The 60,948-nt window shown below is 57.3% G+C and overlaps 2 protein-coding genes and 1 long non-coding RNA gene across 7 annotated transcripts; 2 read left to right on the top strand and 1 right to left on the bottom strand.

The window, feature by feature from the left end:
* The first annotated feature begins 462 nt into the window (after positions 1–462).
* On the top strand, positions 463–22,865 carry KCNN1 (potassium calcium-activated channel subfamily N member 1). Of its 2 annotated transcripts, none has more exons than XR_009452939.1 (9): positions 463–695; positions 4,962–5,444; positions 6,241–6,336; positions 8,998–9,416; positions 12,256–12,397; positions 14,495–14,605; positions 14,974–15,076; positions 19,544–19,613; positions 22,315–22,446. XR_009452939.1 is itself a non-coding variant. In XM_059696245.1 (9 exons), the coding sequence occupies exons 1-9, from the start codon at positions 507–509 to the stop codon at positions 22,561–22,563; spliced, it is 1,887 nt and encodes a 628-aa protein (XP_059552228.1). In that variant the 5' UTR covers positions 463–506; the 3' UTR covers positions 22,564–22,865. The 2 variants fall into 2 exon arrangements, 1 of the variants encoding a protein (XP_059552228.1); XM_059696245.1 differs by having other exon boundaries at positions 14,974–15,101; positions 22,315–22,865.
* Positions 16,268–24,260, bottom strand: LOC132234819 (uncharacterized). 2 transcript variants are annotated; one of them, XR_009452941.1, is made up of 2 exons: positions 23,765–24,260; positions 16,268–19,672 (listed from the first exon to the last, which is right to left on the bottom strand). It is a non-coding gene; the product is annotated as an uncharacterized LOC132234819 (long non-coding RNA). The 2 variants fall into 2 exon arrangements; XR_009452940.1 differs by lacking the exon at positions 23,765–24,260 and adding an exon at positions 21,491–22,323.
* A 129-nt stretch (positions 24,261–24,389) lies between these two features.
* On the top strand, positions 24,390–31,014 carry ARRDC2 (arrestin domain containing 2). 3 transcript variants are annotated; one of them, XM_059696247.1, is made up of 8 exons: positions 24,390–24,800; positions 27,622–27,688; positions 27,899–28,046; positions 28,527–28,629; positions 28,718–28,974; positions 29,143–29,305; positions 29,551–29,705; positions 29,885–31,014. In XM_059696247.1, exons 1-8 carry the CDS (start codon positions 24,548–24,550, stop codon positions 29,936–29,938), a joined length of 1,200 nt encoding a protein of 399 aa, XP_059552230.1. In that variant the 5' UTR covers positions 24,390–24,547; the 3' UTR covers positions 29,939–31,014. The 3 variants fall into 3 exon arrangements, with proteins under 3 accessions (XP_059552230.1, XP_059552231.1, XP_059552229.1); XM_059696246.1 differs by lacking the exon at positions 24,390–24,800 and adding an exon at positions 26,660–27,532; XM_059696248.1 differs by lacking the exons at positions 24,390–24,800; positions 29,551–29,705 and adding an exon at positions 26,653–27,532.
* Positions 31,015–60,948: the final 29,934 nt, after the last annotated feature.

Genomic DNA, 60,948 nt, shown 5'->3' with positions numbered 1-60,948 from the left:
TCAGAGGAAACAAAACAGGTCCTGACCAGGTACAAAGCTGAGGCCAGGAAGAAAGCAGGTGTGGGGCTGGGGAGGAGCTGGAGGAGCTGCTGTGTAAAAGGGTCATTTTAGGGGTGGGGACAGGTGTCCAGTCGCTTTGCAAAGTTGTCCCGGAGCACAGAGGTTGAGGGGTAGCTGGAGTTTGGGGGACCTGATTTTGGGGAGGGGTGGCTAGGAGTTCCTGAGGACTGTCAGCGCCGGTGTAGTCGTTTGGCTGAGGTCCCCTCTGTCGCGCGATGCAAGAGGGCGAGTTTGAGGAGCCGCCGAGCGCTGGGGGGTGGAGGGGAGACCGAGCACCCGGAATAAGGGATCTTTAAATGTAGGCGGGGCTTGCGGGGTCGCTGGGGGCGGGGCCGATAGGGCTTAGCCAATTGGCTGCACCGCCCGCGTCGCGCCGCCCCCTCCTCTCCCGGCCCCGGCGGGCGCTCACCGCCCCCCGGCCCCGCCGGTGCACCGGGCGGCGGGGGATGCTCCCGCTGTCGCCGCCGCCGCCACCGCCTCCCCCCGCCCCGCCGCCGCCCGGCCCACCGTCCCGCCGCCGCTGCCCGGCCCCGCCGAGACCCCGGCCCCGGCCCCGGCCCCGTCCTGTGGGTCCTTGTCCGCGCGGGACCCTGTCTCCTCCAGCCTCGTCCGCCCGCCTGAGCCGAGCCCCGCAGGTATGGGCAGGGCTGCCGGGAAGGGAGGCACGTCCGGGAGGGCGACGCGGTTTGGGGCTGGGGACACGGGGAAGGGCATGTGTGTCTGTGCACTGCCAGGTTGAGTGACGAGTCTCGGACCCCCATCCCGGATGGGGCGGGTGCTGGGTTCTCTTTGGGGGGAGAGTCTCCGAACTCCATAGGTACGGTGGGGGGTGTTCTCAGGCTGGAGGCAGTGACCCGAGACTGACTTGGGAACGGGAGCAAGGAGACCCTCGCCGCTGGCCCCTGGATCCAGCAGGCAGGGGTCAGCAAGCCCAGCTCACCTTGGACAGAGGTTGGGGCACCCCGCACAGGGCACTGCCCGCTCTCCGGGAGGGTGGCCCATAGATGTGAGCGCTGATGGAGATGGAGCAGTGTGGAGGGCGCTGGGGGAGGCAGCCTGGGAGGGCAGGGCAGGCTAATTGCACCCTGCTGGCTGCTGGCAGGTCCCTGATGGTGGTGATGGGGGGAATGCCTGAGGGACCAGGCAGCCAGCCAGCACCTCACTGCACCGGTGCTGGGCAGTGCATGGGGAGGGAGGGCGAATGAATCCTGTCCACCCTACAGAGTTAGGGCCCCAGGGTGCTGGGATGGGAGGAGGGGTCCCGGGGTCCGTCCCCACCCTCCACAGGGACACACAACCCACGACTTGTCCACACATCCCAGAAGGTTCCACCATGTGCTGCTCTGGCCGTGGCTTCTGGAGACAGTGTGGTGGGCATTTTGCCTCACAGGGGGTCTGCCTTGGGCACCTTCTCCGGATCCATCTGTGAAGGACCGAGCTTGGTGCTGAGCAGCACTGTGGCAGGGGTCTCCATGGCCACACGCTAAGAGTTTCCACATGAGATCTGGCCACCCTCCCTGATGGGTGGACACCAAGATGCGCTTCACCGAAGAGGCAGCTGAGGAGGTGACTTGGCCCCGGCTGGGATGCTGGGGGGTCCCTCGGCAGCTACTGCAGCCAGCCTGTCCTTTGTAAAAGGCTCACTGGAGTGCCTTTGGGGTCTGTTGGTTTCTTTGTCTTCCTTTTCCGGCTGCCTGCCCGCCTTCTTCAGTCCCTCAAAAGCCCTCCTGAGGGCCCCCGGTCCCACTGGCTCACAGGGTTCCCACAGTGTCTTCTGGGATGGCGTGGAAGGGAGCTCTGCTCACCCTCCGACCCTGGCCTTCAGCGAATGGAGGGCTCAAGCTCCAGACGCATTTGACAGTTTGGGCCATTCCAGGACCCCTCAAAACCGAATGCAACCCATAGGGTGTGTTACTCACCATTTAGGGGCGCTCCTTGGAGAACTTGAGAGACTTCACTAAAAAAAACAACACAGCCTTTAATGGATACCCCAACCTTGCCCAGGGTCTCAGAGGGGCTCGTGGGTCTTTGGGAATCCCTGGGGGTCCTAGGGACCCCAGCTTTAGGTCCAGGTTGCAGTGGGGGCGGGGGAAGTCTACCTGGGAAGGGGAGGGGGCTCTTGTCCCCAGGTCCCTCTGGTCCCACGCAGCCTTTAGAAAAGGACTGCTCTCCTCCTGTGGGTGCTCAGGCAAACCACTTTGTCGTTCTGTTTTCTCGGAGGTCACGGTAGGGCACGGGCACCCATCAAGCCTGTGCCCTGAGCTTTGGGGGCCCTCAAGGATAGGACCGGGCTGGCTCCCTCTCCAGATGGTAGCTCATCAAGAGGGAGTCAGGCAGATCTTGCCACCCACCACCCTCCCTCCCCGCAGTTGGCATTTGGTTCCTGCCCTTCCTGGCTGTGTGACCTTGGGCAAGGCACTGAAACTCTCTGAGCCTTGTCTCCTGTCTATGAAATGGGGTCAGGGATACCACCTGCCTTGCCGAGTGGCGACGGCGATTAAATGTGATCATTCTGATAAAGGGCTCGGCCCACAGTAGGCACCAGGGGCATGTTAACGTGATGGGATGCCTCCGCCCTCTGCTCGCACGGAAGCCCACTCGCCCACTCTCACGCTGCCCAGGGCACCTTAGGACTCAGCTGTCAGGCCACAAGCAGCATGGCCGACTAACAGCTGAATTTGGCCTGTGTATTGGGTGGCTGAGTCACATCCCCAAATTGCATCTTCATTGGTGCATTTCCGAAGGTCGTCTGCAGGCCCCCGCCCCCTCCTGGTCCTGTCTGCCAGGCCACCCAACTCTCCTGCCTGTGCCCCCAGAACCCCCAGCAAGGATTTGCGCTTTCAGGAAGGATAGTGAGAGGGGTGCCTGGGGTTTCCTATTCTCCCAGGCAAGGGCAGGGTCTGGGGCTGCTGTGCTGACAAGCTCCCAGACCCGCCTAGCAGCCAAAAGCCCTTAGGGTGGCAGGCAGGAGGAGCGTAGCACCCCAGTGTTTGTGAGACACACACACAGAGATCAGGGCCAAGGTCAGCCTTATGGACTATGAAGTGCCAAGCTTGCAGAAGGCCAGGCTTATAAACTGATATATCGGGCCCACGTGAGAGGCCAGGCCTTATAAATTGCGGAGTGTCCAGCCACAGGTGGCCACAGCCCGGTGGATGTGATGGGTGGTAGTGGTGAGGGAGGAACATGTTCTAAGACCCATGAGGTCACTCGCCGTGGAAGGAATGTTTCTTGCACTTCTGTGTGCTGGTACCAGCATCTGGGGACACAGAGTGAGCAGGACATACCCAGTCTGGGGGCACTGGACAAGGACACAGTGGTCCTGTGATGCTTGGGCTCTGGCGAAGGTCGCCTCTGCCCTGCCCAGCAGCATGGCTTATCTTGGCGTGTCCTGACATGACAGTTTCTGCACCTGTCACCCCCGGAGCATGGTTTCAGGGCCCGGGAGATGTCCTGTCTGTGCCCACAGTCCCTCTCCCAGTCCCCCAGTGCGTGCTGGCTTAGCCTTTTCAAAGGGGACCACACTTGGCACACGGCTGCCAGGTTTGTTGGGAGAATTTCAACCAGGCAGCGTGGTCCAGAATCTACCCTTAAGGAGATAGTCCCATCACAGCATAGTGCCTCAGTTTCCCCATCTATAAAACTGGCCAAATCCCAGGACCCCCTTCTTGGGGATATTTCAAAGATTTAAGAGAAAATTTGTGTGAAATACAGAGACTAGTATGTAATAGACCGGGGGTGGGGAATGTCCGGGGTAGGGAACAGCCTTATACACTGTGAAGCGCTGGGCCTGCAGGAGACCAGCCCATATAAACTGTGCAGATGGTTAAGGAACATCGGCGGGGTGACAGCAGGGGGCGTGCAAGGTTTAGAGAGTGGGCTGGGGTGGGTCTGCCCAGTCAGAACCCAGCAGACAGGATCGTCGAGGTCCCTGCTGTTGCACATGACACCCACAATACTGCCCTATGCTGCGGCAGTAGCTGAGGATGTTGCGCAATCAACTGCTCCTCGGCCTGGTGGGGAAACTGAGGCTGGCCCAGGGTCACAGGGCCAGGCTGAGCATGTCCCACAGGCCCTATAGATTCAATTCTGGGATCTTCGAGTTAAGTCCCAGATCGCCATGTTGGTCCTGGAATCTGTTTGGAGACCACTGACCTCCCTCCACCCAGGCAGGAGGGAGCTGGGGGTCTCTATCAGCCCCAGCCTCAGTCCCTAATGTTACCCTACCATATCCTGTACCTGCCTACGTGTGTTAAGGCCTTGGAACAGCTTGAGGGGAGGAACTGGGGGCTCAGCAAAGTGAGGTTAAATTGTCCAAGAGCCTGAAGGTCAGTGGGGGACTAGCCCCGGTTGGAATCGCCTCCCGACTGTGCCCCTGCATGACCGCTGCTCCTCCCAGGAAAACTGCCAGGTCAACCCCAGGGCATACAGAAGTGTTTCCTGGGAATTGGCTGTGTGCTGGGCATTGTCGAGGTACTTGGAGACCCAGAAAGTCAGTGGGCAAAGGTCAGATAGAGGGTTTTCCAGGCGGAGGGCACCGCACATGTAAAGGCCTGAGGCAGGACCAAGCTGGTTGGGATAGGTGAGGGGGAGGCCAGTGTTTCTGGAAGAGAGTGATTCTGGGGAGACTGAGAAGGGTGAATGGTGTGGAACTCGGACCCCAGAGGGCCTCCTGGCCACGGTGGGGAGTTTGGTTTTTACGCAATGACACTGGGGAGCCGAGAGCGGGTTTGAGGGTTCTAGCAGGGGAGGGAAATAGGTTGACCTGGATGTTTCTAGAAAGGCAAACCCATGTGTCAGCTGCTCTGAGTTCATGGCCTCCCAGGTCTCAGAGTGGAGTGGCAGCAGTGGTCCCGGCCCTCTGATCAGCTGGCATGACCATGTCCCTCATGCCCCTGCAGGTCAGCGTGGGAGCCCAGCCGCTGAGCCATGCCGGGCCCCAGGCAGCCTGCAGTGAGTCCAGCCCCGGCACCCACATAGTCATGAACAACCACAGCCACAATGGCTGTGGGGGGCGGCCGCTGGGAGGCGGACTGGGGGCCCTGACCCGAGACCCTCCGGACGCCGAGGCCAGCTGCCCCCTGCAGCCCCCGCATAGTTCAGGCCTCCAAGTCGTGGTGGCCAAGAACGAGCTGGGCGGGCTCTCACCCGGCAGCCCCCGAGGGCATCCCCAGGACCAGGAGGAGGAGGAAGACGATGAGGAGGATGAGGTGGTTGGGCAGAGGGGCTCCAAGAGGCCCCCCAACGTGGGCCACCGCCTAGGCCACCGGCGGGTGCTCTTCGAGAAGCGGAAGCGCCTTAGTGACTACGCCCTCATCTTTGGCATGTTTGGCATCGTTGTCATGGTGACAGAGACGGAGCTGTCCTGGGGGGTCTACACGAAGGTAGGCATGGCCCTTGCCCCTGGCACCTCAGGGAAACCCTACCCAGCACCCCACAGAGGCCCTGCCGGGCACACCTGGCTCCCTGTCATCCCTGGGGAATGGAATCAGGGCACATCGGCCCCAGGAGGCGGGGCGGGGGGGGGGGGAGATACAGGGGACCCGGGAGATGGGAGATGGGCGGCGCTCCTGGGGATCCTGCTGTGCCCACTTCCTGGGGTGGCAGGGAGACCGCAGATGGGGGCGGAGGCTCCAGTCCATTCCCCTGCTTGCACCAAGAGCCATACCCTGGCTCAAGGTGGGGTAGGGGATGTCCCCCAGGATATGCCTGGGCTGGGGGAGCTCCAGACAAGGCCTGGGTGGAGAGCAGGGAAAGAGCGTCCCCCCACCCCCCAGCAGTTGGGGCCAGGTTATGAGCCTGGCTGTGGGCCCCTGAGTGCTGCCTGCGAGTGTGTGAGGACAGAGAGAGATCAGGCTGTCTGCCTGTAAACTGTGAAATGCTGTGCCTGTGCGAGAACAGGCCTGATAAACTCTGAAGTGCTATGTCCGTGTGAGGCTAGGCCTTATAACCCGTGACGTACTGAGCCTACAGGAGGCCAGGCCTTACACGTTCGGAAGTCCTATACCCACATGAAGCCAGGCCTTACAAACTGTAAAGCACTGACCCATCTTACTCTAAGCCCAGGCCTAAGAGTAAGGGCAGGAGTGTCGCCTTCCGAGTGAAGGGCCCAGGTATGAGGGTCAGAGGGCTGCCCCGCCCCCTCAGCATCGTCCTGCTATCTGCTCTCTCTCTGCCCAGGAGTCCCTGTACTCATTTGCACTCAAATGCCTCATCAGCCTCTCCACAGTCATCCTGCTGGGTCTGGTTATCCTCTACCATGCCCGGGAAATCCAGGTCAGTGCCCAGCTGGGCTGGGGTACCCCCTCTCCCTCCACACCAGCCACCTGGAAGCCCCGCCCCCTAAACATAAGAGGACCGGTAGCTTCCTTATAGAAAGGGATCTCTGTGAAGACACACCCTTTCGGCCGCTCTAAAGTTTCCTGGAACGTGTGTCTGTGTTTTAATTTGTATTGATTATTTGAGAAAGGGTCTGTCAGAGCGCAGGGTGGGAGGTGGGGGTGAGCTAGGGTCGGGCACACACGGCCCATGTGGAGCCCTGGGGTCTTCCGAGGACTGACAGTGGCGGAAACCAGTGTTATTAGCACCAGACTCCTTTCGTGTTCCATAGGACCCCACATTTAGAAGACTTATCCCAGGCCAGGGAATTTGTTCTTCTGTTGGGGGATTAATCAAAACCAGGCCAGGCTTGAGTCCAGCTCAGGGCATGCCAGGCAGGCGTGCCCACAGAGGTGCCAGGTCCCAGGGACCCCAAAGGTGGTCAGATCTGGCTCCTCACCTCTGGCCTCTGACCCCTGACAGTCTGGCAGGAAGTGGGTGGAGGAAAATCCTACCTGGGTCGCACCCATGTGTAGATGTCTGTGAAGACACCAGGTTGGGCACACGGGAAGGGCCCTGGATGTGGCTGAGGGCAGCAGAGAAGGGGCAGTGAGAACCGAGCTGAAAGGAAGCAGTTCTGAGGGTACAGCCATTGGGAACAACAGTCTGGCAGCTCCTCAAACAGTTACTCACAGAGTTAGTTACCAAATGATCCAGCAAATCCACTCCTAGGTATAGATCCAAGAGAAACAAAAACATCCACGCAAAAACTTGCACACAGATGTGCGTAACAGCTCTCTTCACAATAGCCAGAAAGTGGAAAGAAGTCAGATGTCTGTTAACAGGCTTATGGATAAGCCAAATGTGGTCTATTCATACAGTGGAGTTGCTATTCATTGTATTATTATTTTGTTGTTGTTAATCCTCACCTAAGGATATTTTCCCACTGATTTTTTAGGGAGAGTGCAGGGGAGGGGAGAGGCAGAGGGAACCATCAGAGGGACAGAGACACATTGATTGGTTGCCTCCCTCACGAGCCCTGACCAGGGCCAGGAATCAAGCCTGCAACTGAGGTACATGCCCTTGACTGGAATCGAACCTGGACCCTTTAGTCCACAGGCCGATGCTCTATCCACTGAGCCAAACTGTCCAGGGCTCATTGTATTATTCATATATTTATATATTATTCATTTACTTACTATTCAACCTTAAAAAGAAAGAAGGACGTTTGCACAGCTGAGTGGCTTCAACAAACAGAAGTTTATTTTCTCACAGTTCTGGAGGCCGCAAATCCAAGAGCAGGGGCTGGCAGGACTGGGTCCTGGTGAGGCCTCTCTCCTTGACTTGCAGGCAGCCACGTTCTCACTGTGTCCTCACATGGCTTTCCCCTGTGCACATGTATTCCTGGTGTCTCTTCCTCTTCTTCTTCTTTTATATTTTAATTCTTACCTGAAGATAGGATTTTTTATTGATTTTTAGAGAGAGAGGAAGGGAGAGAGAGAAAAACAGCCATCTATGTGAGAGAGAAACATCGATTGGTTGCCTCTCGCACACATCCTGACCGAGGCTCGAACCCGCAACCATCTGGTGTACGGGACGACACTCCAAACAACTGAGCCACCCGGCCAGGGCTCTTCCTCTTCTTAAAAGGACACAGTCCTATAGTATGATGACCTCATGACCTCATTTACCCTTAATCACCTCTTTAAAGGCCCTGTCTCCAAATACAGTCCCGTTGAGAGTTAGGGCTTCAGCATATGAATTTTGAGGGGACACGATTCAGCCCATAGCAATCCACCCTCTGGTCCATCCCCCAAATTCATGTCCTTCTCCCACGCGAAATGCATTTCACTCCATCCCAATAGCCCCCAAAGCCTTAAGCCATTGCAGCATCAAGTCCAAAGTCTCATTTACATGTCATCTTAGTGAGATCCGGGTGAGGTTAAGGTGAGCTGCTTCTCCAGCAGTGACTCAGACACGAGCTGGCACAGGCCTCGGACAGACATTCCTCTTCCAGAAGGGAGGATCCAAAAGAACAAAGGGCCTGAGTTCTGATCAAGCCTCAGAGCTCGCCAGGCAGATTCCAGGAGCTGAGGGCCCCGCCTTCCAGACCCACTGGGGGGGCAGCGTGGTCCCTGGGCCCTGGAGAGGCCTTTGTGTCTGGCTTCTGCCCCTCAGCCTGATGTTTTCGAGGGCCACCGCTCCGTGGGGTGTGCCAGCGTCCATTCCTCCTTACGGCTGAGTAGCACTCCTTCCTGTGAATGGACACATTGTGTTCATCCTCTGGTCCTTGGATGGACACTGGGCTGTTTCCGCTTCGGCGGTGTCAGCAGTGCGGCTGTGGCTGCCCACGTACAAGCATTTGTTCCGTCTGCTCTCGTTTCTCTTGCGGATCCCGCCTAGGACTGGGGTTGCTGGGTCATGGTCATTCCGTGTTTAACTTTCTGTGGACCACCGGCCCCGTGTTTAGTGTGAAGAGTGGCCAACCCCGGGGTGTAAGGAGTTTTGCCGAGGAGGCGTGTCCTGGTAAAAGTTGAGTGGGAGGGATTTCACCGCGGGTCTCGCTGGGGGGCCCGGGTGTGTGTCTGAGACCCGCCGCTGCCTGTCCGCCCTCCGCAGCTGTTCATGGTGGACAACGGGGCGGACGACTGGCGCATCGCCATGACGTGCGAGCGCGTCCTCCTCATCTCCCTGGAGCTGGCCGTGTGTGCCATCCACCCGGTGCCCGGCCACTACCGCTTCACCTGGACGGCGCGGCTGGCCTTCACGTACGCGCCCGCGGCGGCCGAGGCGGACGTGGACGTGCTGCTGTCGGTGCCCATGTTCCTGCGCCTCTACCTGCTGGGCCGCGTCATGCTGCTGCACAGCAAGATCTTCACGGACGCCTCGTCCCGCAGCATCGGGGCGCTCAACAAGATCACCTTCAACACGCGCTTCGTCATGAAGACGCTCATGACCATCTGCCCCGGCACCGTGCTGCTCGTCTTCAGCATCTCCTCCTGGATCATCGCGGCCTGGACCGTGCGCGTCTGCGAGAGGTGTGTCCTGACCCCCAGCCCCTAACCCGTGAGCCCAGGCCCACCCATGACTTCAGTGGCTCAGAGCTCCCTCAGCCGTCGCTTCTGTCCCCCTGATCCCAGTGAGCCCCAGGCCCACCCATGATCTCAGGTGCCCAGGGCTTCCCTAGCAACCACTCCTGACCCTGATGACCCCAGGCCCTCCATGACTTCCGTGACCCCAGGCTCCTCCCGCCAGCTCTTTCATCCCCTTGATCTCCCCTCCCTGCCCCGTCCAGTTCCTGGCCTCAGTGACTGTCCATAACCCTGGGACTCCAGCCTTGTGTCCCCAACCACCCCTGACCCACACCCCTCTGCGACCCCAGCGCCCTTCCTCCCACTTTCCTCCAGCGGGACTCATGCTCCTCTTTCTCCCAGCCCCTCTACTCTGCGGGCAGCCGGCCTCTGACCTCTGGCCCAGGCAGTGGAGGCGGCAGGCACAGGGATGCCCGCCATCTGCCTGTCTCCACCCCAGTGTAACTTGCTCTCCTTCTCCCCTCTGCCTCCCCGCTGGACTGTAGGGGAAACATGTGAGTCCCAGCTTTGGCCAAGCTGTGTGCGCAGAGCTGCTGCCACCGTGCTGCCCGTGAGGAATTTAAGATTAGCTGCCGAGAGGGGAGGGCATGGGGAGGGGAGGCAGGGTGGCCAGGCTGGCAGGAGCCCGCAGGGGTGGGGAGAGTCCATCTCTGGCGGGCGGGGGATGGGGGGGAGGGGGGATGAGGCAGAGGGGCAGGTAGGATTGAGTCAGGCTCAGGGCAGTGGACAGTGGGAGGCAGGCCATTCTCAGCTTCTGTCCACTTGGGGTCCTTGGGGCTTTGTCCAAGGTGAGGGGAGGAAGAAGGGCTGAGCTCTAGCATCTTGTTTGGGCAGCTGACCCAGGGATCTGGGGTCTGGGGTGAAGGAAAACTGGCCCAGCCTTTAGGACGCCTACTTGGGTTTTGTTCTCAACCGTCCCGGAGGATGGCAGGCCATCAGCCCAAGTTACAGATGGGGAAACTGAGGCTCTCAGGGGCAAAGGGGCATTTCTAAGAGCCTGTTTCTGGTTGTCTCCCAACCCCTGGGGATTCAGGGAGGGAGGGGCTCTGCTGGGCCTCTCAGGGCGGAGGGACACCTTGTCCAGGAGGGGTCTCTCCTGCCTCGTGCCTGGTTGCGGAAGGCTCTGGAGGGGTCTGTTAGGTGGTGCTATGATTGGGCTTCCTGGGGGAGGGATCCCTGGGCTGGACTTGCCCCCCAGGACCTCAGTCCTCAGTCTTCAAGCCCCCCTCCTTGTCATAAAGGCTTACCATTTGGGGGTCACACAGGGCCTCCTTGGACCCCTGATAGGCCCCAATGTCAGTTCCCACAGCCCGTTCCCCACCCTTCAGGGCAGGCTCAGGATCAAGGTCTGGGGGATGAGAGAGGGGCATCCCTCCTCAGGCATCCCTGAGGTCCAGGCTGGATCATTTCAGGGGTGCCCAGGTGGGGGTGGGGAATGGGGCAGGGTGGGGGGCAGCCAATCCTAAATTCTGAGCCCATATTGCTGCTTGAAACCCCCTCGCCTGCCTCCCTCTGCCCCGCAGCTCTGTCCCACCCCTACCTCACCTCCCGCATGCCCCCCTCCCTGGTCCTGGGGGTTCTGCAGCACCCACCATGGCTGGAGAGCCCCCTCCTGCCTCCTGAGTTGGGGGTGCTGGTGTCCCCAGAGTTGGAGGCTGAGGCAGCTTGGGGTTCAGGTACCTCAGTGAAAGAAGGGGGTCAGTTTCTGTCCCCTGCACCCGGCAAGCAGCAGGGAGCCCCCCAGAGGGGCGGAGACTCCCCAACACCAGACCTGCTGTGACGGCTCCATCCCCCCCGCTCCCACTGGGGCTTCCCTTCCATCTCCTCCCCCCCCTTGAGCCCCGGCCCAGCCCCCGCCCACCGCAGTGAGGGGCCCACCTCCTCCGTGCCACCATGGTTGGCCTCTTACCCTGAACCCTTTCCGTAGAGGTCTTTGCCCGCTGGCGGGGGCTTCAGGTGGCCTGGGGCCTGCTGAGGAGGGGGTTAGTTGGAAAGGGCTCCCCAAGCTGAAGGGGCCTTGCAGGCTGGGGGCTGGCCTAGAGCAGAACCTTGAGCTGCCCCCTGACCCAGAGAACAGCCCCTCGGCCCCCGGCCTGGGCCGACACAGGTGTAACCTGTCCATAGCCTGTGTGGCCAGGGTCCCAGGCCAGGCTGTGCTGGGGACAAAGCAGTGTGCTGTGCAAGGCCTTGGGGCCTGTGTCCCCCCCACACACATCAAAAGTTTAGCCCCAGGCCTCTCCCAGGGCTAAGTATGCTGTCCCCTCTCTCCTTACCCCCAGATCAACCCAGGCCTGGGGTTGGGGTGACTGGTCTGCCCTCCACGTATCCCTCTTCACCCAAGTCCTGGAGCATGATTCTTCAACCCCCGTCTCCCCGACAGACCCCTCCCTCAGGCCCGGCTGGCTAGGGAAGTTCTTCCTGGTGTCTGATGTGAATCCTCACCTCCACTCCCTGCCGCTTCTGGTGCCCATGGCCACCCGTGTCCACGCCTGTCTGTATGTCTGTCTATGGGAAAGGTAGCCGGTGGACATGCGTGGACACATGTGGACGTACCCTCGCCCGGACCCTCTGCTCTGTGGCCAGGGCTGGAGCAGCAGCTTTGGGGTCGGTGAAGGGAGCCCAGGAGGATTTGGGTGCCCTCTGTCCCGGAAGCACCCCCCCCAACCACGCCTTTATCATGGGAGCCCTCGGAGTGGCTGGCTCCCTGATTCAAGGCACTGCCCAGCGGGTGTGATGACGGAGGAGGGACCAGTGTGGGCTGACCAGCCCTCCCTACTCTCCCCAGGTACCACGATAAACAGGAAGTGACCAGCAACTTCCTGGGGGCCATGTGGCTCATCTCCATCACCTTCCTCTCCATTGGCTACGGAGACATGGTGCCACACACGTACTGCGGGAAAGGCGTGTGCCTGCTCACCGGCATCATGGTAAGGCGGGGCCCTTGGACATCCCCCCCCCACCCCCCGACAGGGAGGTCACCGTCACAAGCTGTACCGCACAGACAGGCGTTTGTTCTTGCAAACACATGACGCCACCCCACCACCATTCCCTGTCCTCCTGCAGGAGGAAGGGCCGTCACAGAGGCTCCGCACAGCCCCATCTCGAACGCACTGTCCCCACTGCCACCACCTCTTGAAACCCGAAGCCCAGTTGCTCTGTTCCTCTTCACTTCTCCCTCCCTCCTGTCTGGACGCCGCTGGGGGTCGGCTTCCTCCTGCCTCCCCACCAGGCCGCCCTCCTGGCCGAGCTGAGCGGCCCAGCCCCTCTTGTGAAACGGCAGCGTGCACTTTGCTTATGATATTTTGTGACAGTGGAAGGGGGGAAGTAAAGCTCAGCCAATCCCTCCCCCTCTCCCAGCAAATGAACTTTCCAAACAAACAAAACACTCAGATAAATGAGTTTAAATCCAGAAAACCCTCAGTGAAATGGAAAAGCCGTGTTCTCTTCTCTGGGATGCGGCTCCTTCCAGAAAACCAGTTTCATGTCCAGCCTACAGCTCACTCCCAGCCCTCGCCCGCAGCACACACACACACGCACACGGTCATGCTTGGGTCCCTTTTAGCTACTCTGTTAGCTCTCTCCTGTTCCACCTGTGCCCAGCGCGCCCCCTCCCGGTCACTGCTCACACACATCACCGGACACTCTCACCAATCACGTGCTTCCCTGTTCTTGAACTTCAAGGTCTCCCAGCAGGGCTGCCTCTGAGCCCAGCTCTTTTGCTCAGCCTGGCCGCTGTGCTGTTGTGCAGAGCGGTCATCTGTTCTCTTTCCTTGCCGTGTAGTCCGCCACATGCAGGTCCCCAGCCTGTGGCTTTTCCCCTAATCACAGGGCTTTTCCTGAGAACAGGCTCATGGGTCCTCCCAACACCCTTGCCCTGATCAGGAACCCTCATCAGGGTTTCCTTGGCGGGTGCCTTGGTGCCCACCTCACCAAGCTGGGCATGGTGGCCAACCAGGAGAGTTTGACAGTGTCCCTGGCCCTTGTCCACTCCTCCCCATAAGTGTTTCCTTCCACCCCTGAGAAAAATTGAACTAGTGCCAGCCACACCCCCAGCCCCAGCCCTCAGGGCCCAAGCCGGGGTTTCTCCCTCCTCCACCCTGTACTCAGCAGCCGCAGGAGGAAGCAGCTGGCTGGTGAAGCACCAGGGACAGCCTCCAGCGCAGGCAGAGAACCAACTTCTGGCTCCATCTCCAGCCCCTGCCACCTACTTCCTGGTCACTTCTGTGGCTGATGACACCTCCTGAGTGTCCTAGGCTCCCTGGACCCCACTTCTCAGTGGCAGAACCTCCCGCTCCCCCACTTCCTTCCTCCTGTGTTGCCTTTTGCTGCCCCCCTCCGTTACCTACCCTTCCCTCCTCCTTGGCGCCTCACTCCTGCCCCCCGTCCCTCCCAGCAGCCCCCAGTGACCTCCTTTTCAGGCTGGGCTGCCACTAAGGGCATCCTGGGGAGAGTGGTGGCACCCACCAGGGAACCCACATGAGGAGGCGTCCTTCCCCACTTCCCGCCTGCTGGGACCTGTGCATTGCCTCTTCCCTTCTGCAGATGCCCCACTGTGGGCAGCTGGTTGGCCCTCCCCTGACACGTCCCTTCTCGCTGTCAGCTGACCCTCGTTACCGATCAATAACCTGTTAGCCCAGTCTCTGTCCCCAATACCCAGACCCAAAGCCCTGGCAGATCCTAAATCCTCCCACTTCCACGGTCATCGGCCCCAAACTTGCCTGCAGATCCTGCTGTTCCTCCTCCCTTTCTTATCTCGGAGCCTCAGTTTCCCCCTCTGCCCAACGGAGATACGAATGGAGTTGTTGGGATAAAATGAGCTGATCTGTGGGACACGCTCCCCTGACATTTGACGGATAAAGCACATGGGGTCGGGCGTCAGTGAACTCTGTGCCAACACTGCAGGCGGGAAGGGTAAAGTCAAAGGTGGGATCAGGACAGGCTTCCTGGAGGAGGGGGCGTGTCCTGCTTTGGCCTGGGATCCCCATAAAGCAGGATGTTGATGTGCTCCCACCCTCCTCACGCAGGGGGCGGGCTGCACAGCGCTCGTGGTGGCTGTGGTGGCCCGGAAACTGGAGCTCACCAAGGCAGAGAAACACGTGCACAACTTCATGATGGACACACAGCTCACCAAGCGGGTAAGGGTGCCAGCCCCCTCACGGCCGCCTCTGCTCCTGAACATCAGGGGCAGACCCTCCCCGCCTTCTGCCCATTGCAGGCGCACCCATGTGCCCACAGGTCACCACCCCGCCCTGTGCATGCCCACACCGCACTGGGCTCTGCCGTGTGTGAGAACGCCCATGAGCGGTGCACAGAGACGTGGTGAAGGCCACAGGTGTCCACCTGTGTGTCCAGTCACAGCCCCGCCGCGGGCCAGGCAGTGAGAGGCAGGAATGATGGGACCAGGCAGCCAAGTGCAACTTACAAACTGACCTTGGGAGGTTGGCCTCACTGTGCCTCGGTTTCCCCAGTGTGAAATGGGGAACTGCTCTTTCTCTGGCCCCAGGTGAAAAATGCCGCCGCTAACGTTCTCAGGGAGACGTGGCTCATCTACAAACACACCAGGCTGGTGAAGAAGCCAGACTACGCCCGGGTTCGGAAACACCAGCGTAAGTTCCTCCAAGCCATCCATCAGTAAGTCCAGCACCTTTCCCACTCACGTTTCTGTGTCCGCCTGGGGCGGAGGCAGCGTGACACCCCCCACGGGAAGAGGCCGAGGGCCAGGCCAGACAGCCCAGCCTGGCCTCATCATGGCCCTCCATGCTAGGTGGTCAGTTGACTGGGGCCAGCAGCTTCTGTTGGATGGGGTAGTGGGGATGGCCAGAGGGAGACATATGATGGGCCCGCATTCGTCCAGGGAAATCACCTTTGATAAGGCATGCAGTCCATCCAACATAAATGGCAAGAAGCATATTTTACTCCCTGGGATAGCCCAAATGATTGTACCCCGTAGACACTGAAGCAATGTCCCCTTTTGCTTTGGCTGGCAGGAAGCTCAGAATCTGTGGCCTGATCTATAAGCTCGTGTGGAATAATTAGAAATTACTTAATTTCCTCTTTTGTCCCTTTGTCCTGAGAATTACTTATTCAAGTAGTTCTCATCCTTGGCTGATCGTTGGAGTCACTCAACTGGCTTTTAAAAATCCTACAGGCCACACCCACCACCAGTTACACTACAGCCTGGGATTAGCCTGGGCTTAAGCTTAAGTTCCTCAGGTGAGTCAGATGTGCCGCCAGAGTTGGCAGCTTTTCCTGTAACGGGCCGGATCGTAAATCTTCCCCGCGCCGTGGGCCAGATCGTCTGTCTCTGCTCGGCTCTGCTGTGGTGACAGGAAGGCAGTGGAGATGAGGGGTGTGTCTGTGCTCCAGGTTATTTTCCAAACAGGCATCCGCCAGGTTTGGCTCACAGGACATGAAATCTCACAGGATATGAAATGCCAGTTACTGTCCACTAAAAATATCATATGAGCTGCATGTGTAATTTCACATTTCTTAGTAAGCCACATTTTTTTAAAAAAGCAAAAGGAAGCAAGTAAAATAAAATTAATATATTTATTTAGTGTATCCAAATTATTATTATTTTAACATGTGATTAAGATTTAAAAAAATCATTGAGATACTTTATAAAGTTTGTTGTACTAAATCTTCAAAGTCCATTGCATATCATCTTACACTTAGAGCTTGTTTTTATTCGGACTAACCACACTTCAAGGGCCACATATAGGATGCATGAGACAGCACCCTGTCTAGAATTTACACAGCTCCAAATTCTGTGGGGTTGAGTCACATGGCACCTGTGATTTAAAAGAGTAAAAACATGTTCTTAGGCACTTTTCAGAATGAGCCTCTTGAAGAGAGTTCCCACGTCTCAGATCACGAGAAAACCCATTCACAAGTGGCTTCTCCTCGGTGACCGAGAGGGCTCCTGCCCCCAGAGCTCGCAGGCCAGACTCAGGGGCTGATGACTTAGAGTGAGGTGAACAGGGTGAGGGTCTGAGCTAGTGCAGCAGGAAGGCAACCGACTCAACCATAACCAAGAGGCCGCACAGGGGACACCAGTGTGAGTGGTGGGATGGGGAGGTGGATAGAGCAGGGAGCCCAGGTGCGGCTGGGGCAGCCCAGAGCCGGGGCGTCCAGAGGTAAAGGAGAATGACCCCTTCCCAGGGAGAGACCAGGCCATGGGAGGAGAGGCTCACCAGCTGGGCTTTAATGGTTTAATTCCGTTCAATCATGTTTACCTCTTTTTTAGAAACAGCTTTATTGGGGTACAATTGACATAGTCAACTGCACCTGCTTAAAGTGTACAGTTCGATGAGTGTTAACATATATTCACACCCATGAAACTATCATCACAGTGAAGATAACGAACAGATCCATCCCCCCAAAAGTTTCCTTATGCCGCTTTCCATCCTTGCCTTTTAACTGGAGAGTTTAGTTCCTTTACATGTATTGTGTTTGCTGTTATAACTGGGTTGCTTCCTAATGATAATGATCCCCACTCCCCAGGACTTCGGGAGGTCTAAATGAGACGATTCGCAGAAATGCCTGGCATGGGCCCCAGCACAGAGCAACCTCTTGGTAGCACATAGCGTCCCCCTCACCCCCAGCCCCTGCTCTCTGCCTCTGCTTCCACCACCATCTGAACACCCGGGAGAGGAGCTGGTATCCATTGACTTCACCGTGCCCAGGTGTTAGTCCTGCCTCCTCACAAGACTTTGAGACCCTTGAGGACAGGGACCTCTCCTTGCTGACTCTCCCATACTTATTAGCTGACCACTGGTTCCCAATCCGGTCTCTCCCACCGAACAGTGGGGCCTGGACAGGTGACTACACTACTCCAAGTATCTAATGTGTAAAGTGGAGATGATGGTGATGTGCCTCTTTCCCAGGAGGGTGACACCGATCGAACACAGTCCAGACGACCGATGACTCACCTGGGCCTGACTGCCACACTGTGTTTTCTAAATATAGGAACTGGAATTGTTGGTACTTCCACCCTCGATCTGGTCGTTTTGTCATTCCACAAGCATTTCCTGCACCAGCCGGTGGGGGACAGTAGACGTGGCCCCGCCCTGGATCTTGCCCTATGGGATGTTCCAGAAAGTTCTTTGGGGAAAGCAGGAGTATGAGAACTGAGGAGAGCCAGGTCTGGGGAGAAGGCACCTGCTCTGTGAATGATCTGTGACCATCTCTTCTGGGGCAGGACTGTTGCACTCACCTTTAGATCCCCCTGCACCCCCACCCCCCACCAAAACCAGTAGCCCTGTAAGAACAGATGATGAAGTCGAGCAAGTGTGCAGTAGGGCCTGAGCGTGGATAAGATCTGAGTTGGAAACTGAGAGGCAGGCTGCATACCAAGGAGTGCCCACAGCTTGAGGAAGGCAAGGCGGTGGGCACGAGCACGTGCCAGGGAAACGAGGTCTGCTCTGCACGCATGAGGCAGCCGGGCACGTCCTTGAGCTGGAGAGGCCCCCGAAGGGAGCGCTGTGTGCAAAGCCAGAGGAAAGGAAGAGGTGGTCTCGGAGGAGACGGAGTGGGGAGTGTGCGTGTCTCCGTGGCTGTAATAAGTGGGTGGTTTGAAGCGGCGGAATTTATGATCACTGTCCTGGAGGCCAGAAGACCAAAATCCAGGTGTCAGCAGGGCCCTGTTCCCCCTGAAGGTGCCAGGGAGGATCTGTTCCAGGGCTCTCTCCTGGCTTCTGGCAGCGGCCGACGTTCTGAGCTGACAGATGCATCGCTCCAATGGTCATTGTCATGAGCTGTTCTTCCTGCGTCTTCATACTGTCCTCCATCTGTGCGTGTCTGTGTACAGACTCCACCTTTTGTATAAAGACACCAATCATTGGGTTAGGGTTCCCCCTGGTGAAACCAGGTCACATACTGAGGTCCTAGGGGTTAGGATTTCAATATATCTTGTGTGGGGAACACCATTCAACCCGGATGACAGAAAGGTTATAGAGAAGCCAAGAATGACTCCCCAGGAAGGCACGTCAGGGCTCCTCAGCAGCCTTCTGGGGCCATCTGTATTCACCTCCATTTCTCCAGGCTGAGGGCTGGGTCTGGGGGGCCCGGCAGTATTCAGCATGGTGGGCCCTAAGGGGCCTCCCCATGCGTCCATCGCATGTGGGCACACGGGCTGAGTTTGGACCAGTGAAGAAGAGTCTTACCTGGAACCACTTTCCTGGCCAGTTTAACTACAGAGGCATGGAGAGGAGGGGCGAGGACACACAGGCCCATGCCCCACACCTCGGGCAGCTATTGGAGGCCAGGGGCATAGAGGCTGACCAGATCCTGCCAGGGTGTTACCAGCCATTGGCTTTGCCACTATGAGCCTCAGTTTCCCCCTTAGGAAACATCATGGGTATAGTTTCCTGGACTAAAAGTCACCTCTAGGGCCAGGTGCCTGGCACAGGTTGGCAGACGGCAGAGTTGCAGAGCGAGGGCAGCTGCATTTGTCCTGGCCGGGGCTGGGTGGATACTGCTCGAGGGAGGGGGCAGAGGACAGATGCATCTCTGGGGGGCTGGCACTGCCCTCTCAGAAGCTGAGCCCCTCTGCAGAGCAAGGGCAACAGCCCCTCGGGTCCAGGGGTCGGCATGTGGGAGGATGGCAGCATTGGGCATGAGCTGCCCACCAAGTGCTGAGATTAAAATTGCCCTGTGATTTCTCTCTGCTCCACCGGGTCCTGCCAGAGCTCAGAAGTAAGTCTCTCCCTGAGGGTCAGGGGTGCATGGTGGTCATGGGTCAGGGTGCATCCTCGGGGTAGCTCCTGGAGGCGGCCAGGGTTTGTGTCCACCCTGCAGACCAGTGCAGGCTTTACCGAGACATCCTGCCTCGGGCCCTGTGGACATAGCCAGACGGTGGTCACTTGGGTGGTGGCGGAGCTGCCTCCCAGGCCCTGCTGCCCCCTACATGTGGGGAGGGAGGGGGCTGCAGGGGGCCAGGCCCCAACCCCCACCTCATCTCCCCACTGCATGTCCCACAGGGCAACCCTGGGTGGGGCAAGTGCATGAAGGACTCCCCCATCCCCCCAACAAATGCATCCTCCACACAACCCCACCCACCCGCCTGTCCCCAGGCTCCGGAGTGTGAAGATTGAGCAGGGAAAGCTGAACGACCAGGCCAACACACTCGCAGAGCTGGCCAAGGTGAGCAAGGTGGGGCCAGGTGGGGTGGCTCCCTGGGCCGGTCTGGGCTGGTTGGGTCTCTGGGGAGAAAAGGGGGCATTTCTGTAAAGGACAGGGCACAGCTCCTGCCGAGGGAGGGACAGCACCGGGGTTCTCAGGGCAGGCAGGTGACACCGGCAAGGGATGCAGGGCGGCAAGAGCCACCAGGGAACACCAGCCCTGTCTGCAAGGGTCCATCGTGACCAGAGGCTCTGACTGTGAGAGGAACTCCGGGAATCTACATCTGTAAAAGCTACTTTTAACATCGGCAGTAGTTTCATTTTTAAAAAATATACTTTTATTGATTTCAGAAAGGAAGGGAGAGGGAGAGAGATAGAAACATCAATGATGAGAGAGAATCATGGATCGGCTGCCTCCTGCATGCCCCCTACTGGGATCGAGCCCGCAACCTGGGCATGTGCCCTGACTGGGAATCAGACTGTGACCTCCTGGTTCATAGGTTGATGCTCAACCACTGAGCCAAGCCGGCAGGGCTAGTGTTATTTTTTTTTAATTAATATATAAGAAAATAGTATATATGGGCAAAATTGATGATGTGGTACTTTTGCTGTGGATATAAATTCAAATAATAGCACCAACAGGAAGCTCAGCGCCTTTTAGGAAATTAAAGTTGATTCCACAAGCTCAGTAGATCAGTTTGTGTCACAAATGGATCTATTTGTTGGTTCAAACATCAAGTCCTACCCTCCTCCTGCTTTTCTCTTAGAATGTGTTCACACGATTCAGAACTTGCTCCTGTCAATGCTGCATACTTCATAAATAGTTCATGTGTGAGCTTAGCCCATTGGTCCCACTCCCTAGTCAGTTATCAGGTAGGGGCTGCTTTAATGTTATCTTTAGAAGATGTTAAGTCCTATTCTATTTCACTTCTTATACCCAGCTCATTGTGGACTCGCTCTCTTCCTCATTTCAAGAGATTGCAAAGTAATTTAATATTAACCTACATAAAATTAACTTGGAAGGGAACATTACAGAGGAAAAAAATTCTAGAACCCTGAAGAAATAACTCATCCCGGCTGGCGTGGCTCAGCGAGTGGTTGGGCGTGGACCTATGAGCAGGAGGGCACGGTTGCATCCCCATCAGGCACATGACCGGTGGCAAGCTTGATCCCCAGCAGGGGATGTGCAGGAGGCAGCAGATCGATGATTCTCATCATTGGTGTTTCTGCCTCTCTCTCCCTCTCCCTTCCTCGCTCTGAAATCAATAAAAACATGTTTTAAAAATAAACCAATCAATTGCTAGTAGAAACTAGAACATAACCCTAAGAGAATATAAAAATCATTGGCCAACTAATTTGATGTCATATGAGATTATAGCAATAAATATGAAATGCCTTGGAAAAACTCAGATACTAGGAATTATAATTTGAATTATCCATATTACACTTCTTTAGCACGAATTATTGAAATTTTAATTTTTAAATTATATAAACCTTGTAATCATGGTGGTATACTCTCAAAATACATTGTACAAAAGCTTCTTTGAATTCAGTCCTTAATTAGATTGGATTATATGGGTTTCTAATTTTTTTTAATTAAACAAGGTTAAAATGTTTTCCAATCAAATTTTTCTGCTTTCCTTTCCAAGGTTGCTAATTTAATTGGTATTTCTCTGGCAAAAATAAAATATATAGGGTGGCCCATAAAAATGTGTACACACTTTACAGCTAATAGCTCAATGGTGTTTCTTTTCAGATTTAACCCATTGGAATTAATTATTCAAAGTGTGTATACATTTTTGGGGACATCCTGTATATCCTAAATTTAAAACAATTTTTTTTAAATCTCAGAGAGGGCCAAAATGAACCACCCCAGTGTTGGATGCCTCCAGATATTACCGTCTGACCCTGGGGACTGTGGTTCCTGAGGCAGGCTGGGGTGGAGGTCAGGGGCCCTAGGAGGGGCTCCGAGGGGTTTGTCCTCCCCCAGGGGGTCAGCCTGCTGGGAACAGAAGAAAGGGTGGAGGGCACGGAGGAGGGCAAAGGTGTGGAGTGGCTGGGAGAGTCTGCAGTGTGTAATCGGCGCCTCGTCCTATTTCTCTCCCGCGGAGCGAGGGGTTGGGGGTGCTTTCCCCCCTCGGCCAGACCTGCCCCTGCAGTCCTCCCCTCCAAAGCCTAGGAGGGGCGGAGGACTCCGGTTCCCGCCTGCGGGTCTGGCCACCGGGAGCTGGGGTGAGAGACGCAGGGCGATGTTGTAGCGCCACCTGGTGGCGAGAGTGGATCCTTCTGAACAGTAGCCCTGGCCCGTGCTGGCTGCCCTGTGGGGAGTAGTAAAGGTGGTGGGGACACCTGTTGCCCATCAAACAGCGATTATGGCTGTCGTGTTCCTGGGTCTGTGACTGGGTCAGACCCTCTGGATACTCGCCTCCCTCCAGACCCCTGTGCAACCCCTCATCTATGTCTGTGTTATGTGGCAGTTCAGTCCCTCAGGGCAGCTCTGGTCACATCCACCCTCCCCAGTACAGCCCTTGGCCTTTCCCAGGCCTGCTGGCCCCAGCTTGTCATTTAACTTGTCTGTCCCTCACCTATTCTCCCACCATTTCCTGGGATCTAGCAGGAGACCTGCAGGGCTGGGGATGTCCTCACAGTTGCAACCGTCTGTGTGTGTGTCTGTCACTCCCTGTCTCACTCAGCCTCTTCTCTCCCACCTCTGTCTCTCACAGACGCAGAATGCCATGTACGACCTCATGTCCGAGCTGCACGCCCAGCACGAGGACCTTGAGGCCCGCCTGGCTGCCCTCGAAAGCCGCCTGGATGCGCTGGGCACCTCCCTGCAGGCCTTGCCTAGCCTCATCACCCAAGCCATACACCCACTTCCCCCACCCCTGCCTCCCCAGCCTGGCGCCCCAGACCAGGCAGCCCAGAGCTCCCCCTGCCGGTGGCCACCCATGGCCCCTTCAGACTGCGGGTGATGGCCATGCCCACCACCGGACCCCACAATCTTGGCCATTGTGTGGCCGCCACCTCCACACCATCCAGGAAGGCCGGTCTAGTTGTGCCTCTTGGAGTATAAGGAGCCAGAGCTGAACTGGGCTGAGTGGCCAGGGGCCCGTCCCACCCAGACTGTCTGGACAGGGGTGGCTGCTGCCTGCTTTCTCCCTGATTGGTTCCTCTGGCTCCCTGGCCCCCTAACTCTCCCCAGGCCCCCGGTGGGCTCAGAACAGCAGGGAGAGGGGTCCTTGCCAGTTCTTAATAAAGCAGGACCCACCCAGTGGCCGCCTGTCGTGTGTAGCTGGGGGACACTCGTAGTCACAATATGGGAGGTGGACACCTGGTCTGGGGTCCCAGAATGGATATGGGAGTTAAGGTGAGCCAATCTCCATCATATCCTAGCCTGGTAGCCTCCTGAGCCCGAGCCTGAGGACGGCTGCACCAATCCCCCCTGGCACTGGTAGCGGGGCCTGCAGAGGATGTGGCCCCGCCCCCACAGGAGGCATTGGAGAGTCAGGCACCCTTCCCTCTGACCAGCTGGCTTTGCTGGAGCACCCACTGTGGGCCAGGTGCCAAGGAAGCACAGTCCAATAAGGGAGTTGACACGGGTGAGGAGGGCTGTTCGGTCTTCTTTGGACATGTATTGAGCACCTGCTGTATTCAGGGAATGTGAGGTAAATGATCACACTGACTCTTTACCAGAACCTGACCGGGTGGGATAGGGAAGCCAGCTGCCTGGGGCTATAAAGTGAGGAGTGGTGAGCCAGGGCTCACACTTGGGGACCCACTGGCCACCATGAAGAACCCAGACTTGGGGGAGGACACTTCGGGGGGGGGGGGCTGGTGTGAGTTGGGGAAGGTGTGGTGCAATTGTGGGGTTAAAGTGGCCCATTTGGGGGTGGGTGGGAAGGGAAGGTTCTGGACAGAAGTAGAATCAGAACGATCCCTCCAGGCCTTGGGCTCAGGGTGCTGGGGTCAGGCAGGGGGCAGCAGGCACTAGGCAGATGCTGGGCCCTGAAGGGGGTGGAGAGGGAAACCCTGGCTCCTGCAGAGGCTAATCTGGGCCCAGCAGACAGCCCAGGCCCTGGCAGCCTCTGATAAGCCATTGGCACCTGGCTGGGGGAGATAGGTTGGGTGCAAGAGAGATGGGTGTGGAGAGGTGCCAGTGGGCTGCTGTCAGACCTGGGTTCGAGTGGTGACTCTGCCGTCCCTGGGTACCTCTGGCAGTGGCTGCCCCTCTGGGGGCCTCTGTTTCCTTATCTGTGAAATCCAGTGAGGAGAAAAGGGTGCCCACCCTTGGGTGCAGCCAGTCTGGTGGAGGAGCCACAGTAGACACCTGGCAGTCACAAACACAGAGATCAGAGCCATAAAGAAGTAAACACGGCCAGAGCATGGCTAGGGGACTGGGAGGTAGATCTGGGGAGGGTGTTCCTAGCAACAGAACAGCCTGTGCAAAGGCCAAGAGGCAAGACGTGAGCTTGGTGTGTGTGGGGAACAACCAGTGGGTGACAGGGGCGGGAGGAGGTGACAGGGGGGCTGGGGCAGCACCCAGGGCCAAAGGTGCCAGGTGGGGGACCTGTGAGACCACAAGGCACAGCTCGGGGCTGCCCCACACATCCAGCCACATCCGCCCCCGCCCCGCCCGCCTCTGACTCATCAGCGCCGACCCTGCAAAAACAGGGCCCGCCCCGCGCGGGGGGGTAGCAAAGTCAACAACGCGGGCACACGGGCAGCACGTCCCGGCGGGCCCCGGTGCGTCACGGGGGCGGGCGGGGAGAACCAGGAAGTCAGCCCGGGCCCGGGGCATCTGCACAAGTTGGCAGAAGCGGGAGAAAGCGCGCGGGCGCCCCGGGCGGCAGGGACCAGGCTGAGACCCGGAAGACCCGCGGTGCCCCTCGTGGCCGCGCGCCCCGGCCGTGCCCCTCGCCAGGTGCGCTGTCCCCGCTGCGCGCCCAGGCCCTCGCCATGCGCCCCTGGGGCGTCCGCAGCTTCGCGCTGGAGCTGGAGCGGGGCGGCGCGTACCGTGGCGGGGAGCTGCTGTGCGGCCGGGTGCTGCTGGAGGCGGCGGCGCCGCTGCGGGTGCGAGCGCTCGCGGTGGCTGCTCGCGGCGGGGCGACCACGCACTGGCTCCAGGGTCGAAGCGTGGGCATCAACGCGGTTTCCAGCGACTTCACGGCCGTCGAGACATACCTGCGGCGGCGGCAGCTGCTGCTCCGAGGTGAGCCGCTCACCCTCCCACTCCATAGCCAGGATCCCCTCAGCACCCTCTCCCCAGTGTCTCCACTCTCCCACTGGGACATTCACCCACCGACCCCCTCCAAAACCCTCTTTGCTGCCCCCCCTCCTCTCCCTCCCCCCGCCCAGTGTCTGGGCACCCACCTTCCAGAGCACAGACACCCTCGATTTAGAGGCTGTGGTGTGTGGTGGGGGCCTCTGTCTGGGGGAATACCTGGGTGGGGCAAGGAGAGCCTTCTCTCTGCACCCCAGGACCCCTGTTAGCCCCAAGCCTGGGATCCCTGATTCCAACGAAGGCCACTGTGTCACTCAGCCAGTGCCCCCTCCCAAAGTTTAGCCCACAGTGTTTGCTGGGGCGAGTTCTTCCCTAGGTTGGAGTTCTGGTGGCTTTGCGGGTGGGGGGGAGGAGACTTGGGGTGAGGTCAGATTAGGCTGGGAGTCTCACCCTGGCAAACCTCAGCCCCCCACTCTCTGGCCCAATGGCCGGCCAGGAGCAGAACAGGGGCCACAGAAACGGCTTTGGGGGGCATGGGCCTCTTTGGGCGACCCTTCCATCCCCTCCCTATACCCATCTGTAAAATATGCACGGCAGGAGGCAGCTCAGACCTGGCCTTGCGGCCTGGTCCAACAGCCCCCAGGTTTGGGGGGCTCTGGCCTGACCAGCGGTGGAAACTGAGGCTAGCAGGCATGGGGTGTGGCCGGAAGGGGCCCCAGAGGAACTTCCTTTCTCCTGCAGCTCAAGCCAAATTGGGGCTGCTCTCACCCCACAGTCCCCTTGGTCCCACTCACAGGTGGCTTCTTCAAGACACTGGAGAGGTGAAGCTTTCCTCATCTGCTGTCTGACCCTGCCCATCTCTGGGTCGGTGGGTGAATGTCCCACCAATAAAATGGACTGAGGGAAATGCTTGCTCACTATGAGCCTTCCTGTCCTGCTGGAGGCACCTCATCCTCCACCTCTTCCTGGCTTATGGTCCCCTGTCCTCTCTTGGCTCCACTTGGCCGTGACAGAAGGTTCCAACCCCTTCTTTCAGCCCCAGAGCCTCCTCCTCTAAGCAGACCCCAGACTGATCACTGAGGGGTCAGCCTCTGCCCCACCCTTTGGGCCTGCTCTCACCACTATCGCGGGCTGACCCCGTCTGGTTACGGCCGTCTCCCACTGGGGGTGCGGAGGCCTTTGGGGTGCGGAGGCCTTTCGGGTGGGGGGGGGGGGCGTCCCAGCGTGGCCTGAGCCAGACTCAAAGGCATGGCCGAGGTAGGCATGGCTTCGGGCGGCAGCGCATCTCGCTGCCAGGAGAGGGCGCAGGTCCCCCGTAGATCGCGAGAAGGCAACTCGCGGCTTAAAAACTCCTACGGATGATTCTTCTCTCGGGAAACTGAGGCCCAGAGAAGGGTCATCCCCGCCCCGAGGTAACCTCGCAGCCCTGGACCCGGGGGTGCCTGGAGCTCCCCCTGCACTCGGCTCTGTCTGAGAGGGGACCAGGGCTGGAGGTGCCCAAAGCAGGCACAAAGGCTAGGCCTAAAAGTCTAGAAGGCATTTGCCCGGGGCTGGAACTGGGAAAAGAAATGTCGGCTGGGGCTTAAGTGCTTTGGCGCAACCGAGTGGCGGTGCGCTGTGACCCGGGAACAAGGCTCTGGCAAGGGTCCAGGAGGGGCAACACTGGTTCGTGCACAGCCCTCTGAGAGGGGGGCTCCTTTTCTCCCGGCACTGCGCACGAGGGAACGCGGGCTCCAAGAGGTTGTCACCTGTTCGGGGTCACCCAGCTGAGCGGGGTTTGAATCAGAAGTGGGGGGGTAGCCGGCACGGGGGGCGGGGGGGGAAGGCCCCACCGACTTCCTCATCCCTCCCCATTGCACAGAGGGGGAAACTGAGGCCCGGGTGACCTAGGCTCTCAGCGCCCCGATCGGCGCCAGGCCATTGCACACCCCTCCAGCTCTGGCTGGACACGTCCCGGTCAGATCTACAAATAGTGGCGGGTTGATGATTAAGCCAAAGGACCGAATGGTCTTTCTGAGTGACCTCAGGCCCAGGCCCCGCTTCCTGGCCTCAGTTTCCCCTCTCTACCCCCGGGATCCGCGAGAGGCCGAATCTGGTGTCCAGTGCTTCCGTTTCACCCCGGGGTCCACGAGGGTGGAGGGCTAGCGGACGGGGAGCCTGGGAGTTTTGTTATTTTGCTCCCCGCCCGGCCGGAGCCACGCCCCTCGCTGCGCCATTGGCGGATTCCATTCCGGGGCGGGGCAGGAGTCTCGCCCCCGCCCCGCCCTGCCATATAAGAGCGGCGCCAGCGGCGGCGGCGAGGAACCCCCGGCTGGCTCAGTAAGTGCTCCCGCGCGGGCCGGGTGGGGTCGCGTCCTGAAGCTGTGGCCTCTGCACCTCGCTCCGCCGCGTCAGGGATTCGAGGCCAGGGCCCACGTGCCTGCCTAGGGTTTGCATCCCCGGCGCGATGCTGTTCGACAAGGTGAAGGCATTCGTGGTGCAGCTGGACGACGCGAGCGCGGGCGCCGATCCCGTGTTCAGCGGCGGCCAGGCCGTAGCCGGGCGGGTGCTGCTGGAGCTGGCGGGCCCGGCGCGCGTGGGCGCCCTGAGGCTGCGCGCGCGGGGCCGCGCTCGCGTGCACTGGAGCGAGTCACGCAGCTCCGGCTCCAGCACCGCGTACACGCAGAGTTACAGCGAGCGCGTGGAGGTCCTGAGCCACCGTGCCACACTTCTCGGGCCAGGTACAATTAGGGACCCCCGCGTGGCGCCAGTGCTCGCGCCCTGCGAACCCCTCAGCCCCTGAGCCACCCCCTCTTGCTCCTACCTGCAGATACTGGAGAGACAACCACGCTGCCTGCTGGGCGCCACGAGTTCCCATTCAGCTTCCAGCTGCCTCCGTAAGTCATCTGGGGTGCTGGATGGGAGGGGAGTACCCCTCAGGTTTGGGGCTCCACTGCTTCGTATCTGGGGACCTATGAGCCCCAAGACTGTCTCCGCTGGGAAGCCCTCAGGAGTGTCTCTGTGTCTCTCAAGCTTAAGTCCTTGGGAATCTGCAACCTGCTAGTCTCTGGATGGCCTCCCCCTGAAGCCCCTTCCTTCCACCCCAGGACACTGGTGACCTCATTCGAGGGCAAGCACGGCAGTGTCCGTTACTGCATCAAGGCCACCCTGCACCGGCCCTGGGTCCCGGCCCGCCGGGCAAAGAAGGTGTTTACTGTGATCGAGCCTGTGGACATCAACACCCCCACCCTGCTGGTGTGTGGCTGGCCGCCCCTGGGGGGTGGGACGGTAGCCCAGAGGCCGGGCTGCCCGGTGTCTCCAGCTGGCTCCTCACCCCCTTCACAAACTGTCACGAAGTACGGGTCACAGCTGGGTCCTGGCTGGGAGGGAGGCAGGCAAGGGAGTGTCTGTTGAGTCAGTGCCGCCGGTGCAAATGCCAGCTGCGCCGATCTGCCTTGTGGCTCGGAGCGAGTGTCTCACCCTCTCTGTGAAATAGGGCACAGCCAGGGCACAAAATAATGATGGCTTGCTGAGTGCTAATTGCATACTCGCTTGCTCGTTTCAATTTTAGGGTCATGAGCTGGGTCATGTTCCTAGATCCATTTCACAGATATTTCCTAGATTGTGGAAAAGAGACCAGGAAACTGGGCCCGGGCTCAGGTCTTCCCTCCGCGGGGAATAGTGTGGAAGCCCCACACGGTGGCCCATTTATGTCTTTTTCCTCCACCCCGGCAGGCCCCCCAAGCAGGAGCCCGGGAGAAGCTCGCCCGATCCTGGTACAGTAACCGCGGCCTCGTCTCCCTCTCGGCCAAGATCGACCGCAAGGGCTACACACCAGGTAGCAGGCGGCGGCAGCCCGATTGGGAGGAGGGCCAGTGTCCGGGCTGCAGGTGGGGAAACTGAGGCCCTGCCGCTTCCCATAACAGGTGAGGTGATCCCTGTGTTCGCTGAGATTGACAACAGCTCCACGCGCCCGGTGCTGCCGCGAGCAGTTGTGGTCCAGACACAGACCTTCATGGCGCGAGGCGCCCGCAAGCAGAAGCACGCGGTGGTGGCCAGTCTCTCGGGCGAGCCCGTGGGCCCAGGGCGGCGGGCGCTGTGGCAGGGCCGGGCGCTTCGGATCCCCCCGGTGGGCCCGTCCATCCTGCACTGCCGGGTGCTGCATGTGGACTACGCCCTCAAGGTGAGTGTCATAGGAGGTGGTGGGGGGGGGGGGTTGCATCTGCTCTGTCCCCAGGTCGGGTCCCCCAAGGCTGGAGCTGGGACCCCTGAGGACAGGCAGGGCCTCCTTCTGCAGACGGCAGGTGCGAGAGGCTGCCTGGGCACCCTCCACTGCGGCTCCTTCCTCCAGGTCTGCGTGGACATTCCGGGCACCTCGAAGCTGCTCCTGGAGCTGCCGCTGGTCATTGGCACTGTCCCCCTGCACCCTTTTGGCAGCCGCTCGTCCAGCGTGGGCAGCCACGCCAGCTTCCTGCTAGCCTGGGGGCTGGGGGCCCTGCCAGAGCAGCCTGAGGGTGAGTGCCCATCCTGGTGTCCCCCGGGGAGGGGTAGAGGTGCCAGGCCAACATGCCCTCCCCAACGTGAATGCCCCATCCGAATAGCACACAGTAATGATCACATTGACAACCACGGACGCCCCACGAATCCCCGGTTGAGGACACACAGCCCCAGAACTGGCACAAGCAGGCTCCTGGCCACTGTCCCCAATTCCAGGGCTCCCCGCCCACCACCACCCTCACCCCCTTGCTCTCATTTCCAGCCCCTCCAGAGTACTCAGAGGTGGTGGCAGGTGACGCGGCAGCCGGGGGCCAGAGCCCCTTTCCTCTACCTCAGGACTCCGACCTGAGCCTCGAAGGCCCCTTCTTCGCCTACATCCAGGAGTTCCGCTACCGCCCGCCACCCCTGTACTCCGAGGTGAGCTGGGGGGTCCAGGAAGCCCCCACGCCTTTCCGGGCCCTGGGACCCGAGAGGGAGGTGGGAGACACAGGGCCTGAACCAGCCTTGAGCCCAGTCTGCTCTAGGGGTTGGACACGGAGGGCAGGGCGGCGTGTTTCTCTGGCGGCCCCGAGGCTGGATGGGCTTGTTTTCCTCAGGAGGACCCAAACCCCCCCTCTGAAGCCATGAGGCCACGCAGCATGACCTGCTAAGTGGGAGTGGACGCCTCAGGGATGAGGTTGCACATGAGCTTCCAGCCTCCGTGGACATGGGGAGCGGCTGGCCCAGGAGAGACCCGCCTGACTGTGGTTGAAGTTTGGGAAATCAAGTCTTGGAACGGGGCAGGGCTGTTCACACAGGACAGAGGAAGAGCCAGCCTGGCATCTGACTGAGCTGGTCCTTGTAAGGCATCAAATGGCCGGTGCAGGGTCCGAGTGACTGTTCAAGCTGTCTGTGCTGGCCTGCGGACAGGGCAGGGTTCCCCAGGAGCCTCCAGTCTGGGAGAGACACAACTGGGCACAGATACTTCCAGTCTAGTGGGACCAGAGGAAGGCCTGAGAGAGTCCAGGGAGAAATCAGGGAAGGCTTCCTGGAGGAAAGGGCATTTTAGCCGAAGCTTTGGCATATGAATAAGCTCAGGAGACAGGCAAGAGAGAGGAGAAGTCAGACAAGGTCAAAGCCGCATGAAGTTTGGAGACTGCCCCCTTCATCTTAGTAACAGGGCTCAGAGGGCAAGTGCTTCCGTTGAGGTCATGCTGCAAGGTCCAGCAGTCCCGAGGGCCCAGGAATGAGTCATTCAGGGAAGCAGGTCCTGGGAGCTATGTGGGACCTGTGGGTGGCAGGGGCAGCGGCTCCAGCCTTTGAAGGCTCTGAAAGCTGGAGATTCTACCCCAGGCTGAGACTGCCCGAGGGCTTCTCCAGGCACTCAGACACAGAGCCGGGAAACCCAGGTTCTGAGCGGGACAGACAAGATGTGCTACATAACTTGCAAATGAAAGTGTGGGGGCCTTGTTCAAGGAGGATTAAGAATTTCAAGATCATGACAGCAGAGCATTCAATCAGGCCCTGGGACAGAGGTCAGCCTGGGGTGACACAGCAGGGCCAGTGTGCTTCTGGAGACCCCTGTGTCCAGGGGGACAAAGCAGGAGGGAGTGGCTAAATAAGCCCCCAACTACAGAGTCCTGGCCCCGGCTGGGGCAGAGTCCCGGCCTGGGTCTCAGCATTCCTAAGCCTTAAATTGTTCTCTTTTGTACAATTATTTTTTTAAATAAAAGTGTTGGAAGGAAGAGACGAGGCTTGTTGGTTTCTCTTCCCCCAGCTGCTGAGGAAGCTGGGGTAGCCTTGACTACCGCCTGATCGGATTCCAGGCCAAAGAGGGTTGAGGGGCCCATTGCCCAGAAGGGGAAACTGAGGCCCAGGGACACAGGGAGGCTGAGCTCAGGTTGGAGCCAGACCCCCACAGCCCTCAGCTCTCCCCTGGTGCGGTCCCAGGTGCTAGCAACGTGAACGGTGAAGGACAGGAAACTTCTGTTCTCAGCAAATGGAGAGGAAGAGGCTGGGCTGGCTGGGGTTCTGGGCTGCAGGAGGTCCTGACTCTCTGAGTCTGGGCTTTTTTCTTTCTTTTTTTTTTGAGATACAATTCTCATGTCATAAAATGAACCATTTAAAAAATATTTTTATTGATTTCAGAGAGGAAGGGAGAAGGAGAGAGAGAGAGAAACATCAATGAGGAGAGAGAATCATTGATCAGCTGCCTCCTGCATGCCAACTGGGGATTGAGCCCGCAACCCAGGCATGTGCCCTGGACTGGAATCGAATCTGGGACCCTTCACTCCACTGAGCCAAACCAGGACATAAAATGAACCATTTTAGAGTAAACAGTTCTTTAGTGTTTAGCGTATTCACAATATTGTGCAACCATCACCTCTATCTAGTTCTAGAACATTTCATCACCCCAGGTTGAGACCCCATCCCCTCTCCTACCCCCCGACAACCACTAATCTGCTTTCTGTCTATACGTTTCCTGTTCTGGACATTTTATATCAATGGGATCACACACTGTGACCTCTCTGGCCTCTCACTCAGCATGTTTTTGAGGTTCACCCACATTGTAGCGTGTCATTGCGTCACTCGTCATGGCTGAGCAATACTCCACGGTGTGTTCATCCAATCGCCAGTTGATGGACATTTGAGTCACTTCCACGTTTGGCGCGTGTGACTAGGGCTTATGTGGACCAATGTGCACAGGGTTTGTTTGAACACTCACAAGGCGTTAGAAGGCAGCCCGCGTGGTGGGAGGTGATCATTCTCCTGGGGCTGCAGGTGGGGAAAGTGAGTCCAAGGGTCCCCCATTAAGGGACTGAGGGAACCGCCACTCAAAACAGCCCCTGGAACTTAGGAGGCCACACCCCACTTGCTCCTCCTGCAGAGCCAGCAGCTCAGGCTCTGCCTCAGATCCTGAGGTCCTGCCCCTTGGGGCAGGGCCCAATTAAAGCCCTGGTCTGATCCTAGACTGTCCACCAGCCAGCCTAAGGGCCTAAGGCCGTGGAAATTAACTGGCCACTCGGGATGGTCATTGGTGGGGCTGAGGGGTGGGAACCTAGGGACAACACGGGGAGAGCTGGTTGAACTTTTGCTGTGTGACCGTGGTCAGGGCACTTGCTTCTGAGCCTCAGTTTCTCCATCTGAGGCTCTGGGACACCTCCCCTCACAGCCCCCATCACCTCCTTCCTTGACCTGATTTGGGGTCTGATTTCCAGCGGCTCCTGCTCCGGGGTCCCCCCAGCAGCATCTGCTCTGGGCAGCGGGCCTGGCACCCAGCTCGGAGGGTGCCAGACCTGAATGTCCTGGGACTGGGACCGGGGGAGATCTTTCCACAGCAGAGGCGCCCAGACCCCAGAGTGGCAGCCTCTAGAGCAATGATTCTCAACCTTCCTAATGCCGCGGCCCTTTAATACAGTTCCTCATGTTGTGGTGACTCCCAATTTCATTGTTACAAATTGAACATAATTAAAGCACAGTGATTAATCACAAAAACAATATGTAATTATGTATGTGTTTTCCGATGGTCTTAGGCGACCCCTGTGAAAGGGTCGTTCGATACCCAAAGGGGTCGCGACCCACAGGCTGAGAACAGCTGCTCTAGAGGATGAGTTCCCCGTTGCCCAGGGAGTGCATGATGCAAGATCCCAGTTCCCAAACTGAGACGAGTCCCGGGTGTTTATTGCAACAGCAGATGTGGGTGCAGTTCTAAAAAAGGTTCTCCCAGCAGGCTCTGGAGGGCAAGCCACCCGTGTCCCCGGGAGTCCTGCATCTGCAGCTATGGGGAACCTGGTCCTGAGAGGAGATGGATTTTCTGTTTCAGATCATTGATAACCAGGATGCACTGGCTCAGGCAGCCCAGAATCCAGGGAACTCCCTGAACACAGGGAGCGGCCCTTAGGGCATAGAGGAGAGTGGCCAAATCTTCTCCAAAAATATAATCATACCTCTCCCCAGGCTCCTAAGACCTCCCACCTCTCTCCTCCCAGCTCCTTTTGCATCCCTGGCTGCTACTCCAACACCCGAAGCTGGTTCCCACCCCAGGGCCTTTGCACAGGTTCCTTCTGCTGCAGGCTCTTCCCTATGGCTGTCTCCTCTCTATACCCAGCCTCATCTTTTCAGGGACATGCCAACCTCTTGGCTGGTGTGGCCACACAGCCCCCCATCATTCCCTGCCCCTGTTGCCTTCATAGCCCTCATCACTTTCTGAAATTCCTATTTAGATATTCACTTATTGGTCTGAACCTCAGAGGGCAGGGCTGGGTTGGATCTCTGTCCCTGGCTCCAGGACACGGCAGGCCTTGCTGACCGAGTGTCTGGAGGGGACTCCTCCCCTACTCTGGTGTAAACAGAGTTGCTGGTGGAGGTGGGGGTGTCACGGCCTTGCACTGCTTCCCAGGACCCCCAACTCAGACCTGGCACCCGTTCAGAGTCTGTCTTTGGCTCTCAGTGCTGCCTCCGTCTCTCTCGCTGTCTCTGGCTCTGTCTCTTGCTCACTGTCTCTCTGTCTCTCTCAGTCTCTGACTCTTTCACTCTCTGTCTTTCTTGTCTCTGTGTCCCCCTACCTCTGTCCCTCACCCTCTCTGTCTCTCTCACCATCTCTGTCTCTCTCACTATGTCTCTAGCTCACCATCTCTCTCACGGTCACCATCACTCTGTCTCTGTCGGTTTCTGACCCTTTCGCCACCTCTGTCCCCTGCTGTGGCCGGGCCAGGCCCAGGGCCCGGGGTGACAGGCAGGCAGAGCTTCCACGGCTTGTTTTCCACCCTCGCTGGCAGGGGGCCCAGCAGGCTGCTGTTCAGGAATCCTCCCGCCACCCTGCTCCAGCCACCAGACGCAGCCACCACTGGCCTCTCCTCCGGCACATTCTGTCCTGAGCAGGCTGTGCTGAGGGTAGACAGGAGGGGGGACAATTTCCTGCTGGGCTCCAGTTACAGGACAGCCTGTCCTGGTGGCCCTGCTCCCCACCCAGGGATGCGCCCTGCTGCCTCCCCTCCCGGCTGCGGGCTTAGATCTTCCTGGATTGGGCCCCTCTGCCAGCTCAGCCCCACCTCAGGGCCTTTGCTCAGCCCCACCTGTTGTGCCTTTTTACCTGGAGCTTCCTCTCCCCCCCCCCCCCCCCCCCCCCCCGATCTGCCCGGACCTTCTCTCCTGCGGGCCTCAGGCCACACACCACCTCCTCAGCACACTCCTGGTGTCTAGGCCAGAGCGCCCTGGGGTCCCCTACCCTGGCCTGGTGCGTTTTGCTTCCTGATCTTTTCCCTTCCCCAGTTACATAGCTGCAGAGTTGTTTGTTGTGGTGGTTTCTGTTGCCCCGGAGCCCTGCTGTGTCCTTGCTCCAGGCACACAGAGTAGGTGTTCAGTGAATAGTTCAGAATTGATGTCACTTCCTCCCAAAGCTCAGCTCTGCTGAAGCTGCCCAGGCTCACTCCCCATCCCCCTCAGCCTGCCTGACCACGCACCCCTGCTGCTCCCTGCACCCCCCTGCTGCTCCCTGCAGCCCCCTGCTGCTCACTGCAGCCCCTGCACTGTTCCCTGCACCCCCCTGCTGCTCCCTGCACCTCCCTGCTGCTCCCTGCAGCCCCCTGCTGCTCCCTGCACCCCCCTGCTGCTCCCTGCAGCCCCCTGCTGCTCCCTGCACCCCCCTGCTGCTCACTGCAGCCCCTGCACTGCTCCCTGCACCCCCCTGCTGCCCCCTGCACCCCTGCACCCCTGCACTGTTCCCTGCACCCAGTCTCCCTGCCCTCCAGCCTTTGCCCAGGGAATCCTCCACGAGATGCACCTTTTCCAGCAAGGGGCTGGGTCTCTGTCACTCAGGCCCCCAGGGCTCGCACACAGGACGGCCCTAATGCACACGCACGTGCAGAAGCACACACATGCACGTGCACACGTAGACACTTGGAAACGGGCCAGTGAACAGGCACCAAGAATGCTAACGTCTGTCCAAACAGGTACAACAGTAATGACCAGCCTCAGCCCAGCGCTGGGCGCCCGCAGCCCGGCTGAGGGCCTGAGGGTGTTCACATGCTGAGTCCCCACTCCAGTGGCCGTGGCCGTGGCCTCCTGGTACGGGGGGAAGAGGACGTGGATTGAATCTATCCCGGGTGCACGCAGACTTGTCCGCGTGGTCTCTGCCCTCCCTTTCCCTGTCCTGGAGTCTTCACCACTTTATGTTTCATGTCCAAGGAAGGCCAGGAAAGTCCCCACACAGCCTCAGGCTGGGCACGGGCCCAGGAGAATGGGTGACTCAGCAGGTGGCCATGGGTGCCTGCCACCCTGGGCAGCTGCCTGGGAGACTCACAGAGAAGAACAATGAAGGATGGGAGCCAAAGGGTAAACAGGGCCCTGCCCCCAACAGCGGGTGGGGGAGGGGAGGACCCCTCTGTGCTCCAACACCTCAGCCCTCACGAGCTTGATTCACAGGTGGGGAAACTGAGGCACAGAGAACAGGTGATTTGCCCAAGGCCCACCAGCCAGGGTGGGGCAGGCAGGAACCTGCGAGTCTTGAGGGCATCTGCTCTCCCTGCCTGGCCTCAGTGAGCAAAAGGAGCCAAGTCCAGAGTGGACAAGTGATCAAATCTGGCCAAATAGAGCCTTTTGTCACCACAGACGCGGGAATTGGTTCAGGGATGGGCATGTGACCCTGGGAGTACGAGGGCTCCCTGGAGGTGAGGATGGGCCTGGAGGTGAGGATGGGCCATCTTGCCACCATAGCAAGGATAGCGGGACAGAATCCCAAGGACATTGCGGTGGAATCCACAGATACCTCCAGCCCCATGGAGTCAGTGGAGTCATAGGGAAGGATGGGGACTGGTAGGTGCTGGGGCGGCTTCCGAGAGAGGAGGACATTGGAGTTGGGGCTTTGATGGATGAAGAGGAGTTCACCAGGGAGCTAGGCATTCAGGTAGAGGGAATAGCTGCGCAGCCACAGCAGGCAAGCTAGAGCCGGCTGGGCTGGAACGCCGAGAGGGCAGGGCGTAGCAGCCCTGTTTGTTTATTTGCTCCTGGGCTGGTATGCCCCCACCGCAGCCCCGGAGTGTGTGACCGGGTCTGTTTTGTTTGCAGCTGACGTCCGGTTAATGTTTGTGACGTAGGTGGCCCTTCTTTGGGGGTCAGATGGGTGAGATGGGCTGGGGGTGGTGAATACGGGGAGGGTGCATCCACCAGCAGGAAGGCCTGCAGCTGCACGGAGCCTGGGAGCCACAGGACAGGCAGGAGCGTGATTCTGTTTGTAAACCCTGACCCCAGGCCGCACGGAGCTCCAGAGGAAGGAAGGTTAGAGCTCAGCGTCTGGACTCTGGGCTCCACCCCTTTCTTCCTGTGTGACCCTGGGCTAGTGGCAACACCCCTCTGAGCCTTAGTTTCCTCATCTGGAACCTGATCTCACTGTAGGACAGGGTCAATAGGGGTCAATAGTGGGCACGAGAGGAGATAAGGTCAGTGGGGCTGGATGGGGGTGCTGAGACAGTGGGCCGGGGGCAGGGGGGGGCGGGGGGGGCGGGCCTCCAGGACATTCCATCAGCAGTTCTCAGCCTCTTTGAAAACAGGAAGCTAGCTCTCGAGGGAGCCCCCAGCAGCCCTTCCTGAGCTTCCTCATGATGTGGCAAGGGGGGGGGGGGGGGCGGGCGGAGTCAGGCGGCCTGGAAAGAGGTAGTGCTAACAGGGTGCGCCCGTGTGTTTGCGTGTCGGCCTTGCCGGTGGAGCCATCCAGAGGTGTGTGCGCATGTGTTATATGGACCTCACATGTGGGTTTACACATCTCGGCCGACGTGGGAAGCAGACGTGCGTTGCTCTGTGCATGGCCAATCTGGGTAGTGGTGTGTGCCGGCCACTACCGGCCTGTGCTGGCCTGGGCTGGTTTGTACTGCCCGGTGCTGGCAGATGGGAGCCCCCCCAGGTCTCTTTATCCCCAGGTCCACCCTGCTTCAGCTGCCAATGGTCACTCTAGATTCCATCTTTTCCCTGCTCCAAACCCACCATGGCTCCTCTCGGTCCCCAAGGCTCTGCATGGCCCCATCTCCTTTCCTTCCGTTTGCCCATCTACCATTGCTTACCGGCCTCCAGCCCACTTGCCTCCTTGCTGTCCCTTGAAGCTCCCAAATAGGTTCTTGCCTCAGGGCATTTGCACCTGCTATGCCCACTGGCCAGGCTGCTCCTCGCCCCTCCCCTCCCCTCCTCTCCATCTCTCAGGCCTCAGAATAATGGCCTTGCATGGCTCACCCCCTCATGATTCTCAACCGCCCCTGCCCCACCCCCAGTCTGGACCACAGGCCCCAGCTCTGACTCCGTCTGCATCCTAAGATGGGTGGAGCCTCAGTTTATTCTTCTGTAAACCAGGACCAATCTTGGTGTGGCCTCACTTGCCCAGAGTCACCCAGAAAGTGGAAAAGCCTGGATTCAAACCTGGGCTGGTCTGCTCTCAGAGCCTTGACCTTGTCCAAGTAGGAGAAACACTGTGGGTCCGGGACAGTCTGGGGTCCCTCAGCCGTGGAGGCCAGATGAGGCCAAACTGGAGCCTCCTACACGTTCCTGGATGCCTTTTGTCTGGCTGGCAAACTTCTATTCATCCTTCAAAACCTCACCTCTAATACCCCCCTTTCTCTGACCCAGTCCTGACCCCAGGGGCTGAGGGCATCTGTGTCTGGCTGCCAGGGCTGAGGCCTCTCAGGAGTCCAACAACACCCAGCCAGAAACATGAGACCATGTTTTCCGCGCGCAGACTTTCTGGACCTGGCCCCGGTGCCCCTGCCAGGCTTAACCCCGGGAGGTGCCTCCTGCTGGCGTATCACCTGCTGGCCCTGCCAAGCTCTGTGGTTTAGAAGGGCAGGCAAGGCAGTCCACTTGACCCAGAGGCCCGTGTGTTTGGGGGAACTTTCCTGCTCGGGCCAGTGGCCCTTCTGGCCTCGGCTCACGCCAGCCCCACACCAGGCTGGTTCACCGGTGGAACGGACCAGAGATATTCTAAGGCCCAGGCAGTGCCGTGGAAGCTTTGTGCTGGTGTTTCGGTGCCCCAACCCAGGGCAGCCCCAGGGACTGTGAAACGAGGCTCAGATCCTTTACACACACCCCGCAGCCCCCACAGCCTCCATCACAACAGGTTCAGTCCTACCTCAGGGCCTTTGCACATGCTGTTCCTTCTACCCAGACAGCCCTTCCTTCACGCCCCACAAGCCCTCACCTTCTCCTGTTTCAGGTCCAAGTCCAAACGTCCCCTCCTCAGAGGCCCGTCAGCCTCCCCGACCAAAGCTGCCCCAGTTTCTCTGTCGGCTCCTCCCTGTGCTTCTAGAATTCATAACTAGAATAGATTGCCTCCCTCTGTAAAGGGTGCCCTGAGGGCAGAGCCACGGTGAGAGCGCAATGAACGCACCACAGCAAATGAGATGGCAGGAACCTAGAGCATGTCCCCCAAGGGAGGGGATCCCTGCCTCCCCCCTGGCCCCCAATCCTTGCTGCCCCCCTCCCCTGGAGCCTGCTTGGGGTTTGGGGTAGTGGTGGGGGAACAGGCAGCCCACGCGTTATCCCGGCACCGGCCTCTCCCATGAAACCCTCCCCTCACGGTCTGGAGCGCTGTTCCCCGCAGACTCAGGCCGAGAGAGGCCCCTATTCTGGCCCCTCCCCCGCCGCATGGATGGGCGTCCAAGGTCACAGAGGTCCCGTCCCCGTGTCCATGCTCTGCTCCCAACCCGGACGGAGCTCCCCATCTCCCTCGGGAGAAGGCCCAGCCCTTCAGCTCAGAGCCCCGGGTCCTGCCCTAGAGGCGGGAGCCGTCCTTTCTCCTCGGCCTCATTGACTCCCGTCAGAGACCAAACCTTCACTGCACCGTGCAGGTCAGCATGTCGGGCTGGATGTGACTCTTGCCAAGTCCAGGGACTCGCTGTCTGCACCGTGTATGACACCAGGGGCCACTGACCCCTAACAGGATCCTGAACGCAGTGTGGGGGCCTGGGGCTGCCCAGGAACTTGGAACAGGAATCAACAGCTTTTTCTATAAATCGCCAGATGAGTAGCACTTGAGGCTTTGCTGGCCATGCTGTCTCTGACTGCAACTATTCCACTCTGCTCGCTCGCAAGCAGCCCTGAACAACACACAAGTGAGGGGCCATGGCTGGATTTCAATAAAACTTTATTTGTGGCCCTGGCTGGTTTTACTCAAGGGTTAGAGCAGTGGTTCTCAACCTTCCTAAGGCCGCGACCCTTTAATACAGTTCCTCATGTTGTGGTGACCCCCAACCATAACATTATTTTCGTTGCTCCTTCATAACTGTCATTTTGCTGCTGTTATGAATCGTAATGTAAATATCTGATATGCAGGATGTATTTTCATTGTTACAAATTGAACATAATTAAAGCATAGTGATTAATCACAAAAACAATATGTAATTATATATGTGTTTTCCGATGGTCTTAGGCGACCCCTGTGAGAGGGTCGTTTGACCCCCAAAGGGGTCATGACCCACAGGTTGAGAACCACTGGGCTAGAGCGTCGGTCCGAGGACGGAAAGGTCGCAGGTTTGATTCCGGGTCAAGGGCACATACCTCAGTTGCAGGTTCAATTCCTGGCCCCCAGTTGGGGCGAGAGTAGGAGGCAACCAATCGATGTGTGTCTCTCCCCCCCCCCCCTTTCACTCTCGTGGGGGAAAAAATATCTTCACTCCTGAGGTGAGAATTTTTTAAAAATAATTTTTTAAAAACTTTACTTGTGGATGCTGAACTTTGAATGTCATATGGTTTTGATATCTCACAATACATTGTCTTTTGGTCTGAAATGGTGTGAACGCCATTTCTGGGTCATGAGCGGAGCTGTAGTTGGCCAGCCCCTGGGTGAGGTATCAAAGTATCAAGACTCATTGTTACGAAGAATCGGAGAATCGGAAGGCTGTTAAAAGACCTTCCAGGTCACCAGCTGGGAAATATTAGGCCAGGTTGATGACTCAGAGGGACCATGGACAAGTAGCAGGTCTCTGGACCGATGTTTATTTTTAGTATCAGAACAAAGCAAGCATTGACTGCTGAGGGGGGGGGCGGGGTCAGGGCCTGGACTGGAGTCTGACCAGCCCCCGGCCCTGCACCTCACCAACCAGGCAGGGCGCTGCTGCCCGTTCCGAGCGCTGTTTACCGAGTATCCAGTGACAGGGACGGGTGGCAGGGTATCGAGTCACAGGGCAGTCACACCTAGACTTGGGCACTGTGACAACAGCTTAGACCAGCTGTTTACAGTGACAGGAGACCAGCTGTTTGCAGGGGACCAGCCGCCCTGTGTCAGGCGCCAGAGTCCAGACGGTCCAGGGAATGGGCTCCTGGTTCCCCAGAGGCCCTGGTCCTGGAGCCCCGCTCCTGCAGCGGCCGCCAGCACCAGAGTGAGAACGAGGAGGGCGCTTCTGCTCACTCAGGAACCTCAGACCCGTCTTGGGCTCCTTGGAGGCAGAAATCGAATGCTAAAGGCGTTGGGTGCCCTGGTCTGGCTTCTAGCCTCCCTCTCTTCACCCCTGGCTGAGCCCCCCGGGGCACAGCACTTAACCCTCTGGGCTGCCGCTCCCTGATCTGTGAAATGGGCAGCGTGACGCCTCAGGGCTGCCAGATGAAATACAGGCGACTCAGTGAACTTTGAATTTCAGGTAAACAATAAAAAAAACTGTTTTAGTGTATTTCATGCAACATTTGAGATATACTTATACGTTTAAAATGGATTTGGTTGGCCCGGCCGGCGTGGCCCAGTGGTTGATCATCGACCTAGGAACCTGGAGGTCACGGTTCGATTCCCGGTCAGGGCCCATGTCCGGGTGGCAGGCTCGATCCCCAGTGAGGGGCATGCAGGAGGCAGCCGACCCATGATTCTCTCTCATCATTGATGTTTCTATCTCTCTGTCCCTCTCCCTTCCTCTCTGAAATCAATAAAAAAATTTTTAATAAATAAAATAAAATGTATTGGTTGTTTATGTGAAATTTAAAATCAGCTGAGGGCTTAGATGCTTATTTGCTAATTCTGAGCCCCATCCCCTCCCCACCCCCCACCGGCATCCCCCCAACCCCCTGCCTAGGCTGAAGCCCCCAAAGGAAGTTATGAAGACCCTGAGGGGACCCCAGCCCAGGCTCTGAGAAAGTACCTGATGTCTCGTAGGCCTGGGGTCCATCATCCCTGCCTTTCCCAACACGGGAAAGCCGGGCCCAAGTAAGGTCTGGTGATTGGCCCCTAAATGCATCATCGGTCTCCGGTGAACAGCAGCAGGGCTGGTGTGACAGGAGCGACGCCCTGACTCAGGAATGCCACGGGACATCAGCAGGAGCCTCTGGCCACAGGGGTCCCGCCCCGCAGGAGGCAGGGGCCCGCTTCCTTCCTTCACAGCACGTGCCCAGGGCCCCAGCCCAGCCTGCTCAGTAAAGAGCGGTTGAGTGAGTGAAAGGTGGGAATCAATAGTTATTGAATTCAATGATCGATCCTACCTCTCTTTATTGAATAGTTACTGTGCGCCAGGCACCTCCACCCTGCCCGCCACGGCTCCCCACCAACAGGGGAGCGGCCTATTAATCCAGTCATCACCATAAACACAAAGTTATAACTCGGACAAGCCCTGCCAAAGGGAACTAGCCCCCTGTTCCCAGTGCTGGGACCCTGCATGTGGCCCAGGAGGGCTTTCCGGTGGAGGTGACATCTGACAGGGGCATGGGAGAGGAGATTTGTAAGTATAAACAGGAGGCAGCAAGTGCCAGGCAGAGGGTGCTGGGGTGGGAGGGAACAGGATGCTTTCGGGGGCTGTCCTCAGGCCCCCCCCCCGTCCCCCCCCCCCCCCCGCTCCCTTTGACAGTTTGAAGGCTCCAGCAGACAGCCGACAAGGCTACGTTTGAGTGGCCAGGGTTGCCCGGCCCGTCGGACGGGAAGAAGTGTTCTCGATCGCCCACAGGACAAAAGACAAAAGCCCCAGCACATCCTCAGCCCAGGCGGGGCGAGATAAACAGCGCCTGGCACCACCCGGGCCCTGGAATTTCCCAAGTCGCCTGCCCGCCCAGTGCTCCCTCCAACCCATGTTGCCATGGCCACCTGGGGTGGGGGCACAGAGCAGAAGGCATGGGATGTGGCCATAGGCTGCTGGGCGGGGCCAGGAGGCAAAGAGAAGAGCTTTGGGATGCCCCCCTGGAAACGCAAACCAGGGCTGAGATGGCCCAGGAGCCACCACTTACTGATGGCCACTTGTGCCCGTGAACGCCCAGCCGGGACCTGCTGCTGGAGGAGATCTCACTCAACAGCTACCAAAGCCCCTCCAGGCTCGTTCCGTAAGCATCTCGGGGAAACGGGGGCGCAGGAGGACGAGCTGCTGGCCGAGAGCTTGTGGTGAACCCGGGATGTGACAGGTCTTAGTTCAAAATCCCGAAGGCTGAGTGACTTAAACACAGACATGCATGTCCTTCCGTTCTGGATGCTACTGTGTCCCTTCACATAGCAACAGGGCACAGGCGCTGCGTGCGAGCGAGCGTGCGTGCGTCCCTTTTGTTAGGACAGTGATTCCATCAAGGGACTCCACCCTCATGACTCCATCGCCTCCCAGGGGCCCCGCCTCTAATCACCATCACATCGGGTCAGGGTTTCAGGTTGTGAAATCTGGGGGGACACATTTAGTCTGTAACAACACCCATCTTTCTTTCACTTCTGAGGTGAGAAGACGGAGGAGGCCCAGAGCCCCAGGCCAGGATGGGGGGCCATTGAACCTGCCGGTCCGTTTGTCTCTAACCTCGGGCACTGGCCCCAAAATGGTGGCACTTCGGCCACCTGCAGAGGGAAATGGGCAGACCCGCCGCCAGGCCCCCGGGGGACTGTGGCAGGAGGAGGCCCAGCTCCCTGCCCCCGGAATCCGTCACTCGCTGCATTCATCACTGGATGCCGGGGGCGAGGGAGGGGGTTGGCTGCACAGGGGCCACAGTGGAAACTTCTGGACAATGGGAACCTTATATCTGGGTTAACAGTTCCAGGACTGGATGCAAGCACATCCAAATGTACTCTGTTTCATGCGAGTTATACTCTGACTGACCGGATCTTTAAAGTTCTAGGACAGCCATTCGCAATCTTTTTCATCTCATGGTTCACATAGACGAACTACTAAAATTCTGCCCACCCCCTGACCGGTTTGGCTCAGTGGATAGAGCGTCCGCCTGCGGACTGAAGGATCCCAGGTTCTATTCCGGTCAAGGGCACGTACCTGGGTTGCGGGCACATCCCCAGTAGGAGATGTGCAGGAGGCGGCTGATCCCTGTTTCTCTCTCATCGATGTTTCTAACTCTCTATCCCTCTCCCTTCCTCTCTGTAAAAAATAAAATATCTTAAAGTTCTGCGCACACACAAAAATACATTTCTTGCTGATCTGACAACACGATAGGTATAATTTTGGTTCATTCACACCAGATGGCTATTGTCATTTTTCACTTGACAATCTAAGGGGAAAGAGGTCAGTGCCCCTGACTAAAGAGTCAGATTGCATGTTTTAGAAATTCTTGCAGCATGCCCGGCCGGTGTGGCTCCGTGGTTGGGCGTTGACCTATGAACCAAGAAGCCCCGGGTTTGACTCCCGGGTCGGGGCCCATGCCCGGGTGTCGGGTTTGGTCCCCCATAGGGAGTGTACAGGAGGCGGCCAATGAGAAAGGTCGATGTTTCTATCCTGCCCCTTCCTCTCTCTCTAAGTCAATAAAAAATAATAAAAAACCTACGCGGCACACTGGTTGAAAATCACTGTTCTAGGGTATTGTATTTTAAGACTCTGGGGAAAAGGCAACATAAGAGCAAAATCTGCCGAAGCCGGTTTGGCTCGGTGGATGGAGCGTTGGCTTGCGGACTGAAGGGTCCCAGGTTCGATTCCGGTCAAGGGCATGTACCTGGGCTGCGGGCACATCCCCAGTGGGGGATGTGCAGGAGGCAGCTGATCGATGGTTCTCTCTCACCGATGTTTCTGACTCTCTATCTCTCTCCCTTCCTCTCTGTAGAAAGATCAATAAAATATATTTAAAAAAAAAAAAAAAAAAGAGCAAAATCTAAGTGCTGCATATGTGCTCTCCTGTTTTGGAAACTCCTGCTTTTGACTGTAGCCCTGGAAGGATGAAAAGGGATATCACAGTCTATTCGCTAACGTCCAGGCTGCCTGTAATGCTCTTTTTCTCATTTCAAAAGAAAACACATCTGGCCTCAGCCAGGTGGCTCACTAGGTTGGAGCGTCATCCCGTACACCAAAAGGCTGTGGGTTCGATTCCTGATCAGGGCACATATCGGGGTTACAGGTTCGATCCCCGGTCGGGGCACATATGTGAGGCAACGGATCGATGCTTCTCTCTCACATCAGTGTTTCTCTCTCTCTCTCAAAACAACAACAACAACAACAAAAACATATCCTTGGGTGAGGATTCAAAAATAAAAAGATAAAAAAGTAAAAAATAAAACACATCTGCATTTTAAATTGTGTAAATATTAATATACTGTGTGTGGAATGGTACATAAATAAAGAAAAAAGGTGGAACAGTCCATTTGGAAGTGGAGGTATTATAGCTGGTCCGGATGTGCACACAGGCGCTGCCTCAGTTTCCCTATCTGTACGTGGGGTGACAACCCCTGCTGTGGCCTGAGGTGGGGACCCGGTGTTGCCGTAGCTGCTGTCGGGCTGGGATGAGTAAACCCTGAGCTGGTTTGGCATCTTTTTTTTTTTTTTTTTTTTTTACAGAGAGGAAGGGAGAGGGATAGAGAGTTAGAAACATCGATGAGAGAGACACATCGATCAGCTGCCTCCTGCACACTCCCTACTGGGGATGTGCCCGCAACCAAGGTACATGCCCTTGACCGGAATTGAACCTGGGACCCTGGAGTCCACAGGCCGACGCTCTATCCACGGAGCCAAACCGGTCAGGGCAGGTTTGGTATCTTTTGCCTCTCGGCTGTGTCCTTGCTTTACGCTGAGGTGCGTCATCGTCCAAACGCTTGGGCTGTTACTTTTCAGGGCTGGAGAGGCTCTGCTGGGGCCACCTGGTGCGGTAGCGGCGCTGTCCCGGCCACGGTCTGGACACGTTCAATCCTGGGGCTGCTATTCCAGAACAATCTTGGGGGTGGTGAGGAGCCCACACCAGTGTCTTGACACCCTGGAGTCCCTGGTCACCAACGTTGGACTCGGGTGACCAATGGGGAGCTTATGGCTCAGCAGGGGGACCTGGAACACCCCCTAGGGGCTCACGGGCACGGCCGCTGGGGGGCAGGCTGAACAGTCGGATGAGGCGGCCGGGCCTCAACTGCAAGTGCAGCCCATCAACCATTCACTGGAGGTTCAACATGGCTCATCCCACTCGGACTGGAGGCCTGGGGGTAGGTGCGGAAGTCGGGGGGAGATCAGACAGGGACCCCAATCTACCTGTGAGACAGACAGACAGTGGGGGACAGAGGCAGACACTGAGGGAGAGAATTGGGAGACAGACAGAGACAGTGGAAGGACAGAAACAGCACAAAGGGAGACAGACACAGAGAGACGGTCAGAGAGAAAGAGAGACAGGGAGACAGTAGGAGAAATAAAGAGACACAGAGAAGCAGAGAAAATTCCCGGGCCCCAAATCTGGCCCATGGACTCCTCCCTGGCCCCCTTCAGACGGGGGCCTCTCTGGCATACAGGTGGGGAAACCGAGGCCCAGACAGCCAACCTGCAGCTGCCAAGGCCGGGACACCAGTGGGACCCCGAGGACGGAGAGGAAGAGGCGGGACCCTGGAGGCTGGGCCTGGGTGCTGAGGAGTGACAGGGAGCCGTTTCCTGTGGGCTGCAGGGGTGACGGGGGTTTGCAGCTGCCTTGTCCTGTGAGAAGCATCTCGGCTCTCAGTTGACCTTGGGATTAGCAGGAACCGAATAAGGTCAAGGGGAGAGGGTGTCATGGAACCGAGGTCAGCGTCGGCTGCAGGGCACACTTGAAAACATCCGTGATGCCCACTGTTTTAAAATGACCTCTGGGCACCTGGGGCTGACCTCCTGGGGAATTCTGCTCCCCGCTTCCCCATGCCATTGTGGGAACACGCTGTCCACACCCACACCCCTGCTGGCACCGAGGCGGGAACAGGGACTGGCCCCTTCTCAGCCCTGGGAGGGGCACCTGCCGTCCACAGAGTGACCGCCTCCAGGAACTGCCTCCCGGGGGACGCTGAGCGGAGCGGGGCCCGGGGGACGCTGAGCGGAGCGGGGCCCGGGGAGGGAGAAGTGGCGGCCTGAGGTTTTAGGGCAACTGCGGCTTCACTCCATTCCCTGAGCCTGGGGGGCTGGCACTGGCCTTGCCATTGAGTTCCCGGTGCAAACGGGCTGAAACCCAAGCGATCAGACCTGGAGAAACCCGTCATCTCACCAGGAAACATCACTGAACCACAGGGTCCATCAGAAGCAGGAACAGGAGGGCAGGTAAGCCAGGAGCTTACAATGAACTCGACACACAGGCCAAACCAGGCAGGGGAGACGCCAGCTGTGGGTCCATCCAAAACCTCTGAACAAACCTTGGCTGGAGCAAGGAACATGGTGGGGAAAGAATGACCTGGTGAGGCAGAAGCTGGGGTGGAGGCTCCCCCCTCGGGACAATATCTAAAAGCAACAGAATAAGGTCAAGGGGAGAGGGTGTCATGGAACCGAGGTCAGCGTCCCCTGGGTCCTGTGAGTTGGGGACAGCCCACGGGTGTGGGTCCGTTGGTTGAGCATTGTACCATTTCCCCTCGGGAAAGAGGCAGAAATGAGGCCAGTGGTGCGCTCAGCCCTTCAGGGAAACAGACACAGCTTTCAGAGATACGTACTCAGGACGCAGCAGCGGAGGTGGCGGGTTTACCATATTCATGGACAGGGCGGTGGAGGAGGCTCCACGATACTGATCCTCCCCAACTGACGTCTCAACACAAGAAGGTGTTGCTTTTTCCCCTGCAACTTGATAAGATGATTCCAGAATTTACCTGGAGAAACAGGGTGGTGTGGCTGGTCCTGCCGGTACGGGACCCATTACAAAGCCTGCAATTGAGTCAGAGGGACTTGGCACCAGACCAATGGGTTGGAATTCAATGTCTACAGACACTGGATGCAGGTAAAGAATTTGCTCCAAGACAGAGAGGGTCTGACCCAGCAGTGGGGAAGGGAGACGATCTCATAAAAGGATCTGGGGGTGAGAGTCCACTTTGAAAACAATTAAATTGGATCCTATTTCACATCGTACACAAAACTCCATTTCAAGTGGGTAAAGGGGTTATGTGCAAAAATATAATAAAATAAAGCTTGAGCCCTGACTGGTTTGGCTCAGTGGATAGAGCTTCGGCCCTCACACTGAAAGGTCCTGGGTTTGATTCTGGTCAGGGGCATGTACCTTGGTTGTGGGTTCGACCCCCAATAGGGGGCATACAGGAGGCAGCTCATCGGTGTTTCTGACTCTTTTTTTTTTTTTTTTTTTTTTTTTTTTTTTATATCTTTCTTTTTTTTTTTTAATTAAATCTTTATTGTTCAGATTATTACATTTGTTCCTCTTTTTTCCCCCCCATAACTCCCCTCCTCCCAGTTCCCGCCCCACCCTCCGCCCTCACTCCCCACCCACTGTCCTCATCCATAGGTGCACGATTTTTGTCCAGTCTCTTCCCACATCTCCCACACCCCTTTCCCCCCCAAGAATAGTCAGTCCATTCCCTTTCTATGTCCCTGATTCTATTATAATCACCAGTTCATTCTGTTCATCAGATTATTTATTCACTTGATTCTTAGATTCACTTGTTGATAGATGCATATTTGTTGTTCATAATTTGTATCTTTACCTTTTTCTTCCTCTTCCTCTTCTTAAAGGATACCTTTCAGCATTTCATATAATCCTGGTTTGGTGGTGATGAACTCCTTTAGCTTTTCCTTATCTGTGAAGCTCTTTATCTGACCTTCAATTCTGAATGATAGCTTTGCTGGATAAAGTAATCTTGGTTGTAGGTTCTTGGTATTCATCACTTTGAATATTTCTTGCCACTCCCTTCTGGCCTGCAAAGTTTCTGTTGAGAAATCAGCTGACAGTCGTATGGGTATTCCCTTGTAGGTAACTGAGTTTCTTTCTCTTGCTGTTTTTAAGATTCTCTCTTTATCTTTTGCTCTTGGCATTTTAATGATGATGTGTCTTGGTGTGGTCCTCTTTGGATTCCTTTTGTTTGGGGTTCTCCGCGCTTCTTGGACCTGTAAGTCCATTTCTTTCACCAGGTGGGGGAAGTTTTCTGTCATTATTTCTTCAAATAGGTTTTCAATATCTTGCTCTCTCTCATCTTCTGGCACCCCTATAATTCTGATGTTGGTATGCTTGAAGCTGTCCCAGAGGCTCCTTACACTATCCTCGCATTTTTGGATTCTTTTTTCATTTTGCTTTTCCGGTTGGATGTTTTTTGCTTCCTCGCATTTCAAATCATTGACTTGATTCTTGCGCTCCTCTGGTCTGCTGTCGGGCGTCTGTATAATATTCGTTATTTCAGTCCGTGTATGCTTAATTTCTAGTTGGTTCCCCAATATAAGATCGAGGGTCTTATTAGTTTTCGTGTAGATCTCATTAAGTTTATCGGCAGCTTCTAAACAGTTCTTGAGAGACCTTAAAAGTGTGGTTCTGAACTCTATCTCTTCCATTGACAATTTTGTCCTGTTTCTTTGTCTCCGCATTTTGTTATGCTTTCTTGGTGCACTCCCTAGTGGTCTTTGTTCGCAGTCTTATAGTTAAATCTTGATTGTTGTAGCTAATTCCAGGGAGGGTTTGACCTCCAGGCCAAGTGGCTATGAGAATCAGCTGTGTCAGCAGTGAGAGAACTTCTGTCCTCTAGGGAGGTGCTAATCTAGCCTTTGCCTGAGGCTATCCGGCAAATGCCTCTGTGCAGGGCTTGGGCAGGGCGGGTCGAACAGGATCAAGAGGGTGGGCCGGAGAGAGCAGTTATGGCGGCTCTCAGGCCTGTCCCCAGGGGCTCTGCCTCTCTGAGTCCCAGCACCCGCTGCAAAGCTGGGAGAGAAAGCTGCACTCGCTCTGACCGAAGCCAGACAGTCCCGCTTCTCCCGTTTGAGTCTGGGTCCCTAAAGACTCGCCCGGATCTGGAGCTCAGAGTCTGCGACTCCCTCCCGATTGAAAACGTCAACCACGCCCTCCGCCGCCAGCCCGCTCCGCGCACTCCGCACCTCAGAATTTGACTTCAGCACTGCGCCTCCTCTGAGTGTCCGTGTGCGTTTCTCTTTCCTCCTAGTTGTAGGACTTCCACTCAGCCAGTGTTCCTGTGGTTCTGGGTGATGTCCCTTCCGTTTTTTGGTTTCACTTTTGAAGTAGTTGTTCAAAGCAGCAAACTCCTGCGTTAACCTATGCCGCCATCTTGGTTCTCCTCTGTTTCTGACTCTTTATCCCTCTTCCTCTCTGTAAAATATCAATAAAAATATCTTAAAAAATAAAATAAATAAAGCTTGAATGTCTTGGTAGAAAATGTAGGCGATCTAAGGAACAGAAAACAAGACCACAAGCAAGAGCCAACAGGCATAATCTATATAAGAAAACTAGAGGCCCAGTGCACAAATTCCATCAGGCTGGTGGCAGCAGGGAGGGGACTCGGGCAGTTGGCTGGCCAGGGGGAGGGGCTACAGAGCCGCAGTGCATGTCATAGCAACTGGTTGTTCCGGTCGTTCTGGTTGCTTGGCTTATATATATATAGACTAGAGTCCCGGTGCACAAAAATTTGTGCACTCGGGGGGGAGGGAGGTCCCTCAGCCCGGCCTGTGCCCTCTCGCAGTCTGGGACACCTCAGGAGATAACAACCTGTTGGCTTAGGCCTGTTCCCGGGTGGCAGAGGGCAGGCCCAATCCCTAGGTGCAGCCCCTGGTCGGGCTCAGAGCAGGGCCGATTGGGGAGTTGGGGCGCTGCCCCTGTCACTCACAGAGCAGGGCCCATCAGGGGGGTTGGGGCTCCGTACCCTGTCACGCAGAGCAGGGCCAATCAGGGGTTTGGGGCTCTGTACCCTGTCACACACAGAGCAGGGCCCATCAGGGGGGTTGGGGCTCTGTACCCTGTCACACACAGAGCAGGGCCCATCAGGGGGTTGAGGAGCTCCCCCCTGTCACGCACAGAGCAGGGTCAATCAGGGGGTTGGGGAGCTCCCCCCTGTCACGCACAGAGCACGGCCCATCAGGGGGTTGAGGAGCTCCCCCCTGTCACTCACAGAGTAGGGCTGATAGGGGAGTTGGGGCACCGCCCCCTGTCACACTCAGGGCAGGGTCAATGGGGAGGTTATGGCTCTACCCCGTCACACACAGAGCAGGGCCCATGGGGGGCGGGGGGGGTTGGGGCACTGCCCTCTATCACTCACAGAGCAGGGCTGATGGGGAGGTTATGGCTCTACCCCGTCACACACAGAGCAGGGCTGATCAGGGGGTTGGGGCGCTGCACCCTGTCACACACAGAGCCGCAGGGCGATCAGGGGGTTGGGGAGCTCCCCCCTATCAGGCACAGAGCAGGGCTGATCAGGGGGTTGGGGCACCTTCCCCTGTCACAAACAGAGCAGGGCGGATAGGGAGGTTGTGGCCCCGCCCCCTGTCACACACAGAGCCGCAGGGCGATCAGGGGGTTTGGGCCTTGCCCCTTGTCACGCTGATCCCGGTACCGGGAGGCCTCACAGCTCCGCTGATCCCAGTGCTGGGAGGCATATTACCCTTTTACTATATAGGATAGAGGCCTGGTGCACGGGTGGGGGCCGGCTGGTTTGCCCTGAAGGGTGTCCTGGATCAGGGTGGGGGTCTCCACTGGGGTGCCTGGCCAGCCTGGATGAGGGGATGATGGCTGTTTGCAGCTGGTCACAGCCCCTTCAGCGTGGGGGTCCCCACTGGGTTGCCTGGCCAGTCTGGGTGAGGGGCTGAGGGCTGTTTTCAGGCTGGCAGGTGACTGAAGCTCCCAACCGCTCCTTTTTTTTTTTTTTTTTCTTTTTTTATTCTGGGCCAGCTTTAGCTCTGAGGCTTGGCTCCAGCTCTTAGGCCTCCACTGCTGAAAGCAGGTATCTGGTTTGTTTGGGTTCTATAATCGAAACACTGTTTCAACTCCAGCTCTGAGATCCCGGCTGGCTGAAAACAGGTTTCTGGAGTTTTGTTTAGCTTCTATATCTGTAACAATGTTTCAAACTGCAAGCTCAGAGGCCGGCAGCGGCAGGCAGAGAACGTTGGAGTCCTCCGTCACTGAAGCAAGCAAGCCTCATGTTCGCTTCAAGATGCCTGGCTGCCGGCCACCATCTTGGCTGGCAGTTAATTTGCATATCGCCCTGATTAGCCAATGGGAAGGGTAGCGGACATATGGCTAATTACCATGTTTCTCTTTTATTAGATGGGATATTGGCTGGTGTGGCTCAGTTGGTTGAGCACTGTCCCACGCACCGTAAGGTCACCTGCTTGATTCCCAGTCAGGGCACGTGCCCGGGTTTGGGACTTGATCGCCAGGAGGGGGTGTGCAGGAGGCAGCTGATTCATGGTTCCCTCTCATGCATGTTTCTCTCTCTCCCTCTCTCTTCCTCTCTCTCTCTCTCAAATCAATAAAAACATATTTTTGCCCAGCCGGGAGGCAATCAGTTGATGTGTCTCTCTCACATTAATGCTTATCTCTAGCTGTCTCTCCCCCTCCCTACCACTTTCTCTAAAAATCAATGGAAAAAAAAATATTATTAGGTGAGGATTAACAAAAACAAACAAAAAAGGGCACCTTGAAGAAAATTAAAAGGCAAGTTACAAATTAAGGGAAGATACAAAAACAAACTAAAAAAACAAAACAAAACAGGGAAAGATATTTGCAATATCCTAGACTGACAGAGGAATAGTAGCAAATATGTATGAAGAGCTCCTCTAACTTATTGTGAAGAACCCAGAGAAGGAAACACGTGCAGCGAGATGTTTAGCGCCAATTGGAAATAAGATGCAAATTGAAACACCAATTAGATGCATTTGACGGGCAAAAATGCCAAAATCCAACGATACCGCGTTTTCCAGGTCACCGATTCACAGGAAACTCACGCATGGCTGGGAAGGGTGGATGGTTCCTACACTTTGAAAAGCATCTGGAGTTTCTGAGCACATTAGAGTCCACACCCACACCCCCCTCAAATGCCCAAAGGAGAAATGCCTGCCTCCCTCCTCCTGGCCAGAGCGTCTGGGTGTAGCCACTGCCCTGTCTGGGCTGGGGCGCCGGTGGGAGGGCAGGGGACATTATCTGGGATGGGAGGGACAGGGGGGGGGCGGGGGGGGGAGGGTGTCCCAGGGGCTGCCAAAACAAAGGACCACACACTGGGTGGCTCAAAACCACAAAAAGTTATTCTCCTCCAGCTCTGGAGGACCGAAGTCCGAGATCCAGGCCTGAACAGGGCTGGGTCCTTCCGGAGGCTCTGGGGCAGAGTCCACCCAGGCCTCTCTCTGGCTTCTGGGGAATTCCTAGCGTTTCTTGGCTTGTAGCAGCACCACCCCCGTCTCTACTCCGTCGTCACCTGGCCTTCTCCTCTGTCTCAGGCCTCCTTCCCTCTCTCCTGTCTTAAGGACATAGGATGCTGTTACCTCAGGGTCTTTACCTTAATGACCTCTGCAAAGGCCCTATTTCCAAATAAGGTCACAGTCACAGGTTCCAGATGGACGTGTCTTTTGTTTTTTGTTGTTGTTGTTGTTTTTTGTTTTTTTTAAATAATTTTTATTTTTATTTATTTTTATTTTTTTATTTTATTTTTTTTTTTGTATAACAAAGGTGGAGATTTATTGAAGAACAAGTACAGACTCCCATGTGGGGAGGGGGAAAGGGTCCCCTATTTCTTAAAGTATTACAAAGAGTATTACATATGTCTCCTTTTTTTCCCCCCTTTTACATTCCCCCAGCCCCTACCCCCTGTCCCCCGGTGTCTTGTGTCCATTGGTTAATCTTATATGCATGAATATAAGTCCTTCGGTTGATCTCTTAATCCACCCCCAACCCTCCCCAGGCTTCCCACTGTAGTTTGACAGTCTGTTCAATGCGCTCTGCCTCTGCATCTACCCCTGTTCATCAGTCTATTCTGGTCCCCATTATCTGTCCCAACCTCACTGGAGCCGTCCCAACCTCACTGGGGCTGTCCCAGCCTCACCGGGGCCGTTTCAACCTCACCAGGGCCATCCCGACCTCACCAGGGCCGTTTCAACCTCACCGGGGCCATCCCGACCTCACCGGGGCCATTTCAATCTCACCGGGGCCGTCCCAACCTCACCGGGACCATCCCAACCTCACCGGGCCATCCCGATCTCACCAGGGCCATCCCGATCTCACCGGAGTTGTTTCAACCTCACCGGGGCCGCAGATGGACGTGTCTTCTGGAGGACACCGACAGCCCACTGCAGGGAGACCCTTGACCCTAGGATCAGCCTCTAAGGCAGCGGTTCTCAACCTGTGGGTCTCGACCCCTTTGGCGGTCGAACAATCCTTTCACAGGGGTCGCCTAAGACCATCCTGCATATCAGATATTTACATTACAATTCATAACAGTAGCAACATTACAGTTATGAAGTAGCAGCGAAAATCATTTTATGGTTGGGTCACAACATGAGGAACCGTATTTAAAGGGCCAGAAAATTGAGAACCACTGCATGCATGGAGCATCCAGCAGCCGGAGGTTCAAAGGCCACATCCCTGATGCTACAATTCTTGTTCCCCTCCACGTCCCAAGGACCTGGCACACAGGTGGAGCAGTGACGCGTAAATCCAGGCTCCAGACAACTGGGTTTAAGTCCTAGCCCTTCAGGTCAGTGACTTCACCTGTGTGTGCCTCTGTTTCCTGCCTGTGAAGTAGACCTAGTGATACCTGCCAGGGGAGGCGTGAATTGTGGCCCCTCAAAGATACGTCTACCCAGAACCTTAGAACATGAACTTAAAGGGTGACAGCAGATGTAATTCGTTACAGATCGTAAGAAAAGATCACCCTGGATTATAGTGATCCTAAACCCAGTGGCAGGTATTCTTCTAAGAGAGAGAAAAGGAGACAATGAGAGGCAGGAATTTGGAGACAGAGGCAGAGATTGGAGTGATGAGGCCACGAGCCAAGGGTTGCTGGCAGCCCCCAGAAACTGGGAGAGAGGCCTGGCACAGACTTCCCCTCAGAGCCTGCAGAAGGATCCACCTTGATTCCAGACTTCTGGTCCCTCAACTGTTGTTTTAAACACCAGGTTACAGTCATTTGTTACAACAGCCCCAGGAAAACTCACTCATCTATATATATATAAGCCCAGCGACTACAACAGAACAACCGGAATGACCGGTTGCTATGACACGCACTGCCGCGGCCAACTGGTTTGATCGGGGCCCTGATCGCCCACCCCAAACCTCCAGCATCCCCTCCCCCGGCCGGCCCAGCCCCTATCGGCCGCCCTCCCCCCCCCCACCCTGATTGGGGGTGGGTCCAGCCGGCCAACCTCCCGTGTCCTCTCCCCACCCCACTGCCCCTGCCCAATCCGCCCCCACCCTGCACTGAGCCTCTAGTTAACTTATAAAACTAATGGGATGAGTAAATGAGGAAATACGTGGTACACAGCTTGGTACACTGTAGGCACTTAATATATGCTCACTAGGAGAATGAAATGTGCTAATTCCAGAAGAACAAGCATACCTCAAATTTTTAAAATTCTGAATTTAAAAAAATGTGCTAATTCAGCAAAGCGTGAAGTAAGCATCAGCTGTGGACCGAAGTGATCATGGCTGAGTGGGGACGAGGGCTCAGTGCACCTCCTGCCCCCGATCCTGACCACCCCTGGGCCCGGGTGCCCTCCCTGACTGGACAGCAGGCTCCTGGCCCAGCAAGCCTCCCAGGGCTGCAGCAGGCAGTTGGAGCTGGATGCTATTTGCACACCAAAACCAGAGCCTGTGGCTTTGGCCACCCACTTGTGAAACTGGCTGTGCTATTTCCTTCCTGTGAGAAAGTCCCCCAGTAAGGCTGCGTGGGGGAGGGACCCCAGTGCACAGGGTGAGAACGTGAGAGGCACAGGGCAGCGGGCAGAGGGGGTGGAGGAGGGCTGGCTCCACCCCAGGGGACTTGAAGAGAGACAGCACCTGGCTATGAAGTGGAGTTGATAATGCCTGATAAAAACTGTCTCAGTTTCCCCGTCTGCAACTGGGCCTATGGGAGAGGGGGGAGAAAATCACAGGCTGCAGCCGTCACTGGTTTGGCTCAGTGGATAGAGCGTCGGCCTGCGGACTGAAAGGTCCCAGGTTCGATTCCGGTCAAGGGCATGTACCTTGGTTGCAGGCACATCCCCAGTGGGGAGTGCACAGGAGGCGGCTAATCGATGTTTCTCTCATCGATGTTTCTAACTCTCTATCCCTCTCCCTTCCTCTCTGTAAAAAATCAATAAAATATATTTTAAAAAAAAAGAAAATCACAGGCTGCCGGTTGTGTAAGTGGCTTCACCTTTCTGAGCCTCAGTTTCTCCATCTGTGAAAAGGTGGGAAACACATGCCACCAGATGGGCCACATGGGGTCGTGTCTTTCCTTTGAGACACGTATCAAACCTTATCACCCACCTTGAGACCTTCCCAGGACGCCCTACTGCTCTTAAGGTGAAGACCAAAACCCCACGAGGTCCAGGCCTGTTGCCCCCCCACATCCTCTCCCTCCACTGCCTCCTCAGGGCCTCAGTCCCAATGCCACCTCTTCCAGGCGGCCCTCAGTAGCTGCCCAGTCTGGAAAAACTCTCTTTCGGCCACGTCTGGCCATGTGTCCCATGTTATTCGTACTGCCCCACTCCCTCCCTGCCCCAGACCGTGACTCCCGCAACAGCATGGACATATCTCAGTTGTCCCCAGCTGTGTCTCCAGCCCTCAGCCCAGGTAAACGACTCTTATTATCAGTGTGATTATTTTGAGTACATTGATTTGACACTGCTTAGAGCAAAATATAGGTTCCTGGTGGCAGGAGAGGAAGAAAGGGCACGTGGGCGGGTATGACTTGAAGGAGGTGAGAGATGTATTTTGTGAAAATGGTCCCAGGCAGAGTCACAGCCTGTGCAAAGGCCCTGAGGCAGGAGAGTGCCTGTCTCGGAGGAGCTCCGAGGAGGCCTGAGTGGAGCCAGTGGGAGGGGGAAGGAAGTAAGAGCAGCAAGACCAGCAGGACCTTGTAGTCAAGGGGAGGACTTTGGCTTTTGCCCTGATGGAGGCGGGAGCCATGGGGGGTTTGAAGAGGGGAAGGTTGCGTCTGACTGCAGCGACCATGGAGAGATGAGTGTGGGGGTGAGAACAGAAGCGAGGAGACCAGGGAGGCCGTGCCTGCACCTGTCCCCGGGGTGATGATGGGGCTGAATCAGGTGACGAGAAGGGGTTGGATTTGGGGGAAATGTCACTGGTGGATGGGCAGGGATGGAGAAGAGAGTCAAGGACACCCGTTTGGTCCCAATTCATGGGAGGAACCCTGAGGCTCTGGTAGCAGCGGGGTCGGGGTAACAGCGCGGCCCAAAGGGGCAGGTGGCCAAAATAAGGGAGGGAGTCCCGGGGGCTCCTCTGAGTCATCAGGGCGGTCAGCTCCATCCTCTCTCTCTTTGATTTTATCTCTATAATTTAAATCCTTGTCAGAGCGAGGAGGCTCACCACTCACGGTTGACATCAGGCCTGACCTGGCTTCACACAGATCCCTTTACTTCCCCAGCAATCCAGAGACACAGGCTCCAAGCCTGTTTCACAGATGGGGAAACTGAGGCTGAGGGAGGTGAAGCAGTCATCCGGGTCGACCGATGGCAGAGGGGGGTCGGAACCCCGGATCTCAGGCCCCCGAGCAGGTTCCTGACCGCGCTGTGCCTGTGGGGACTCCGGTCATCCGACACCCCACCCTGGAATGCACTGCTCAAGTCCCAGCTTCCGATGGGGGCTGGGGTGGGAGCCCTGGTGGGCTAAGAACTCAGGTTTTGGATTCTATGACCTCACCTTTCTGCAGGTCATGCCTTTGCTTGCTCATTTGTTTATTCCTCCCCTGTCACTTTCGGGGCCTGCTGGTGTGGGCTGATGCCCCAGCTTGGGAGGGTCCAGGCCTGATATAGTTTTGTAGAGTTAAGGCCAGGCCAGAGGGAGGTATCCAAAGCTGGGGAGGTCCTCAGGAGCCTGGAGAGCTTTCTCAAGAAGACACCCTCAGCCTGAGAAGCCTTGAGGTTCCCTCCCTGCCCCCCACCATGATGAAAGCCAGGGAAGGTGGGGACACTATGGGGTTTCCTGACCCTTGGCCCTGCCTCGAACCCCACCCTCTGGTCCCCACTCCCGGCTGGCACCAGATAGCCATCAGTGCCACTGGGACACGGCCTGGGCCAGCTGCCAGACTGGCAGCTGGGAAACCAGCTCCAGGAGGTGGGGCGTCACCGCCCAGCCTGTCCCCTGGCGCATCTGTGCCGACTGCTCACGGCCAGGCCCAGAGGACAGGAGGCTGCAAGGCAGCGGAAGACCTGAGCCCGGAACTGAGCCCGGGGGGCCAGTGATGGTCTTCATGACATGGGCCTCAGTGTCCCATCTAAAAACTGCAGGGGAGCCCTAGCCGGTTTGGCTCAGTGGATAGAACGTCGGCCTGTGCACTGAAAGGTCCCGGGTTCGTTCTGGTCAAGGGCACATCCTGTGTTGCGGGCTTGATCCCCTGTAGGGGTGTGCAAGAGGCAGCCAATCAATGATTCTCTCATCATTGATGTTTCTATCTCTCTCTCCCTCTCCCTTCCTCTCTGAAATATATATATATATATATATATATATATATATATATATATATATAGAGAGAGAGAGAGAGAGAGAGAGAGAGAGAGAGAGAGAGAGAGAGAGAGATTAAAAATAAATAAATAAATGCAAGCTGCAGGGGAAAGACTTCCCCGTGTGGGGGGACTGGGTGTTGAGCTGCTGGGCTGCCAGGGTTAGAAAGAAATCCCATGTGGTTTGAGGACCCCAGGCTGCCTCCACTGGGGGGAGTTGTGGGAGATCAGAACCTGGGCCAAAGACACTGGCCACGCTGGGCCAGGAGCAGGGCTGAGGGAGAGACAGAGGCAGTCAGTGAGAAACAGGGACTGAGAGACAAAGAGATGGAGAGAGATGAGACAGAGACACACAGAGAGAGACTGGGAGAGACAGAGTAGAGACAAAAGGACAGGCCGTCAATCAAGGGAGACACAGGCCGCCCACCTAGAAAATCCGGGGGTGCAGGCCCAGCCCCGGGGGGTGGACCAGGGTGGGAAGACTCCCCACCCCTGAACAAGGCGGCTCTCATTCAGGAGGAAGGATGATATCAGCAGCAGCCGCCCGTGTGGGCTCCCTGTCCTGGCTCCCTTCGCCGCCCCCGCCCTCAAGGAGGTCAAACACCCCCATTTCTCCCGCGGGGACCCCGAGGCCAGCCGCAGGCAGAGCGGGGATCTGCCCCAGAGCTGCCAGCATGCACCCAGGGCTGTGGCCTGCACCCCCTCCGCCCCAGAGGAGGGAGACCCGGAGCAGCCGCCCGCCCCGCCCTCCCGCCGGCTCCGGCTGTTTTGGTTTCAGCTGGAACCGCCCGGGAGGGAGCGGGCCGGGTTGGCCGGGCCGGACGGAACGGAGCTGTTCCAGGCCGGGGCGGGGCCGCGACCTGCGTCCGTGACACGGGGACCGGGAGGTGCCGCCCCCGCGCCCCCGGCTTCGGTTTCTCCGGCTGGAAAGTGGGGCCCCGCGTGGGCGCGGCCTCCGCGTGTGGCCACAGACCAAGGGGCAGGTGCCCGGGCGCGGTTTCCCACGCCCCTGCCAAGGGCCTGCGTGCTCCGTTATGAAACATTGATGGAGGCTGCTTGGTGCTGCCCTGGGGGGTGGGGGGGCGAAGGGGGGCAGGACAGAGCTGGAGCCGATGCCCCACCCCCGCGGCTCAGGTGCAGGGCCGCCGGAGGGAGGGCTGGGGGCCGGGAGGACGGGACAGCCGCGCTGCCTGCAGAGACCAGAGGAAAATACACCAGTTGGACGCTATCAAAGTTACAACTGTTCTTCGACAAAAGACACTCTTTAGAGGATGAGAAGACAGCCCTCAGAATGGGAGGAAATGCGTGCAAAGCACATGTGCGATAAGGGATTCGTATCCAGAATAAAGAACTCTGGTGGCTCATTAATAAAAAGATAAAGCCGAAACCGGTGTGGCTCAGTGGATAGAGCGTCGGCCTGCGGACTGAAGGGTCCCGGGTTCGATTCCGGTCAAGGGCATGTACCTGGGTTGCGGGCACATCCCCAGTGGGAGATGTGCAGGAGGCGGCTGATCGATGTTTCTAACTCTCTATCTCTCTCCCTTCCTCTCTGTAAAAAATCAATAAAAATATATTTTAAAAAAAATAAAATAAAAAAAAATAAAAAGATAAAAAACCCGATGAAAAATGAGTCTTTCAATCCAACGCGGGGAGGGGCCACCTCGCGCCCCCGGGGAGGCTGGACTGGGGAAGTCCCTGGTGACGAGGGTGAGGAGAAGCCGGGTCCCGGGCCATGGAAGGTGAATGTGCAGCTGCTGCTCCCGGCGACAACCTGGTGGCTCCCCAGTAAGTGGGACGTGGAGTCACCACAGGACCCCGCGGCTCCACCCCCAGGAAGGGACCAACAGGAGTGAGGGCCGTTCACACCAACACTTCTGCACAGTGTTCACAGCCACTGGCCACGGCGCCAGGAGGTGGAAATGCCCCGAGGCCCAGCCACAAACGGAGGGATGAGTAAATAGTAACGCATCTACACGGCGGAGTGTTACTCAGCCACACAGGCAATGAAGCACTGACACGCCACAACATGCACGAACCGCAAAAAAATCACGCGGAGGCCCTGGCCGGCGTGGCCCAGTTGGCTGAGCCGCGCCCCATACACCAAAAGGTTGCCGGTTTGGCTCCCGGTCAGGGGACATACCTGGGTTTGGGGTTCGATCCCCAGCTGGGGTGCCTGTGGGAAACATCGATGCTTCTCTCTCTCCCCCTCACCCTTCCTCTCTCTCTCAAATCAATAAAAACTTTTTAAAAATGCCACACAGGGTACGATCCTATGTGTAAAATGGCTAGAAAGGCAAACCCATAGAGACAGGAAGCAGATTCGTAGTCAGGGGCCTGGGGGAGAGGGGTGGGAAGTGACTGCTCATGGTGAGGGGGTCTCCTTTGAGATGTTGGAATGTTCTGGTGTTGGAATGTTCTAGATAAAGGTGATGGTTGCACAACAGTGTGAAAGTCCAGATGCCGCTGAGCTGTTCCCTTTACAAGGAGGAGATGTACGGCATGTGAGTGTCCAGATCACACAAAGGGGGAGGGCCGGGCAGAGGCAGCGCGGGGCGGGCATTGCTGGCGTCTGGGGGACGCAGGCCGGGAGTGCGAGAGGCCGGCCGGGGCTGGTCTACCTCACCTTCTGCAGCCCAAGGTCTCCAGAGGCCGCCGACACCCAGCCTCATCCTGGCTCCAGGGCAGAGGCAGAGACAACCCCTACCTGACCAAACCCAGAAGCCACAAGAGACACAGAGGAGGGAAGTGTCTGGGGAGGTAAACTGAGGCAGCCTGTCTCCCTGATGGACACAAGCTTCCTGACTCACCGTGGGAACCGTGGTGAAAGGGACAGTCGGCCCCGGACAGAGAGAGGTAGAGGGAGGAGGTGAGCGGGGCAGGGCTCTGGCGTGGTCACCTCACCCATTTCACAGCCAGAACACCAAGGCCAGCAAAGCTGGGTCACCGGCTCCAGGCTGAACACAGCAGGA

Source organism: Myotis daubentonii, chromosome 5, assembly GCF_963259705.1.
Source record: "Myotis daubentonii chromosome 5, mMyoDau2.1, whole genome shotgun sequence".
Classification (NCBI taxonomy): Eukaryota; Metazoa; Chordata; class Mammalia; order Chiroptera; family Vespertilionidae; genus Myotis; species Myotis daubentonii.
Note: the sequence above shows the minus strand (reverse complement) of the source record. Positions and strands in the feature narration are given on the sequence as shown.

Bases quoted from the DNA above. Each gene is read 5' to 3' on its own strand.
- KCNN1 (XM_059696245.1), top strand. From the start codon at position 507: ATGCTCCCGCTGTCGCCGCCGCCGCCACCGCCTCCCCCCGCCCCGCCG. The intron at 9,417-12,255 runs GTGTGTCCTGAC...TACTCTCCCCAG, and splicing joins ACCGTGCGCGTCTGCGAGAG to GTACCACGATAAACAGGAAG. The intron at 14,606-14,973 runs GTAAGGGTGCCA...CTCTGGCCCCAG, and splicing joins ACACACAGCTCACCAAGCGG to GTGAAAAATGCCGCCGCTAA.
- ARRDC2 (XM_059696246.1), top strand. From the start codon at position 27,259: ATGCTGTTCGACAAGGTGAAGGCATTCGTGGTGCAGCTGGACGACGCG. The intron at 29,306-29,550 runs GTGAGTGCCCAT...TCTCATTTCCAG, and splicing joins CCTGCCAGAGCAGCCTGAGG to CCCCTCCAGAGTACTCAGAG. The intron at 29,706-29,884 runs GTGAGCTGGGGG...TGTTTTCCTCAG, and splicing joins CGCCACCCCTGTACTCCGAG to GAGGACCCAAACCCCCCCTC.